This window comes from Oncorhynchus keta, chromosome 21, assembly GCF_023373465.1.
Source record: "Oncorhynchus keta strain PuntledgeMale-10-30-2019 chromosome 21, Oket_V2, whole genome shotgun sequence".
NCBI lineage: Eukaryota > Metazoa > Chordata > Actinopteri > Salmoniformes > Salmonidae > Oncorhynchus > Oncorhynchus keta.
This window is the reverse complement of record NC_068441.1, coordinates 59,120,392-59,192,480: the sequence shown is the minus strand read 5'-3', so window position 1 is coordinate 59,192,480 and position 72,089 is coordinate 59,120,392. Positions and strand designations below refer to the sequence as shown.

Sequence of the window (72,089 nt, the reverse complement as noted above, 5' to 3'; positions counted from 1 at the left end):
ATGTTACTTCGGGCTATATCAGGTCTGATGACTCAAATCAAATCATACTTTATGTGCCGAATACAACAAGTGTAGACTTTACCGTGAAATGCTTACTTACAAGCCCTTAACCAACAGTGCAGTTCAAGAAAGAGATAAGAAAATAATTACCAAAAAATCTAAAGTAAAAATGAACAAAAACACAAAAATAACAATAATGAGGCTATATACAGGGGGTACCGGTACCGAGTCTATGTGGGTACAAGTTATTTGAGGTAATTTGTACATGTAGTGAAGTGACTATAATGAAAAACAATGGGGGGGTTCAATGTAATAGTGATGTACTGGGCTGTACCTTCTGTAGCGGTACGCACTACACTCTGTAGCGCCTTTCAGTCAGATGCCGAGCAGTTGCCGTACCAGGCAGTGATGCAACCAGTCAGGCTGCTGGGGACCTGGGGACCCATGACAAATATTTTCAGTCTCCTGAGCTCCTGAGGGCGATTAGGTTGTGCCCTCTTCATGACTGTCTTGGTGTGTTTGGACCATAATAGTATGTTGGTGATGTGGACACCAAGGAACTTGAGACTCTCAACGTGCTCCAATACAGCTCCTGTCAATGTTAATGGGGGTGTGTTAGTCCCGCCTCTTCCTGTAGTCCTTTGTCTTGATCACAAAGAGGGAGAGGTTGTTGTTCTGGCACCACACTGCCAGGTCTCTGACCTCCTCCCTATAGGCTGTCTCATCGTTGACGGTGATCAGGCCGACCACCATTGTGTCCTCAGCAAACTTAATGATGGTGTTGGAGTCGTGTTTGGCCCCTCAGTCGTGGGTGAACAGGGAGTGCAGGAGGGGACTAAGCACACACCCCTGAAGGTCCACGTGTTGAGGATCAGCGTGGCAGACGTGTAGTTACCTACCCTCACCACCTGGGGCGGACCGTCAGGAAGTCCAGGATCAAGTTGCAGAGGGAGGTGTCATTACCTACCCTCACCACCTGGGGGCGGACCGTCAGGAAGTCCAGGATCAAGTTGCAGAGGGAGGTGTCATTACCTACCCTCACCACTTGGGGGCGGACCGTCAGGAAGTCCAGGATCAAGTTGCAGAGGGAGGTGTCATTTACCTACCCTCACCACTTGGGGGCGGCCCGTCAGGAAGTCCAGGATCAGTTGCAGAGGGAGGTGTCATTACCTACCCTCACCACTTGGGGGCGGACCGTCAGGAAGTCCAGGATCAAGTTGCAGAGGGAGGTGTCATTACCTACCCTCACCACTTGGGGGCGGACCGTCAGAAAGTCCAGGATCAAGTTGCAGAGGGAGGTGTCATTACCTACCCTCACCACTTGGGGGCGACCCGTCAGGAAGTCCAGGATCAGTTGCAGAGGGAGGTGTCATTACCTACCCTCACCACTTGGGGGCGGACCGTCAGGAAGTCCAGGATCAAGTTGCAGAGGGAGGTGTCATTACCTACCCTCACCACTTGGGGGCGGCCCGTCAGGAAGTCCAGGATCAGTTGCAGAGGGAGGTGTCATTACCTACCCTCACCACTTGGGGGCGGACCGTCAGGAAGTCCAGGATCAAGTTGCAGAGGGAGGTGTCATTACCTACCCTCACCACTTGGGGCGGCCCGTCAGGAAGTCCAGGATCAAGTTGCAGAGGGAGGTGTCATTACCTACCCTCACCACTTGGGGGCGGACCGTCAGGAAGTCCAGGATCAAGTTGCAGAGGGAGGTGTCATTACCTACCCTCACCACTTGGGGGCGGACCGTCAGGAAGTCCAGGATCAAGTTGCAGAGGGAGGTGTCATTACCTACCCTCACCACTTGGGGGCGGCCCGTCAGGAAGTCCAGGATCCAGTTGCAGAGGGAGGTGTCGTTACCTACCCTCACCACTTGGGGCGGCCCGTCAGGAAGTCCAGGATCCAGTTGCAGAGGGAGGTGTTGTTACCTACCCTCACCACTTGGGGGAGGCCCGTCAGGAAGTCCAGGATCAAGTTGCAGAGGGAGGTGTCCTTACCTACCCTCACCACTTGGGGGCGGACCGTCAGGAAGTCCAGGATCAAGTTGCAGAGGGAGGTGTCATTACCTACCCTCACCACTTGGGGGCGGCCCGTCAGGAAGTCCAGGATCAAGTTGCAGAGGGAGGTGTCATTACCTACCCTCACCACCTGGGGGCGGACCGTCAGGAAGTCCAGGATCAAGTTGCAGAGGGAGGTGTCATTACCTACCCTCACCACCTGGGGGCGGACCGTCAGGAAGTCCAGGATCAAGTTGCAGAGGGAGGTGTCATTACCTACCCTCACCACCTGGGGGCGGACCGTCAGGAAGTCCAGGATCAAGTTGCAGAGGGAGGTGTCATTACCTACCCTCACCACCTGGGGGCGGACCTACAGGAAGTCCAGGATCAAGTTGCAGAGGGAGGTGTCATTACCTACCCTCACCACTTGGGGGCGGCCCGTCAGGAAGTCCAGGATCAAGTTGCAGAGGGAGGTGTCATTACCTACCCTCACCACTTGGGGCGGACCGTCAGGAAGTCCAGGATCAAGTTGCAGAGGGAGGTGTCATTACCTACCCTCACCACTTGGGGCGGCCCGTCAGGAAGTCCAGGATCAAGTTGCAGAGGGAGGTGTCATTACCTACCCTCACCACTTGGGGGCGGACCGTCAGGAAGTCCAGGATCAAGTTGCAGAGGGAGGTGTCATTACCTACCCTCACCACTTGGGGGCGGCCCGTCAGGAAGTCCAGGATCAGTTGCAGAGGGAGGTGTCATTACCTACCCTCACCACTTGGGGGCGGACCGTCAGGAAGTCCAGGATCAAGTTGTAGAGGGAGGTGTCATTACCTACCCTCACCACTTGGGGGCGGACCGTCAGGAAGTCCAGGATCAAGTTGCAGAGGGAGGTGTCATTATCTACCCTCACCACTTGGGGGCGGCCCGTCAGGAAGTCCAGGATCAAGTTGCAGAGGGAGGTGTCGTTACCTACCCTCACCACTTGGGGGTGGCCCGTCAGGAAGTCCAGGATCAAGTTGCAGAGGGAGGTGTCGTTACCTACCCTCACCACCTGGGGGCGGACCATCAGGAAGTCCAGGATCAAGTTGCAGAGGGAGGTGTCATTACCTACCCTCACCACTTGGGGGCGGCCCGTCAGGAAGTCCAGGATCAAGTTGCAGAGGGAGGTGTCATTACCTACCCTCACCACTTGGGGGCAGCCCATCAGGAAGTCCAGGATCCAGTTACAGAGGGAGGTGTTGTTACCTACCCTCACCACCTGGGGGCGGACCGTCAGGAAGTCCAGGATCTAGTTGCAGAGGGAGGTGTTTAGTCCCAGGGTCCTTAACTTAGTGATGAGCTTTGAGGGCACTATGGTGTTGATCACTGAGCTGTAGTCAATGAATAGCATTCTCACATAAGTGTTCCTTTTGTCCAGGTGGGAAAGGGCAGTGTGGAGTGCGATTGAGATAGCATTATCTGTGGATCGTTTTTTATTATATATATATATTTTTACCTTTATTTAATTAGGCAAGTCAGTTAAGAACAAATTCGTATTTACATACGATTTAATGATGGCCTCCAAAAGGCAAAAGGCCTCCTGCGGGGACGGGGGACTGGGATTAAAATAAATAAATAAATGGAATTTTAATAGAGAACAAAACACACATCACAACAAGAGACAACACAACACTACATAATGAGACCTAAGACAACAACATAGCAAGACAGCAACACATGGTAGCAACATGGTAGCAACATGACAACAACATGGTAGCAACACAACATGGTAGCAGCACAAAACATGGTACTAACATTATTGGCCACAGACAACAGCACAAAGGGCAAGAAGATAGAGACAACAATACATCACAGAAAGCAGCCACAACTGTCAGTAAGAGTGTCCATGACTGAGTCTTTGAATGAAGAGATGGAGATAAATCTGTCCAGTTTGAGTGTTTGTTGCAGCTCGTTCCAGTCGCTAGCTGCAGTTAACTGAAAAGAGGAGCAACCCAGAGATGTGTGTGTTTTGGGGTCCTTTAACAGAATGTGACTGGCAGAACGGGTGTTGTATGTGGTAAATAAGTAAATAAGAATTTGTTCTTGACTGTTATTTTTTTAATGAATGGAATCCGCTATTTCAGACACACCCGTTGCTGACAGGTGTATAAGATCGAGCACAGAGCCACGCAATCTCTATAGACAAACATTGACAGTAGAATGAAGAGTTCAGTGACTTTCAACGTGGCACCATCATAGGATGCCACCTTTACAACAAGTCAGTTTGTCAAATTTCTGCCCTGCTCGAGCTGTCCTGGTCAACGCTAAGTGCTGTTATTGTGAAGTGGAAATGTCTACGAGCAACAACAGCTTAGCCCGAAGCGGTAGGCCACACAAGCTCAAAGAATGAGACCACGAAGTGCTCGGGTTGCGACACTCACTACCGAGCTCCAAACTGCGCAATGCCAAGCGTCGGCTGGAGTGGTGTAAAGCTAGCCACCATTGGACTCTGGAGCAGTGGAAACGCGTTCTCTAGAGTGATGAATCACGCTTCACCATCTGTCAATCTGATGGAGAAATCTGGGTTTGGCAGATGCCAGGAGACCTCTACTTGCCCCAATGCATAGTGCCAACTGTATAGTTTGGTGGAGGAAGAATAATGGTCTGGGGCTGTTTTTCATGGTTCGGGCTAGACCCTTTAGTTCCATTGAAGGGACATATTAACGCTACAGCATACAATGACATTCTAGAGGATTTTGTGCTTCCAACTTTGTGGCAACAGTTTGGGGAAGAACTTGACTAACCTGCACAGAGTCCTGACCTCAACCCCATTGAACACTTTGGGATGAATTTGAAGGCTGACTGTGAGCCAGGCCTAATCACCCAACATCAGTACCCGACCTCACTAATGCTGTTGGGGCTGAATGGAAGCAAGTCCCCACAGGAATGTTCCAACATCTAGTGGAAAGTCTTCCCAGAAGAGTAGAGGCTGTTATAGCAGCAATGTTCCAGCATCTAGTGGAAAGCCTTCCCAGAAGAGTGGAGGCTGTTATAGCAGCAATGTTCCTACCTCTAGTAGAAAGCCTTCCCAGAAGAGTGGAGGCTGTTATAGCAGCAATGTTCCTACATCTAGTAGAAAGCCTTCCCAGAAGAGTGGAGGCTGTTATAGCAGCAATGTTCCAACATCTAGTGGAAAGCCTTCCCAGAAGAGTGGAGGCTGTTATAGCAGCAATGTTCCTACATCTAGTGGAAAGCCTTCCCAGAAGAGTGGAGGCTGTTATAGCTGCAATGTTCCAACATCTAGTGGAAAGCCTTCCCAGAAGAGTGGAGGCTGTTATAGCTGCAATGTTCCATCATCTAGTGGAAAGCCTTCCCAGAAGAGTGGAGGCTGTTATAGCAGCAATGTTCCAACATCTAGTGGAAAGCCTTCCCAGAAGAGTGGAGGCTGTTATAGTAGCAAAGGGGGACCAACTCCATATTAATGCCCATGATTTTGGAATGGTATGTTTGACCAGCAGGTGTACACGTACTTTTGGTCATGTAGTATTTAAGGAGTGCATGGTAACAGTATTGGAGGATTTGGCTGTACTGACAAATCTATGGATAGCCAGTGGTGTAAAATACTTAAGGAAAAATACTTTAAAGTACTAATTAAGTAGTTTTGGGGGGTATCTGTACTTTACTTGACTATTTCTATTTTTGATACATTTTACTTTAACTTCACAACATTTTTAAATAAAATTATGACATTTTTGCCTCATACATGTTCCCTGACACCCAAAAGTATTTGTTACATTTTGAATGCTTAGCAGGACACGAAAATGGTACAATTCATGGTGCAATTCACTGGCAAGCCGGTTGGCCTACTCTGTTTGCCTCAGTCGCCTTTTCGGTTTCTGCTGCATTCGCTCTTCTATAAGTTAAAAGTGTCTGACGTTGAAATGCATTTGGTCTCCAGTCTACAGAAAAAACACATATCAATCAATCACATGTTCAGCTGATGTCACAAAGGCTCAAAGGCTCATTACTTGCGCAAACCTGGCGTGCATATCAATCAATACATTTGGGGACAGGTTGAAAAGTTAAACATTTATTGCAATTGAGCTAGTTAGCTTGAACTTGGTAGATTTGTCCCTTCTTGCTGTTGCTATTTATTTCCCAACTCTTCCACATGTGATGGCTACTTTCAAAATTCAGTAGCATTACCGTGAGCTTTCATCACCCACGTGGTGTATGTAATGTGTACCTGACTTCTGTAAACCAATATAATGTTCAATTAATTTTTCCCTTGGCACGTTTGACTCGCGAGCAGTGTGGGTACAATAATTGAATCCAGCAGCATCAACTGGACGTGAGCGGTGTCGCAGCTTGGGCAACATGGTTCAATTAATTTGATGGCACGTTTGGTTTCCAGCAGCACCATGGAGAGGCGCGCTGGGCATGGACAAGGTAAATATTTTTGCCTTTGGCAAAGTGTGCACTGGTTATCATGGGCCGGCATCAGTGCTCACCTAAATAGCCCTCATGCCGCTAGGTGAGAGGAGTTATCATTGTTTATGGACAGAATAATGTGAGGTGTTATGAGTTGTTGGAGGTGCGACCTTGGTCAGTTTAGCTCGGAAAATGCCGCCCTCATCAAACTGCCTCTCTAGGCGGTTGCCAAGTCCTGCCAATTCAGTAGCATCTCTGTGAGCCATAAATATATAAATAAATATTAGTCATTTGACTTTTAAAATGTATGACCTTTTATTGTACCACGAACGCAGCCAGTTATGATGTTTTCCCCTGAGTTACCCATGCACTCATACACACACCAAGAAGTGTAATGACATTTGGCGTTTGTCACCAGGCCAGAATTAATGCCTCCACTGGTCTCGGAGTCTGCCGCATCTCTGCCTTGGCAAAATGGCAGTATTCTTGTGGAATCACATTGCATTTGGAGCGTAAGCCAAACCACCCGTTTAACTCCATTCGCAAATGTTTCATGCCTCTGTCATACAGTAAAAAGGGCCAGTCCTTGCAATTCTTCTGCACTAGGCGAGACCAAAAAATGCAGCCCCGGCAAAACTAGAATAGTCCCATTTAGCAAAATGATGTTGAAGAGGTCTATCTAGATGTTGAAATTAAGTTACATTTAGGTTCAGAATGAAAAGGAAAATAAGTATTTTCCAATTTAAAATACATATTTTCCGGATGTTGAACATCTTTTCCAGGATATTGAAAGGACATATTTTCCAGGATGTTGAAAGGACATCTTTTCCAGGATGTTGAAAGGACATCTTTTCCAGGATGTTGAAAGGACATTTTCCAGGATGTTGACATAGGATGTTGAAAGGACATCTTTTCCAGGACATCTTTTCCAGGATCCATCTTTCCAGGATGTTGAAAGGGGATGTTGAAAGGACATCTTTTCCATGTTGAAAGGACATCTTTTCCAGGGTGTTGAAAGGGCATCTTTTCCAGGACATCTTTTCCAGGATGTTGAAAGGACATCTTTTCCAGGGTGTTGAAAGGACATGTTTTCCAAGGACATCTTTTCAGGATGTTGAAAGGACATCTTTTCCAGGGTGTTGAAAGGGCATCTTTCCAGGACATCTTTTCCAGGATGTTGAAAGGGCATCTTTTCCAGGGTGTTGAAAGGACATCTTTTCCAGGGTGAAAGGGCATCTTTCCAGGACATCTTTTCCAGGATGTTGAAAGGAAAGGACATCTTTCCAGGATGTTGAAAGGATCAGGACATCTTTTCCAGGATGTTGAAAGGACATCTTTTCCAGGATGTTGAAAGGACATCTTTTCCAGGATGTTGAAAGGACATCTTTTCCAGGATGTTGAAAGGACATCTTTTCCAGGATGTTGAAAGGACATCTTTTCCAGGATGTTGAAAGGACATCTTTTCCGGATGTTGAAAGGACATCTTTTCCAGGATGTTGAAAGGACATCTTTTCCAGGATGTTGAAAGGACATCTTTTCCAGGATATTGAAAGGACATCTTTTCCAGGAAAGGGCATATTTCCAGAAAGGACATCTTTTCCAGGGTGTTGAAAGGACATCTTTTTTACCAGGTTGAAAGGGTGTCTTTTCCGGATGAAAGGACATCTTTTCCAGGATGTTGAAAGGACATCTTTTCCAGGATGTTGAAAGGACATCTTTTCCAGGATGTTGAAAGGACATCTTTCCAGGATATTGAAAGGACATCTTTTCCAGGATGTTGAAAGGACATCTTTTCCAGGATGTTGAAAGGACATCTTTTCCAGGAATGTTGAAAGGACATCTTTTCCAGGATGTTGAAAGGACATCTTTTCCAGGGTGTTGAAAGGACATCTTTTCCAGAATGTTGAAAGGACATCTTTTCCAGGATGTTGAAAGGACAAGAAAGGCATCATCTTTTCCGGATGTTGAAAGGGCATCTTTTCCAGGATGTTGAAAGGACATCTTTTTACCAGGATGTTGAAAGGACATCTTTTGCAGAATGTTGAAAGGACAAATCTTTTCCAGGATGTTGAAAGGACATCTTTTCCAGGATGTTGAAAGGACATCTTTTCCAGGATGTTGAAAGGACATCTTTTCCAGATGTTGAAAGGACATCTTTTCCGGACGTTCTGAATGAAAGTTGTAAATGTCTATTTCCCAGATAATGAAATTACGTATTTTCCGGACGTTGAAATGAGGAAAATGTTGGGTTCTGAATAAAAGTTGAAAACAAGACTGGTCCGGACCGGACAAAATCTGAACCAAACATAGACGTCTAATGTCCGTGGAAATTGGGACTGCACCAAAAAAAGACTTCTAAAAGGCGTCATCCAGTGCTTTCTGAGGTGAAGCCTACAGTGTTGCCTGCCATGTAGTTGTATGAATGCCCATCTATGTGGTAAAACCATTTGTAAAACACCAGAAAATATGTCAGGTCTGGACAGGACCAAAAAAAAAGGAATCGGCCCATCCTTACTGGGTGTAGCTTGGTCCTTCTGTAGCTCAGTTGGTAGAGCATGGCGCTTGTAACGCCAGGGTAGTGGGTTCGATTCCCGGGACCACCCATACGTAGAATGTATGCACACATGACTGTAAGTCGCTTTGGATAAAAGCGTCTGCTAAATGGCATATATATATATATATTATGAATGCCCATCCATGTGGTAGGCCCACCATTCGTAAAGGAGGCCGTTGCATTGGTTTTATTAGCCCTGATTCCTGTGACTAATCAATGTAGCTATTTAAGCTCTGAATATGAGCTACCCAACTTTGTCAGGAGTAATCGCAAGCCTATTAGCAATGTTTTTACACCAGTGGCGCCCCGTCATTCAGGGCAGGTGGGGCTTTTGAGACCCACATTTTTAGCAAAAAAATTTAATAATAAAATATACATAAATATTTTTGGGGGTGTAGCTTGCCTGTTTTGCATGTTATTTTGTCATTAATTCGTCTCACAAATCAGTTTGCAAACAATGAACAGAAATTATATATCATTCAGTTTATAGAGCTGCATACACACATGGTCTCTTTTTTGTTTTCTTGAGTAAGGCAGCTCCAAAATGCAGGTGTTTCAGCCTAGCTCAGTGCTTTCAACAGCAGAGTCCCAACACCACTGCTACACCTGGCTTTCAGTGGAGCCTTGTCTGGCAGCGAAACAGTTCATTCAGCCTCATCTATTGCCTTTAAAAAAACATAGCTGATATGGCTGACCGGCTGTGATGAGTGGGCCGGCTGTAATGAGTGGGGCAGCTGTAATGAGTGGGGCAGCTGTAATGAGTGGACCAGCTGTAATGAGTGGACCAGCTGTAATGAGTGGACCAGCTGTAATGAGTGGGCCGGCTGTAATGAGTGCACCAGCTGTAATGAGTGGACCAGCTGTAATGAGTGCACCAGCTGTAATGAGTGGACCAGCTGTAATGAGTGGGCCGGCTGTAATGAGTGGGGCAGCTGTAATGAGTGGACCAGCTGTAATGAGTGGGCCGGCTGTAATGAGTGGGGCAGCTGTAATGAGTGGACCAGCTGTAATGAGTGGGGCAGCTGTAATGAGTGGACCAGCTGTAATGAGTGGACCAGCTGTAATGACCAGCTGTAATGAGTGGACCAGCTGTAATGAGTGGGGCAGCTGTAATGACCAGCTGTAATGAGTGGACCGGCTGTAATGAGTGGACCAGCTGTAATGAGTGGACCAGCTGTAATGAGTGGGGCAGCTGTAATGAGTGGACCAGCTGTAATGAGTGGACCAGCTGTAATGAGTGGACCAGCTGTAATGAGTGGACCAGCTGTAATGAGTGGACCAGCTGTAATGAGTAGGCCAGCTGTAATGAGTGGGCCAGCTGTAATGACCAGCTGTAATGAGTGGACCAGCTGTAATGAGTGGACCAGCTGTAATGAGTGGACCAGCTGTAATGAGTAGGCCAGCTGTAATGAGTGGGCCAGCTGTAATGACCAGCTGTAATGAGTGGACCAGCTGTGACGGTAATAGTAAATGGTGTAATTGTAATAATAAATCATGGTGTAATGGTAATAGTAAATGGTGTAATTGTAATAATACATCATGGTGTAATGGTAATAGTAAATGGTGTAATTGTAATAATAAATCATGGTGTAATGGTAATAGTAAATGGTGTAAGTGTAATAATAAATCATGGTGTAATGGTAATAATAAGTCATGGTGTAATGGTAATAATACATGGTGTAATGGTAATAATAAATCATGGTGTAATGGTAATAGTAAATGGTGTAATGGTAATAATACATCATGGTGTAATGGTAATAGTAAATGGTGTAATGGTAATAATAAATCATGGTGTAATGGTAATAGTAAATGGTGTAATGGTAATAATAAATCATGGTGTAATGGTAATAATAAATGGTGTAATTGTAATAATAAATCATGGTGTAATGGTAATAGGAAATGGTGTAATTGTAATAATAAATCATGGTGTAATGGTAATAATAAATCATGGTGTAATGGTAATAATAAATGGTGTAATGGTAATAATAAATCATGGTGTAATGGTAATAGTAAATGGTGTAATGGTAATAATAAATCATGGTGTAATGGTAATAGTAAATGGTGTAATGGTAATAATAAATCATGGTGTAATGGTAATAGTAAATGGTGTAATGGTAATAATAAATCATGGTGTAATGGTAATAGTAAATGGTGTAATTGTAATAATAAATAATGGTGTAATGGTAATAGTAAATGGTGTAATGGTAATAATAAATCATGGTGTAATGGTAATAGTAAATGGTGTAATGGTAATTATAAATCATGGTGTAATGGTAATAGTAAATGGTGTAATGGTAATAATAAATCATGGTGTAATGGTAATAGTAAATGGTGTAATTGTAATAATAAATCATGGTGTAATGGTAATAGTAAATTGTGTAATTGTAATAATAAATCATGGTGTAATGGTAATAGTAAATGGTGTAATGGTAATAATGAATCATGGTGTAATGGTAATAGTAAATGGTGTAATTGTAATAATAAATCATGGTGTAATGGTAATAGTAAATGGTGTAATTGTAATAATAAATCATGGTGTAATGGTAATAGTAAATGGTGTAACGGTAATAATAAATCATGGTGTAATGGTAATAGTAAATGGTGTAACGGTAATAATACATCATGGTGTAATGGTAATAGTAAATGGTGTAATGGTAATAATAAATCATGGTGTAATGGTAATAGTAAATGGTGTAACGGTAATAATAAATCATGGTGTAATGGTAATAGTAAATGGTGTAATGGTAATAATAAATCATGGTGTAATGGTAATAGTAAATGGTGTAATTGTAATAGTAAATGGTGTAATTGTAATAATAAATCATGGTATAATGGTAATAGTAAATGGTGTAATTGTAATAATAAATCATGGTGTAATGGTAATAGTAAATGGTGTAATTGTAATAATAAATCATGGTGTAATGGTAATAGTAAATGGTGTAATTGTAATAATAAATCATGGTGTAATGGTAATAGTAAATGGTGTAATTGTAATAATAAACCATGGTGTAATGGTAATAGTAAATGGTGTAATTGTAATAATACATCATGGTGTAATGGTAATAGTAAATGGTGTAATTGTAATAATAAATCATGGTGTAATGGTAATAGTAAATGGTGTAATTGTAATAATAAATCATGGTGTAATGGTAATAGTAAATGGTGTAATGGTAATAATAAATCATGGTGTAATGGTAATAGTAAATGGTGTAATGGTAATAATACATCATGGTGTAATGGTAATAGTAAATGGTGTAATTGTAATAATAAATCATGGTGTAATGGTAATAGTAAATGGTGTAATGGTAATAGTAAATGGTGTAATGGTAATAATAAATCATGGTGTAATGGTAATAGTAAATGGTGTAATGGTAATAATAAATCATGGTGTAATGGTAATAGTAAATGGTGTAATGGTAATAATAAATCATGGTGTAATGGTAATAGTAAATGGTGTAATGGTAATAATAAATCATGGTGTAATGGTAATAGTAAATGGTGTAATTGTAATAATAAATAATGGTGTAATGGTAATAGTAAATGGTGTAATGGTAATAATAAATCATGGTGTAATGGTAATAGTAAATGGTGTAATGGTAATTATAAATCATGGTGTAATGGTAATAGTAAATGGTGTAATGGTAATAATAAATCATGGTGTAATGGTAATAGTAAATGGTGTAATTGTAATAATAAATCATGGTGTAATGGTAATAGTAAATTGTGTAATTGTAATAATAAATCATGGTGTAATGGTAATAGTAAATGGTGTAATGGTAATAATAAATCATGGTGTAATGGTAATAGTAAATGGTGTAATTGTAATAATAAATCATGGTGTAATGGTAATAGTAAATGGTGTAATTGTAATAATAAACCATGGTGTAATGGTAATAGTAAATGGTGTAATTGTAATAATAAATCATGGTGTAATGGTAATAGTAAATGGTGTAATTGTAATAATAAATCATGGTGTAATGGTAATAGTAAATGGTGTAATTGTAATAATAAATCATGGTGTAATGGTAATAGTAAATGGTGTAATGGTAATAATAAATCATGGTGTAATGGTAATAGTAAATGGTGTAATGGTAATAATACATCATGGTGTAATGGTAATAGTAAATGGTGTAATTGTAATAATAAATCATGGTGTAATGGTAATAGTAAATGGTGTAATGGTAATAATAAATCATGGTGTAATGGTAATAGTAAATGGTGTAATAGTAATAGTAAATGGTGTAATGGTAATAATAAATCATGGTGTAATGGTAATAGTAAATGGTGTAATTGTAATAATAAATCATGGTGTAATGGTAATAGTAAATGGTGTAATGGTAATCATAAATCATGGTGTAATGGTAATAGTAAATGGTGTAATTGTAATAATAAATCATGGTGTAATGGTAATAGTAAATGGTGTAATGGTAATAATAAATCATGGTGTAATGGTAATAGTAAATGGTGTAATGGTAATAATAAATAATGGTGTAATGGTAATAGTAAATGGTGTAATTGTAATAATAAATCATGGTGTAATGGTAATAGTAAATGGTGTAATTGTAATAATAAATCATGGTGTAATGGTAATAGTAAATGGTGTAATGGTAATAATAAATCATGGTGTAATGGTAATAGTAAATGGTGTAATTGTAATAATAAATCATGGTGTAATGGTAATAGTAAATGGTGTAATGGTAATAATAAATCATGGTGTAATGGTAATAGTAAATGGTGTAATGGTAATAATAAATAATGGTGTAATGGTAATAGTAAATGGTGTAATTGTAATAATAAATCATGGTGTAATGGTAATAGTAAATGGTGTAATTGTAATAATAAATCATGGTGTAATGGTAATAGTAAATGGTGTAATTGTAATAATAAATAATGGTGTAATGGTAATAGTAAATGGTGTAATGGTAATAATAAATCATGGTGTAATGGTAATAGTAAATGGTGTAATGGTAATAATAAATCATGGTGTAATGGTCATAGTAAATGGTGTAATTGTAATAATAAATCATGGTGTAATGGTAATAGTAAATGGTGTAATGGTAATAATAAATCATGGTGTAATGGTAATAGTAAATGGTGTAATAGTAATAGTAAATGGTGTAATGGTAATAATAAATCATGGTGTAATGGTAATAGTAAATGGTGTAATTGTAATAATAAATCATGGTGTAATGGTAATAGTAAATGGTGTAATGGTAATAATAAATCATGGTGTAATGGTAATAGTAAATGGTGTAATTGTAATAATAAATCATGGTGTAATGGTAATAGTAAATGGTGTAATGGTAATAATAAATCATGGTAATGGTAATAGTAAATGGTGTAATGGTAATAATAAATAATGGTGTAATGGTAATAGTAAATGGTGTAATTGTAATAATAAATCATGGTGTAATGGTAATAGTAAATGGTGTAATTGTAATAATAAATCATGGTGTAATGGTAATAATAAATGGTGTAATTTTAATAATAAATCATGGTGTAATGGTCATAGTAAATGGTGTAATTGTAATAATAAATCATGGTGTAATGGTAATAATAAATGGTGTAATTGTAATAATAAATCATGGTGGTAATGGTAAATAGTAAATGGTGTAATGGTAATAATAAATGGTGTAATTGTAATAATAAATCATGGTGTAATGGTAATAATAAATGGTGTAATGGTAATAATAAATCATGGTGTAATGGTCAATGGTAATTGTAATAATAAATGGTGTAATTGTAATAATAAATCATGGTGTAATTGTAATAATAAATAATGGTGTAATGGTAATGGTAATAAATGGTGTAATTGTAATAATACATCATGGTGTAATTGTAATAATAAATAATGGTGTAATGGTAATAATAAATGGTGTAATGGTAATAATAAATCATGGTGTAATGGTAATAGTAAATGGTGTAATTGTAATAATAAATCATGGTGTAATGGTAATAGTAAATGGTGTAATTGTAATAATAAATCATGGTGTAATGGTAATAGTAATTGGTGTAATGGTAATAATAAATCATGGTGTAATGGTAATAGTAAATGGTGTAATTGTAATAATAAATGGTGTAATGGTAATAATAAATCATGGTGTAATGGTAATAGTAAATGGTGTAATTGCCTACAGTTTTCTTGACATTTTGTTTTCATTATTGTGATAGGCTGTGATGGAAATTGCATTTATACAGTTTCTGGAGAAAATTGATAGACAGCGTAGCTTTGATTAGTATTCCAGCTAGCATATCTTTTACCTTAAATACATAAAATATTTATAAAATTCCAAAGTTCTACCACAAATTAAACAAATTATAGCCTGTTTGGAAATGACTGACAATTTAAACATTCTCTAAACAAGCAATATTTACCTGGAGACTTCACATCTGGAACAACTGTCCACTGCAGCCAATATTTACCTGGAGACTTCACATCTGGAACAACTGTCCACTGCAGCCAATATTTACCTGGAGACTTCACATCTGGAACAACTGTCCACTGCAGCCATGTGCTTCAGTGTCACAATATGTTTCCATGGTAACTAAATTAACATTCTCTTGACAAAACTTTATTAATGAGGAATTTGTCCTCAGTGGTGGAAATGACATCACTCCCAAAGGTCAGGTATATTTTGTGTAAAAAACAATATAAAGGCATACTCACAATATTTTTACATTTTTTATTTTTTATTTTATTTAACCAGGCAAGTCAGTTAAGAACATATTCTTATTTTCAATGACGGCCTGGGAACAGTGGGTTAACTGCCTGTTCAGGGGCAGAACGACAGATTTGTACCTTGTCAGCTCAGGGGTTTGAACTCGCAACCTTCCGGTTACTAGTCCAACACTCTAACCACTAGGCTACGCTGCCGCCCCAATAAATATTGATATAGATTTTATTTACTTGACTTTCTGTAGTACATAACATCATATAATGTGTAATTATTAATGTTTTCTCATAGAAAAACATAGTAGAAGCTTAAAAGTCTGGGTCAAGGACAAGGGCAAAATAGTGATATTGAGGTGTAAAATGCATCTGAAAAGTAGTTAGAATACTTGATAGAGGTGTTAAAAAAGTCTGGGGTGTCTCCAGTGTGAACCTAACATACAAAGTCTGGGGTGTCTCCAGTGTGAACCTAACATACAAAGTCTGGGGTGTCTCCAGTGTGAACCTAACATACAAAGTCTGGGGTGTCTCCGGTGTGAACCTAACATACACAGTCTGGGGTGTCTCCAGTGTGAACCTAACATACAAAGTCTGGGGTGTCTCCAGTGTGAACCTAACATACAAAGTCTGGGGTGTCTCCAGTGTGAACCTAACATACAAAGTCTGGGGTGGCTCCAGTGTGAACCTAACATACAAAGTCTGGGGTGTCTCCAGTGTGAACCTAACAAAAAGTCTGGGGTGTCTCCAGTGTGAACCTAACATACTAAGTCTGGGGTGTCTCCAGTGTGAACCTAACATACAAAGTCTGGGGTGTCTCCAGTGTGAACCTAACATACAAAGTCTGGGGTGTCTCCAGTGTGAACCTAACATACAAAGTCTGGGGTGGCTCCAGTGTGAACCTAACATACAAAGTCTGGGGTGTCTCCAGTGTGAACCTAACATAAAAAGTCTGGGGTGTCTCCAGTGTGAACCTAACATTCAAAGTCTGGGGTGTCTCCAGTGTGAACCTAACATACAACGTCTGGGGTGTCTCCAGTGTGAACCTAACATACAAAGTCTGGGGTGTCTCCTAACATACAAAGTCTGGGGTGAAACCTAACATACAAAGTCTGGGGTGTCTCCAGTGTGAACCTAACATACAAAGTCTGGGGTGTCTCCAGTGTGAACCTAACATACAAAGTCTGGGGTGTCTCCAGTGTGAACCTAACATACAAAGTCTGGGGTGTCTCCAGTGTGAACCTAACATACAAAGTCTGGGGTGTCTCCAGTGTGAACCTAACATACAAAGTCTGGGGTGTCTCCAGTGTGAACCTAACATACAAAGTCTGGGGTGTCTCCAGTGTGAACCTAACATACAAAGTCTGGGGTGTCTCCAGTGTGAACCTAACATACAAAGTCTGGGGTGTCTCCAGTGTGAACCTAACATACAAAGTCTGGGGTGTCTCCAGTTAAGTGAACCTAACCATACAAAGTCTGGGGTGTCTTGACTGGGCAGTGTGAACCAGTGGAACAGGCCACTACAAAGTCTGGGGTGTCTCCAGTGTGAACCTAACATACAAAGTCTGGGGTGTCTCCAGTGTGAACCTAACATACAAAGTCTGGGGTGTCTCCAGTGTGAACCCGCTAACATGGCAAAGTCTGGGGTGTCTCCAGTGTGAACCTAACATACAAAGTCTGGGGTGTCTCCAGTGTGAACCTAACATACAAAGTCTGGGGTGTCTCCAGTGTGAACCTAACATACAAAGTCTGGGGTGTTCTCCTGGGAGTGAACCCAACATACAAAGTCTGGGGGTGTCTCCAGTGCAGAGATGAACCTGGTCATCAGACATACAAAGTCTGGGGTGTCGTCAGTGATGAACCTAACATACAAAAGTCTGGGGTGTCTCCAGTGTGAACCTAACATACAAAGTCTGGGGTGTCTCCAGTGTGAACCTAACATACAAAGTCTGGGGTGTCTCCAGTGGAACCTAACATAAAAGTCTCTCAGTGTGAACCTAACAGGCAAAGTCTGGGGTGTCTCCAGTGTGAACCTAACATGACAAAGTCTGGGGTGTCTCCAGTGTGAACCTAACATACAAAGTCTGGGGTGTCTCCAGTGTGAACCTAACATACAAAGTCTGGGGTGTCTCCAGTGTGAACCTAACATACAAAGTCTGGGGTGTCTCCAGTGTGAACCTAACATACAAAGTCTGGGGTGTCTCCAGTGTGAACCTAACATACAAAGTCTGGGGTGTCTCCAGTGTGAACCTAACATACAAAGTCTGGGGTGTCTCCAGTGTGAACCTAACATACAAAGTCTGGGGTGTCTCCAGTGTGAACCTAACATACAAAGTCTGGGGTGTCTCCAGTGTGAACCTAACATACAAAGTCTGGGGTGTCTCCAGTGTGAACCTAACATACAAAGTCTGGGGTGTCTCCAGTGTGAACCTAACATACAAAGTCTGGGGTGTCTCCAGTGTGAACCATAAAAGTCATACAAAGTCTGGGGTGTCTCCAGTGTGAACCTAACATACAAAGTCTGGGGTGTCTCCAGTGTGAACCTAACATAGGTCTAAAGTCTGGGGTGTCTCCAGTGTGAACCTAACATACAAAGTCTGGGGTGTCTCCAGTGTGAACCTAACATACAAAGTCTGGGGTGTCTCCAGTGTGAACCTAACATACAAAGTCTGGGGTGTCTCCAGTGTGAACCTAACATACAAAGTCTGGGGTGTCTCCAGTGTGAACCTAACATCAACCTAACATAAAAGTCTGGGGTGTCTCCAGTGTGAACCTAACATACAAAGTCTGGGGTGTCTCCAGTGTGAACCTAACATACAAAGTCTGGGGTGTCTCCAGTGTGAACCTAACATACAAAGTCTGGGGTGTCTCCAGTGTGAACCTAACATACAAAGTCTGGGGTGTCCAGTGTGAACCTAACATACAAAGTCTGGGGTGTCTCCAGTGTGAACTAACATACAAAGTCTGGGGTGTCTCCAGTGTGAACCTAACATACAAAGTCTGGGGTGTCTCCAGTGTGAACCTAACATACAAAGTCTGGGGTGTCTCCAGTGTGAACCTAACATACAAAGTCTGGGGTGTCTCCAGTGTGAACCTAACATACAAAGTCTGGGGTGTCTCCAGTGTGAACCTAACATACAAAGTCTGGGGTGTCTCCAGTGTGAACCTAACATACAAAGTCTGGGGTGTCTCCAGTGTGAACCTAACATACAAAGTCTGGGGTGTCTCCAGTGTGAACCTAACATACAAAGTCTGGGGTGTCTCCAGTGTGAACCTAACATACAAAGTCTGGGGTGTCTCCAGTGTGAACCTAACATACAAAGTCTGGGGTGTCTCCAGTGTGAACTCTAACATACAAAGTCTGGGGTGTCTCCAGTGTGAACCTAACATACAAAGTCTGGGGTGTCTCCAGTGTGAACCTAACATACAAAGTCTGGGGTGTCTCCAGTGTGAACCTAACATACAAAGTCTGGGGTGTCTCCAGTGTGAACCTAACATACAAAGTCTGGGGTGTCTCCAGTGTGAACCTAACATACAAAGTCTGGGGTGTCTCCAGTGTGAACCTAACATACAAAGTCTGGGGTGTCTCCAGTGTGAACCTAACATACAAAGTCTGGGGTGTCTCCAGTGTGAAACCTAACATACAAAGTCTGGGGTGTCTCCAGTGTGAACCTAACATACAAAGTCTGGGGTGTCTCCAGTGTGAACCTAACATACAAAGTCTGGGGTGTCTCCAGTGTGAACCTAACATACAAAGTCTGGGGTGTCTCCAGTGTGAACCTAACATACAAAGTCTGGGGTGTCTCCAGTGTGAACCTAACATACAAAGTCTGGGGTGTCTCCAGTGTGAACCTAACATACAAAGTCTGGGGTGTCTCCAGTGTGAACCTAACATACAAAGTCTGGGGTGTCTCCAGTGTGAACCTAACATACAAAGTCTGGGGTGTCTCCAGTGTGAACCTAACATACAAAGTCTGGGGTGTCTCCAGTGTGAACCTAACATACAAAGTCTGGGGTGTCTCCAGTGTGAACCTAACATACAAAGTCTGGGGTGTCTCCAGTGTGAACCTAACATACAAAGTCTGGGGTGTCTCCAGTGTGAACCTAACATACAAAGTCTGGGGTGTCTCCAGTGTGAACCTAACATACAAAGTCTGGGGTGTCTCCAGTGTGAACCTAACATACAAAGTCTGGGGTGTCTCCAGTGTGAACCTAACATACAAAGTCTGGGGTGTCTCCAGTGTGAACCTAACATACAAAGTCTGGGGTGTCTCCAGTGTGAACCTAACATACAAAGTCTGGGGTGTCTCCAGTGTGAACCTAACATACAAAGTCTGGGGTGTCTCCAGTGTGAACCTAACATACAAAGTCTGGGGTGTCTCCAGTGTGAACCTAACATACAAAGTCTGGGGTGTCTCCAGTGTGAACCTAACATAAAAAGTCTGGGGTGTCTCCAGTGTGAACCTAACATACAAAGTCTGGGGTGTCTCCAGTGTGAACCTAACATACAAAGTCTGGGGTGTCTCCAGTGTGAACCTAACATACAAAGTCTGGGGTGTCTCCAGTGTGAACCTAACATACAAAGTCTGGGGTGTCTCCAGTGTGAACCTAACATACAAAGTCTGGGGTGTCTCCAGTGTGAACCTAACATACAAAGTCTGGGGTGTCTCCAGTGTGAACCTAACATACAAAGTCTGGGGTGTCTCCAGTGTGAACCTAACATACAAAGTCTGGGGTGTCTCCAGTGTGAACCTAACATACAAAGTCTGGGGTGTCTCCAGTGTGAACCTAACATACAAAGTCTGGGGTGTCTCCAGTGTGAACCTAACATACAAAGTCTGGGGTGTCTCCAGTGTGAACCTAACATACAAAGTCTGGGGTGTCTCCAGTGTGAACCTAACATACAAAGTCTGGGGTGTCTCCAGTGTGAACCTAACATACAAAGTCTGGGGTGTCTCCAGTGTGAACCTAACATAAAAGTCTGGGGTGTCTCCAGTGTCTGAACCTAACATACAAAGTCTGGGGTGTCTCCAGTGTGAACCTAACATACAAAGTCTGGGGTGTCTCCAGTGTGAACCTAACATACAAAGTCTGGGGTGTCTCCAGTGTGAACCTAACATACAAAGTCTGGGGTGTCTCCAGTGTGAACCTAACATACAAAGTCTGGGGTGTCTCCAGTGTGAACCTAACATACAAAGTCTGGGGTGTCTCCAGTGTGAACCTAACATACAAAGTCTGGGGTGTCTCCAGTGTGAACCTAACATACAAAGTCTGGGGTGTCTCCAGTGTGAACCTAACATACAAAGTCTGGGGTGTCTCCAGTGTGAACCTAACATACAAAGTCTGGGGTGTCTCCAGTGTGAACCTAACATACAAAGTCTGGGGTGTGAACCTCCAGTGTCTGGGGTGTCCCAGTAACATAACAAAAAGTCTGGGGTGTCTCCAAAGTCTGGGGTGAACCTAACATACAAAGTCTGGGGTGTCTCCAGTGTGAACCTAACATACAAAGTCTGGGGTGTCTCCAGTGTGAACCTAACATACAAAGTCTGGGGTGTCTCCAGTGTGAACCTAACATACAAAGTCTGGGGTGTCTCCAGTGTGAACCTAACATACAAAGTCTGGGGTGTCTCCAGTGTGAACCTAACATAAAAGTCTGGGGTGTCTCCAGTGTGAACCTAACATACAAAGTCTGGGGTGTCTCCAGTGTGAACCTAACATACAAAGTCTGGGGTGTCTCCAGTGTGAACCTAACATAAAAGTCTGGGGTGTCTCCAGTGTGAACCTAACATACAAAGTCTGGGGTGTCTCCAGTGTGAACCTAACATACAAAGTCTGGGGTGTCTCCAGTGTGAACCTAACATACAAAGTCTGGGGTGTCTGTGAACCACAAAGTCTGGGGTGTCTCCAACCTAACATACAAAGTCTGGGGTGTCTCCAGTGTGAACCTAACATACAAAGTCTGGGGTGTCTCCAGTGTGAACCTAACATACAAAGTCTGGGGTGTCTCCAGTGTGAACCTAACATACAAAGTCTGGGGTGTCTCCAGTGTGAACCTAACATACAAAGTCTGGGGTGTCTCCAGTGTGAACCTAACATACAAAGTCTGGGGTGTCTCCAGTGTGAACCTAACATACAAAGTCTGGGGTGTCTCCAGTGTGAACCTAACATACAAAGTCTGGGGTGTCTCCAGTGTGAACCTAACATACAAAGTCTGGGGTGTCTCCAGTGTGAACCTAACATACAAAGTCTGGGGTGTCTCCAGTGTGAACCTAACATACAAAGTCTGGGGTGTCTCCAGTGTGAACCTAACATACAAAGTCTGGGGTGTCTCCAGTGTGAACCTAACATACAAAGGGTGGGTGAACCTAACATAAAAGTCTCCAGTGTGAACCTAACATACAAAGTCTGGGGTGTCTCCAGTGTGAACCTAACATACAAAGTCTGGGGTGTCTCCAGTGTGAACCTAACATACAAAGTCTGGGGTGTCTCCAGTGTGAACCTAACATACAAAGTCTGGGGTGTCTCCAGTGTGAACCTAACATACAAAGTCTGGGGTGTCTCCAGTGTGAACCTAACATACAAAGTCTGGGGTGTCCTCCAAAGTCTGGTGAGTGTGAACCTAACATACAAAGTCTGGGGTGTCTCCAGTGTGAACCTAACATACAAAGTCTGGGGTGTCCAGTGTGAACCTCATACAAAGTCTGGGGTGTCTCCAGTGTGAACCTAACATACAAAGTCTGGGGTGTCTCCAGTGTGAACCTAACATACAAAGTCTGGGGTGTCTCCAGTGTGAACCTAACATACAACGTCTGGGGTGTCTCCAGTGTGAACCTAACATACAAAGTCTGGGGTGTCTCCAGTGTGAACCTAACATACAAAGTCTGGGGTGTCTCCAGTGTGAACCTAACATACAAAGTCTGGGGTGTCTCCAGTGTGAACCTAACATACAAAGTCTGGGGTGTCTCCAGTGTGAACCTAACATACAAAGTCTGGGGTGTCTCCAGTGTGAACCTAACATAAAACGTCTGGGGTGTCTCCAGTGTGAACCTAACATACACATATTATTATTATTTACTTGTATTTGTTTTATTTTTTATAAAATCCCCCAAATTGACCCGAGGACATGGAAGTGCCCAGATAGTTGCATAATCATCCAGAAACTGAAATTGCATAGATAAGAAATCAAAGCTCTACAGGTAGCTAGGCTCCAACAACAAAAAAGCAGTTTGAAGTAGTTTGATAGAAAATGGGTTCATAACTAGCCATGTGTTAGATAGTTTAACTATCTAATTCCTAAAGCAAACGAGACATTTAACGTTAACAGTAGCTTACCGACATTTCAAGGTCTGATCCGGACAAACATTTGCTCTGTCGTATGTTGCAGAAAAACTGATTAATGACAGCCATGTTAGTAGCTAGAACGAGCGATGTGGTAACCTATAACGTTGTTCTGTGTTTTCCCGACTAAAGCCACTGATTCTAGCTCTACTGCCCCACTTACCTGACTCCAGTTAGCTAGCGCCTCTAGCCGGTAGGATGACCGTTTTGGCACGTTCCAGGTCCACCAGCTAGGAGCTGGAGGGGCACCAAGTTTTAGACTGGTAGGTGGTGGGCTGAAATAAAATTTTAAAAGGTGAAATTTATCGAGTCCAGTGGTGATGGGCATTCCGGCTCTTTTCAGTGAGCCGGCTCTTTTCAGTGAGCCGACTCTTTTCAGTGAGCCGACTCTTTTCAGTGAGCCAACTCTTTTCAGTGAGCCGACACTTTTCAGTGAGCCGGCTCTTTTCAGTGAGCAGGCTCTTTTCAGTGAGCCGGCTCTTTTCAGTGAGCCGACTCTATTCAGTGAGCCGGCTCTTTTCAGTGAGCCGACTCTTTTCAGTGAGCAGGCTCTTTTCAGTGAGCCGGCTCTTTTCAGTGAGCCGACTCTATTCAGTGAGCCGGCTCTTTTGGCTCCCAAATGGCTCTTTAAAAAAAAAAAGTTTTTTCAAGTCAAACAGTTTGCGATAGTTTGATTGGTGTTAAAAAAAATCTAATTAAATGATTAAATGAAATCATACTCTATCCTAACCACAATGTATTTAAAAATTCATTGGTTTGTTATGAAGCGAATGCTATTAAACATTTGCATTTAAAGTTTAACTTTTTAATGTAGATTAACAAAGTGCATATAAATGTAACAATTCAAAACGAATACAATCTAAACAGTATAATAGAATATTGCACCATATCAAAGAAAAATAAATAACAATGTGCAAAACTAAAGCATCCCACTTAAAACATTAAACTGGTCTTCTTTATTGCCATGTTATAACCAGCAGCACACAGCAACGCTGAACATATTTTAATGAGAGATTTGCATTCAGAAATGCAAACTGACTCACTTTCAAGTTGCTGATGCGGGTTCTTCTCTCAGTATTTATTTGTCCCGTTTTCGAGAAGACCCTCTCAGAGGGAACGGATGTGGCCACTATCTCTCCCTGTCGTGACTTTAGAAAGCCGTGGGTAGACAGAGGCCTTGTTCTTCCACCAGCTCAGAGGATCTGCAGATCTTTGGAGGAGGGGCTCCTCCAAATAGGATCGGACCTCCATTATGGCTACTGAGGGATTCCTTCGTGCTGCATCCCCAGTTGCTCTCTCATCAAACAGGATCCAAACAGCAAAACATTTGTGGCACTGCTCCATGTGATCCCTCTTCTTCCGGTTGCCCTGGTGCCTGAGTCAGCTGACTGCTGAGGCTGTCCCTCCCTGCTGCTGAGGCTGTCCCTCCCTGCTGCTGAGGCTGTCCCTCCCTGCTGCTGAGGCTGTCCCTCCCTGCTGCTGAGGCTGTCCCTCCCTGCTGCTGAGGCTGTCCCTCCCTGCTGCTGAGGCTGTCCCTCCCTGCTGCTGAGGCTGTCCCTCCCTGCTGCTGGGGCTGTCCCTCCCTGCTGCTGAGGCTGTCCCTCCCTGCTGCTGAGGCTGTCCCTCCCTGCTGCTGAGGCTGTCCCTCCCTGCTGCTGAGGCTGTCCCTCCCTGCTGCTGAGGCTGTCCCTCCCTGCTGCTGGGGCTGTCCCTCCCTGCTGCTGAGGCTGTCCCTCCCTGCTGCTGAGGCTGTCCCTCCCTGCTACTGAGGCTGTCCCTCCCTGCTACTGAGGCTGTCCCTCCCTGCTGCTGAGGCTGTCCCTCCCTGCTGCTGAGGCTGTCCCTCCCTGCTGCTGAGGCTGTCCCTCCCTGCTGCTGAGGCTGTCCCTCCCTGCTGCTGAGGCTGTCCCTCCCTGCTGCTGAGGCTGTCCCTCCCTGCTGCTGAGGCTGTCCCTCCCTGCTGCTGAGGTTATTCTTTGAAGAGCCTCATCAATCACTGAGTCATCACTGAAGGCTTATTAAACCAGTAATCAAGTGCAACGGTTTCTGATAAAACGTGATTATATTCCATTCTCTGGAATTTTCTGTCCATTGATGAACTCAGGATGAATTTGCAGATGCCTTGGTGGAAGAATGGGGTAACATCTCACAGCAAGAACTGGCAAATCTGGTGCAATCCATGAGGAGGAGATGCACTGCAGTACTTAATGCAGCTGGTGTCTGTGGATCTTGTTCTTTTTATGTCTCGGTTGTTGAATCTTATGTTCATACAAATATTTACACGTTTAGTTTGCTGAAAATAAACACAGTCGACAGTGAGAGGATGTTTCTTTTTTTGCTGAGTTTATATATTTTGTATTTATTTAGTGATGTTGGTGGGAGGGGCACTTGGTTCAGCAGCCCTGGTACCATGAAGGCAAAGTGTTCCCATTTTGAACCATTTCATGTTTCTGAAGGTAGTACTCCGTCTACCCGGCAGGCCCAGAGAGCAAATCAAACTCACCTATAGGTCTACCGCTGGCCAATCAGATAGCTCCGATCACCACGTCTGCCATAGACTGTAAAAAGAAGGAACACACAGCAAAGTTGATACTTCAGAGATTTCAAAACATTTAAAACCTGAAAGAGACTCAACAAACACAGTGAGTTTATGTTTCAGTTGTTATTCAGCACTGTTCAACACATTGTGAAGACGGAAAAAAAGATTTCTGGATCTCCAGGACACAGCAGCCAGAATGTTACAGGGAGTACTGAATGAAGAGGTTCCCCCCTCCCAGGTTCCTGAGCATGTGTAGGGATCTGAATAGAAACTTGAATCCGACTGGAGGAGCACAGTTTTATTTTGTGTTAAAGTTGGTCAGTTTCCCCCCATCCAGAAGGTGGCGGCATGCACCTTTAGTTGTTTGCGGGCCGCTGTAATACCATAGAAGATGATAGTTCCACAGAGCCAGATATTTCAGCGGATGTTTCAATGGGACGTTTCCACTCGCTACGAAATATGCCTTGTGGCCGGCAGTGGGAGAAGATGGTACTACCAAATATGGTGTTGAGAGGAAGCCCAGTGGCCGGCAGTGGGAGAAGATGGTACTACCAAATATGGTAGTGAGAGGAAGCCCAGTGGCCGGCAGTGGGAGAAGATGGTACTACCAAATATGGTGGTGAGAGGAAGCCCAGTGGCCGGCAGTGGGAGAAGATGGTACTACCAAATATGGTAGTGAGAGGAAGCCCAGTGGCCGGCAGTGGGAGAAGATGGTACTACCAAATATGGTAGTGAGAGGAAGCCCAGTGGCCGGCAGTGGGAGAAGATGGTACTACCAAATATGGTGTTGAGAGGAAGCCCAGTGGCCGGCAGTGGGAGAAGATGGTACTACCAAATATGGTAGTGAGAGGAAGCCCAGTGGCCGGCAGTGGGAGAAGATGGTACTACCAAATATGGTAGTGAGAGGAAGCCCGGTGGCCGGCAGTGGGAGAAGATGGTACTACCAAATATGGTAGTGAGAGGAAGCCCAGTGGCCGGCAGTGGGAGAAGATGGTACTACCAAATATGGTAGTGAGAGGAAGCCCAGTGGCCGGCAGTGGGAGAAGATGGTACTACCAAATATGGTAGTGAGAGGAAGCCCGGTGGCCGGCAGTGGGAGAAGTTGGTACTACCAAATATGGTAGTGAGAGGAAGCCCAGTGGCCGGCAGTGGGAGAAGTTGGTACTACCAAATATGGTAGTGAGAGGAAGCCCGGTGGCCGGCAGTGGGAGAAGATGCCGCGAGATGGATTTTGGCCGACATTCTGCACATTTTCTCATCAATGAAACATTTAACCTCCATACAGTTTTCTGTTTCCAAAACCAGAATCTGTAACTAACAGAGTGGACTGCAAATATGCAAATAAATGCTAGAACGCGCCAATAGGATCTCACTAGTGCTGGGTTCAGCCCACCTCTGTGCTTGTTCTGCCCACTATGATTCATTAGCTCCAGGCTTTGGTCTGTCTTGGGTCAGTTATAAAAAGCTTTGAAAGTACTCATTTTACATTTACATTTAAGTCATTTAGCAGACGCTCTTATCCAGAGCGACTTACTCATCACGAGTTTTGATTGGTTTACAGTTTAGTACTCGGCGGCGTTTGCCTGTCCAGCCAGCGAACATAAAAGTAAGTATATTAAATTGCAAGAATTGACAACAAATGGAAATATGTTCAGAATAACTAAATATACCCAATATGTGAAAACCAGCTCCTCCCATGACATACAGTCAAAAGTGTGGACACATCTACTCATTCAAGGGTTTTTCTTTATTTATACTATTTTCTACATTGTAGAAGAATAGTAAAGACATAAAAACTATGAAATAACACACATGGAATCATGTAGTAACCAAAAAAGTGTTAAACAAATCTAAATATATTTTAGATTCTTCAAAGTAGCCACCCTTTGCCTTGGGGACAGCTTTGCCCACTCTTGGCTTTCTCTCAACCAGCTTCATGAGGAATGCTTTTCCAACAGTCTTGAAGGAGTTCCCACATATGCTGAGCACTTGTTGGCTGCTTTTCCTTCACTCTGCGGTCCAACTCATCCCAAACCATCTGAGGTCGGGTGATTGTGTAGGCCAGGTCATCTGATGCAGCACTCCATCACTCTCCTTCTTGGTCAAATAGCCCTGACACAGCCTGGAGGTGTGTTTGGTCATTGTCCTGTTGATAAACAAATTATTGTCCCACTAAGAGCAAAACAGATGGGATGGCGTATTGTTGCAAAATGCTCTGATAGCCATGGTTGTTAAGTGTGAATTATAAATAAATTACAGACAGTGTCACCAGCGACGCACCCCCACAACATCACACCTCCACTTCCATGCTTCACGGTGGGAACCACACATACAGAGATACGTTCCCCCACTCCGCGTCTCACAAAGACACAGCGGTTGGAAACAAAAATCTAACGTTTTGGACTCATCAGACCAAATGACAGATTTTGCGACTGCACTTAAAGAAACTTTCAAAAAATTACAAATTTTCCAGATTGACTGACCATGTCTTAAAGTAATGATGGACTGTCATTTCTCTTTGCTTATTTGAACTGTTCTTGTCGTAATATGAACTTGGTATTTAACCAAATAGTGCTATCTTCTGTATACCACCCCTATCTTGTCACAACACAACTGATTGGCTCGAATGTATTATGAAGGAAAGTAATTCCACAAATGTTCTTTTAACAAGGCACACCTGTTAATTGAAATGCATTCCAGATGACTACCTCATGAAGCTGGTTGAGAGCATGCCAAGAGTGTGGAAAGCTGTCAAATCAAAATCAAATCAAATCAAATTGTATTTGTCACATACACATGGTTAGCAGATGTTAATGCGAGTGTAGCGAAATGCTTGTGCTTCTAGTTCCGACAATGCAGTGATAACCAACAAGTAATCTAACTAACAATTCCAAAACTACTGTCTTATACACAGTGTAAGGGGATAAGGAATATGTACATAAGGATATATGAATGAGTGATGGTACAGAGCAGCATACGATGGTATCGAGTACAGTATATACATATGAGATGAGTATGTAGACAAAGTAAACAAAGTGACATAGTTAAAGTGGCTAGTGATACATGTATTACATAAGGATGCAGTCGATGATGTAGAGTACAGTATATACATATGCATATGAGATGAATGATGTAGGGTAAGTAACATTATATAAGGTAGCATTGTTTAAAGTGGCTAGTGATATATTTACATCATTTCCCATCAATTCACATTTGTCATCAAGTCAAAGGGTGGCTACTTTGAAGAATCTCAAATATAAAATATATTTTGATTTGTTTAACACTTTTTTTGTTTGTTTGCTACATGATTCCATCTGTGTTATTACATAGTTTTATATCTGCACTATTGTTCTACAATGTAGAAAAGAAGAACCATTGAATGAATAGGTGTGTCCAAACATTTGACTGGTACTGTAGTTCGATATAATATATAATATATGCCATTTAGCAGACGCTTTTATCCAAAGTGACTTACAGTCATGTGTGCATACATTCTACGTATGGGTGGTCCCGGGAATCGAACCCACTACCCTGGCGTTACAAGCGCCATGCTCTACCAACTGAGCTACAGAAGGACTGGTACTGTAGTTGTGCTCCCGAGTGACGCAGCAGTCTAAGGCACTGCATGTCAGTGCAAGAGGCGTTATTACAGTCATCGTAAATAAGAATTTGTCTGACTCACCTCGTTAAGTAAATAGGTAAATACAAAATGTGGAAAACTAAAGCAGCCCATCACCTATGGGTGCCAATATAGCGAAGATGGTTTCTTTGACATTTTGCTCGTTGTATAGTGTTATTATTAGACATAAAGGCTCATACATGCTTACAACACATTATGGAGTTTTACCAATTGTCACTGGTATGATGAATTGACAGTGATAACTAATCCGACACATGAGTTTTACTATGACCACCAGGGGGTGCTATGACACAAACTGATTTAATTTATAAGGTACTGAATTGCCATTTGATGAATTCCAGGAAGAAAAGGGACAGAGACCGTTTGACAAAATAGAGATAGTGTATTTAATATCTCTTGTCTGACAACTGGACATAGGGGCATATTTGGCGTATATTGGCTGTATTCTCAAGCTTTCTGTTTGGTGTCTCCGGTGGCCCCTTCCTCTTCAGAAGTGCTGTGTGTCTCCCAGCTGAGACAGGTGTCAGAGTCTGAGTCATCTGAGTCGTCCTCGCCCTGCTCCACCAGGGAGGCTGTCTTGGTCAGCATCACGTCCAAACTCCTGTAGGCCGTCGGGTCAAAGCTGGTCCTCCCAGACCTGATAGAGAGTGAGAGAGAGAGAAAGAAATGTGAATTTACTGCACAATTTAAAAGCATTACAGAGTATCACTGGCAGGGAGGTGGAATTATTTCAAACAATTCACACATTTTAATATATGAATGAAACAAACAACGATTATGAATTCAAACACAAATTTTCTTCTTATTCTGTACCTCCAGGCCTTGAGGTCCTGAGAGATGTTCTTGACCAGGCTCTTCCCTCTCACGGTGCCCATCCTGCGGATGTCAATGCCGGACATCAGGTCCTCTACGTACTGACCCAGGGAGATGGACTCTCTATACTGGGCTGACCAGTCCACTGGCTCCAGGACCTGCTCCAGGTACAAAGATATAAAAGACATTGTGGTCCTGTATAGTTGGTAGACCATGGCACTTGGCTGGGTTGGGAGTTCCAGGCCCCCCCCATATGTAAAATATACATAAATGTATACACAAATGACTGTAAATGCTTTGAATAGAAGTGTCTGCCAAAAGGCATATGGACAAAAACGGGTTGAAAAACCTTGAATCAACATTGTTTTCACGTCATTTGAAAACCCAAAATTCAATTTGATGACTTTGAATCTATGTGGAAAACTGATTGGATTTACAAAAATTAATCTGTACATAGCCCACCCAATCTACCTACCTCATCCCCATATTATTTTTATTTACTTTTTTGCAGACCAGTATTTCTACTTGGACTTCATCATGTAGAAATACTGACTTGCCTAGTTAAATAAAGTTTTTTTTATTTTTAAATCTGCACATCTATCACTCCAGTGTTAATCTGCTAAATTGTAATTACTATTGTAATTACTATGGCCTATTTATTGCCTTACCTCCTTACTCCATTTGCACAAACTGTATATAGATTTTTCTATTGTGTTATTGACAGCAACTTTTGTTTATTCCATGTGTAACTCTGCGTTGTTTGTGTCACACTGCTTTGCTTTATCTTGGACAGGTCGCAGTTGTAAATGAGAAGTTGTTCTCAACTGGCCTACCTGGTTAAATAAAGGTGTTCTCAACGGGCCTACCTGGTTAAATAAAGGTGTTCTCAACGGGCCTACCTGGTTAAATAAAGGTGTTCTCAACTGGCCTACCTGGTTAAATAAAGGTGTCTCAACTGGCCTACCTGGTTAAATAAAGGTGTTCTCAACTAGCCTACCTGGTTAAATAAAGGTGTTCTCAACTGGCCTACCTGGTTAAATCAAGGTGTTCTCAACTGGCCTACCTGGTTAAATCAAGGTGTTCTCAACTAGCCTACCTGGTTAAATAAAGGTGTTCTCAACTGGCCTACCTGGTTAAATAAAGGTGTTCTCAACTGGCCTACCTGGTTAAATAAAGGTGTTCTCAACTGGCCTACCTGGTTAAATAAAGGTGTTCTCAACTGGCCTACCTGGTTAAATAAAGGTGTTCTCAACTGGCCTACCTGGTTAAATAAAGGTGTTCTCAACTGGCCTACCTGGTTAAATAAAGGTGTTCTCAACTGGCCTACCTGGTTAAATAAAGGTGTTCTCAACTAGCCTACCTGGTTAAATCAAGGTGTTCTCAACTAGCCTACCTGGTTAAATCAAGGTGTTCTCAACTAGCCTACCTGGTTAAATCAAGGTGTTCTCAACTAGCCTACCTGGTTAAATCAAGGTGTTCTCAACTGGCCTACCTGGTTAAATAAAGGTGTTCTCAACTGGCCTACCTGGTTAAATCAAGGTGTTCTCAACTGGCCTACCTGGTTAAATAAAGGTGTTCTCAACTGGCCTACCTGGTTAAATCAAGGTGTTCTCAACTAGCCTACCTGGTTAAATCAAGGTGTTCTCAACTGGCCTACCTGGTTAAATCAAGGTGTTCTCAACTAGCCTACCTGGTTAAATCAAGGTGTTCTCAACTGGCCTACCTGGTTAAATAAAGGTGTTCTCAACTGGCCTACCTGGTTAAATAAAGGTGTTCTCAACTGGCCTACCTGGTTAAATAAAGGTGTTCTCAACTGGCCTACCTGGTTAAATAAAGGTGTTCTCAACTGGCCTACCTGGTTAAATAAAGGTGTTCTCAACTGGCCTACCTGGTTATATAAAGGTGTCCTCAACTGGCCTACCTGGTTAAATAAAGGTGTTCTCAACTGGCCTACCTGGTTAAATAAAGGTGTTCTCAACTGGCCTACCTGGTTAAATCAAGGTGTTCTCAACTAGCCTACCTGGTTAAATCAAGGTGTTCTCAACTGGCCTACCTGGTTAAATCAAGGTGTTCTCAACTAGCCTACCTGGTTAAATCAAGGTGTTCTCAACTGGCCTACCTGGTTAAATAAAGGTGTTCTCAACTGGCCTACCTGGTTAAATCAAGGTGTTCTCAACTGGCCTACCTGGTTAAATAAAGATGTTCTCAACTAGCCTACCTGGTTAAATAAAGGTGTTCTCAACTAGCCTACCTGGTTAAATAAAGGTGTTCTCAACTAGCCTACCTGGTTAAATAAAGGTCAAATAAAATAAATAAAAAAGAAGCAAACTGGCCTTCTTTAGACTAGTTGAGTATCTGGAGCATCAGCATTTCTGGGTTCGATTACAGGCTCAAAATAGCCAGAAACAAATAACTTTCTTCTGAAACTCATCAGATTATTCTTGTTCTGAGAAATGAAGGCTATTCAATGCGAGAAATTGCCAAGAAACTAAAGATCTCGTACCACGCTGTGTACCACTCCCTTCACAGAACAGCACACACTGGCCCTAACCAGAATAGAAAGAGGAGTGGGAGGCCCCGGTGCACAACTGAGCAAGAGGACAAGTACATTAGAGTGTCTAGTTGGAGAAACAGACGCCTCACAGGTCCTCAACTGGACGTTGAACTTACATCTGTGGGTTATTTCTTCTGGTCAAACAGAACAACATCTATTGATTAAAGAACAACAGACTGTTCGACTGAGGCTGAATGAGGATGATGAAAAGAGCAGAAGAGGCATTACCTTCTCAGCCTCTCTGTGCAGACGCCTCTCCCCCTTCAGGAAGTCAACGGGGCTTTTACTGCCATCTACATGTTTCTTCATCTCAGTGTGGACCTTGAATGAATCGATGCATTTAATTAGATATTGTAGCAGGATATACTTTAGCCAACATATTTTAGTGTTCTGTTGTTATGTGTCTTGTATGTAACACTTCATCAACACACATGAAGGATAAGGTAACAGTGGACGCAATATATCTAATACAGGTTTGATCCAGCTGCAACAAGATGATAATAAACAGTTGGGTTAATGTTATTTCAGCTAAATACTTTTTATAACTAACCCAAGATAGACCACAGCCTGTCGTTTCCAATGGGAGCAAATTAATCATAGTGGGCAGAACAAACAAGGAGATGGGGAGAGCCAAGCACGAGCTCGCGAGATCCTATTGGTGCGTTCTATCATGTATTTGCATATTTCTGTTAGGGAACGCCTACTCTGTGAAATGGGCGTGTGCAATAACTCAATTCCCCGTTGCACTCCTTCTAAAAAACACACTTTTTAAAAAACTTCAGCAAAAGAGTAAAGTGTACAAAACGCAGTCCACTCAGTTTATTACAGATTACGGAGATCAAATCTTCATTGATGAGAAAATGATGTCAGCCAAAAATCCATCTCTCTCCATCTACTTCCAGTGCCGGCCACCTTTCATCGCCAAATTAGGTAGTGAGTGGAAATGGCTACGGGATATTCACATTTCTACATCGGGTGAAATATCTATTTCTATATCCTCCCTATCTGTCTGGTTGTTCTATCTATTTCTATATCCTCCCTATCTGTCTGGTTGTTCTATCTATTTCTATATCCTCCCTATCTGTCTGGTTGTTCTATCTATTTCTATATCCTCCCTATCTGTCTGGTTGTTCTATCTATTTCTATATCCTCCCTATCTGTCTCGTTGTTCTATCTATTTCTATATCCTCCCTATCTGTCTCGTTCTCCTATCTATTTCTATATCCTCCCTATCTGTGCTTCAGCTCCACTATAAGGGTCAGAGTAGTGCAGAAGATGTCGCATGCTGAGGAAGTGAAGAAAGTGTGGGTGATAGATGGATCAAGAGTGAGGGATTCTGAGGGGATCCCTGTGAATAGTAGATCAGAACAGAGGGATCGGCCAATGAGTACCAGTCAAAAGTTTGGACACACCTACTCATTCCAGGGTTGTTCTTTTTCATAAAAATGTTTTTACGATTTTCTACATTGTAGAATAATAGTGAATATATCAAAACTAGGAAATAACACATATGGAATCATGTAGTAGCCAAAAAAGTGTTAAACAAATTAAAATATGTTATATTTTAGATTCTTCAAAGTAGCCACCCTTTGCCTTGATGACAGCTTTGCACTCTTGGCATTCTCTCAACCAGATTCATGAGGTAGTCACCTGGAATGCATTTGAATTAACAGGTGTGCCTTGTTAAAAGTTAAGTTGTGGAACTTCTTTCCTTCTTATTGCGTTTAGTTAAGCCAATCAGTTGTGTTGTGACAAGGTAGGGGTGGTAAACAGAAGATAGACCTATTTGGTAAAAGACCAAGTCCACATTATGGCAAGAACAGCTCAAATAAGCAAAGAGAAACGACAGTCCATCATTACTTTAAGACATGAAGGTCAGTCAATACGGAACATTTCAATAATTTAAGGAATTTCTTCAAGTCCAGTCGCAAAACACATCAAGCGCTATGATGAAACCGTCTCTCGTGAGGACCGCCACAGGAATGGAAGACCCAGAGTTCCCTCTGCTGCAGAGGATACGTTCATTAGAGTTAACTGTCTCTCGTGAGGACCGCCACAGGAATGGAAGACCCAGAGTTCCCTCTGCTGCAGAGGATACGTTCATTAGAGTTAACTGCACCTCATATTGCAGCCCAAATAAATGCTCCACAGAGGTAACTCTATCTTAATTAGATGCCAACAGCCGTTAACTCCAACGAAGAAGACTGTGTCAATGTGACTTCTACCTGCTACACAGAGCATGTTGTTTAGAGAGGAGCAGAGGGGGAGAGCATCTTTACTCTATTTTCCCTCAGTGGTACTTGGTACCTGTAGTACCTGTAGTACTTGGTACCTGTAGTACTTGGTACCTGTAGTACTTGGTACCTGTAGTACTTGGTACCTGTAGTACTTGGTATCTGTACTTTACTACATTTCTAAAGACAATGATGTACTTTTACTCTATACATTTCCCCTGACACCCAAAAGTATTCATTACACGTTGAATGCTTAGCAGGACAGGAAAATGGTACAATTCACACAGTTATCAAGAGGACATCCTTGGTCCGCCCTACTGCCTCTGATCTGGAGGACTCACTAAACACACATGCTTCCTTGTAAATAATGTCTGAGTGTTGGAGTGTGCCCCTGGCTATCTGTAAATTATGTCTGAGTGTCGGAGTGTGCCCCTGGCTATCTGTAAATAATGTCTCAGTGTTGGAGTGTGCCCCTGGCTATCTGTAAATAATGTCTGAGTGTTGGAGTGTGCCCCTGGCTATCTGTAAATAATGTCTGAGTGTTGGAGTGTGCCCCTGGCTATCTGTAAATGATGTCTGAGTGTTGGAGTGTGCCCCTGGCTATCTGTAAATAATGTCTGAGTGTTGGAGTGTGCCCCTGGCTATCTGTAAATAATGTCTGAGTGTTGGAGTGTGCCCCTGGCTATCTGTAAATAATGTCTGAGTGTTGGAGTGTGCCCCTGGCTATCTGTAAATAATGTCTGAGTGTTGGAGTGTGCCCCTGGCTATCTGTAAATGATGTCTGAGTGTTGGAGTGAGGCCCTGGCTATCTGTAAATTATGTCTGAGTGTTGGAGTGTGCCCCTGGCTATCTGTAAATAAATAAAAAATAAACACATTGTGCTGTCTGGTTTGCTTAATATAAGGAATTTTGAATTATTTTGATACTTAAGTATATTTAAAACAAAATACTTTTAGACTTTTACTCAAGTAGTATTTTACTTGTCATTTTCTATTAAGGGATCTTTACTTTTACTCAAGTATAACGATTGGGTACTTTTTGCACCACATCCCCTACTGTACCATATGCATCCATTATGTACAGCTTGGTTCCAGTTTTTACTAAGTGCTCTTAAATCCTTGCTAGTGGTACTACAGTACTACATAATTATCCTTTAACATGTTGCGTTTGTTTACATTGTGAACATAGTCAATGTAGCTAACTAGAGTTTTCTGGTAGATAGTAACTTCTTGACTTCATAACTCTTAGTAAAATAACCAATGGTGCCTATTGGAGGCCACAGCCAGTGGTGCCTATTGGAGGCCACAGCCAGTGGCCTCACTAATGCTCTTGTGGCTGAATGGAAGCAAGTCCCCGCAGCAATGTTCCAACATCTAGTGGAAAGCCTTCCCAGAAGAGTGGAGGCTGTTATAGCAGCAATGTTCCAACATCTAGTGGAAAGCCTTCCCAGAGGAGTGGAGGCTGTTATAGCAGCAATGTTCCAGCATCTAGTGGAAAGCCTTCCCAGAAGAGTGGAGGCTGTTATAGCAGCAATGTTCCAACATCTAGTGGAAAGCCTTCCCAGAAGAGTGGAGGCTGTTATAGCAGCAATGTTCCAACATCTAGTGGAAAGCCTTCCCAGAAGAGTGGAGGCTGTTATAGCAGCAATGTTCCAACATCTAGTGGAAAGCCTTCCCAGAGGAGTGGAGGCTGTTATAGCAGCAATGTTCCAACATCTAGTGGAAAGCCTTCCCAGAAGAGTGGAGGCTGTTATAGCAGCAATGTTCCAACATCTAGTGGAAAGCCTTCCCAGAAGGGCGGAGGCTGTTATAGCAGCAATGTTCCAACATCTAGTGGAAAGCCTTCCCAGAAGAGTGGAGGCTGTTATAGCAGCAATGTTCCAACATCTAGTGGAAAGCCTTCCCAGAAGAGTGGAGGCTGTTATAGCAGCAATGTTCCAACATCTAGTGGAAAGCCTTCCCAGAGGAGTGGAGGCTGTTATAGCAGCAATGTTCCAACATCTAGTGGAAAGCCTTCCCAGAAGAGTGGAGGCTGTTATAGCAGCAATGTTCCAACATCTAGTGGAAAGCCTTCCCAGAAGAGTGGAGGTTGTTATAGCAGCAATGTTCCTACCTCTAGTAGAAAGCCTTCCCAGAAGAGTGGAGGCTGTTATAGTAGCAATGTTCCAACATCTAGCGGAAAGCCTTCCCAGAAGAATGGAGGCTGTTATAGCAGTAGGGGCGACATACTCCATATTAATGCCCATGATTTTGGAATGAGATATTCGACGAGGAGGTGTCCACATACGTTTTGTCATGTCGTGTAGATAGAGAGTGGAAACATTTCTAAAAACATTGCACATTATGAGGTATTGTGTCAGTGAATGCCAGTGAACAAAATGTTTAATTTAATAAATTTTAAATTCAGACTAACACAGACTAAATGGGTGTGAATACTAAAATTGATTAAATTAAAAATGTTGTGTCACTGACTTACACACAATACCCCATAATGTCAAGGTGGAATTATGATTTCAGACATTTTTACAAATTCATTAAAAGTATTCAACTCCTTTGTTGTTGCAAGGCTAAATAAGTTCAGGAGTAAAATGTGCTTAACAAGTCACATGGACTCACTCTGTGTGCAATAATTGTGTTTAACTTTATTTTTTAATGACTACCTCATCCCTGTACTCCACAAATACAATTAACATTACGGTCCCTCAATCGAGCAGTGAATTTCAAACCCAGATTCAACCACAAAGACCATGGAGGTTTTCCAATGCCTCACAAAGAAGGGCACCTATTGGTAGATGGGTAAAAATACAAATCAGACATTGACTATCCCTTTGAGCAGGGTGAAGTTATTAATTACACTTTGGGTGGTGTATCAATACACCCAGGCACTACAAAGACACAGGCGTCCTTCCTAACTCAGTTGCCGGAGAGGAAGGAAACTGCTCAGGGATTTCACCATGAGGCCAATGGTGACTTTAAAACAGTTACAGAGTTTAATGGCTGTGATGGGAGAAAACTGAGGATGGATCAACATCATTGTAGTTACTCCACGATACTAACCTAAATAACAGAGTTTAATGGCTGTGATAGGAGAAAACTGAGGATGGATCAACAACATTGTAGTTACTCCACAATACTAACCTAATTAACAGAGTTTAATGGCTGTGACGGGAGAAAACTGAGGACGGATCAACAACATTGTAGTTACTCCATGATACTAAACCAATTACAGAGTAAACACAAATATATATTGGTTATATGATTCCATATGTGTTATTTCATAGTTTTGATGTCTTAAATATTATTTTACAATGTAGACAATAGTAAAAATAAAGAAAACCCCTTGAATGAGTAACTGTTTCCAAACTTTTGACTGGTACTGTACATCCTGTAGGATCCGAATAAAACAAATATTCCTGTAATGAACTTGTTTTTATCCTCACCTTCTGGGGAGCGCTGAGCTCGTCCATGCCATCCTGGAGGCAACGGCACCTCATGGAGCACTCCGTGTGGACCTTCGTGACCATGTGGCTCACCTTCCTCTGGATCTCCCAGATCAGACTGTCCCCCAGCTTCTTCAGGAAAGCCTCAATGTCCTTAGAGGATGAGAGGAGGTCCTGCTTCTGGCAAACCAAACCCTACAGAGAGAGATACAGAGATGGGACAGTTCAACATAGAGACTCTAATCCTAACACTTAGAGGACGAGAGGAGGTCCTGCTTCTGGCCAACCAAACCCTACAGAGTAACACAGAGAGGACTGTCAGCTAATCTCTGATTTACACTGGGTCGTATTCATTAGTGCACACCGTAGCAAAACGTTTCGGAACGGAAAATTATTTAATTTTCTTCAACCTGATTTCTACGACCCTGATACGATCCATTTCTGTTTGAAGAAATCTATTAAATCCAATCCAATTTTGGCACGTGTGTCAAATACAACAGGTGTAGACTTTACCGTGAAATGCTTACTAACAAGCCCTTACACAACAATGCAGAGTTAAAAAGTAAGAACAATTTGCACAAAAAAAGGAAATAGTAAAACAATAAAATACACAACTATATACAGGAAGTACCAGGTAGTAATGAGACTATATACAGGAAGTACCAGGTAGTAATGAGACTATAAACAGGAAGTACCAGGTAGTAATGAGCCTATATACAGGAAGTACCAGGTAGTAATGAGACTATATACAGGAAGTACCAGGTAGTAATGAGGCCATATACAGGACGTACCAGGTAGTAATGAGACTATATACAGGAAGTACCAGGTAGTAATGAGACTATAAACAGGAAGTACCAGGTAGTAATGAGACTATATACAGGAAGTACCAGGTAGCAATGAGGCCATATACAGGAAGTACCAGGTAGTAATGAGGCCATATACAGGACGTACCAGGTAGTAATGAGGCTATATACAGGAAGTACCAGGTAGTAATGAGACTATATACAGGAAGTACCAGGTAGTAATGAGGCTATATACAGGAAGTACCAGGTAGTAATGAGACTATATACAGGAAGTACCAGGTAGTAATGAGGCTATATACAGGAAGTACCAGGTAGTAATGAGACTATATACAGGAAGCACCAGGTAGCAATGAGGCCATATACAGGAAGTACCAGGTAGTAATGAGGCCATATACAGGACGTACCAGGTAGTAATGAGGCTATATACAGGAAGTACCAGGTAGTAATGAGACTATAAACAGGAAGTACCAGGTAGTAATGAGGCTATATACAGGAAGTACCAGGTAGTAATGAGACTATATACAGGAAGTACCAGGTAGTAATGAGGCTATATACAGGAAGTACCAGGTAGTAATGAGACTATATACAGGAAGTACCAGGTAGTAATGAGGCTATATACAGGAAGTACCAGGTAGTAATGAGACTATATACAGGAAGCACCAGGTAGCAATGAGGCCATATACAGGAAGTACCAGGTAGTAATGAGGCCATATACAGGACGTACCAGGTAGTAATGAGGCTATATACAGGAAGTACCAGGTAGTAATGAGGCTATATACAGGAAGTACCAGGTAGTAATGAGACTATAAACAGGAAGTACCAGGTAGTAATGAGGCCATATACAGGACGTACCAGGTAGTAATGAGGCTATATACAGGAAGTACCAGGTAGTAATGAGACTATAAACAGGAAGTACCAGGTAGTAATGAGGCCATATACAGGACGTACCAGGTAGTAATGAGACTATATACAGGAAGTACCAGGTAGTAATGAGCCTATATACAGGAAGTACCAGGTAGTAATGAGACTATATACAGGAAGTACCAGGTAGTAATGAGGCTATATACAGGAAGTACCAGGTAGTAATGAGGCTATATACAGGACATACCAGGTAGTAATGAGACTATATAAAGGACGTACCAGGTAGTAATGAGGCTATATACAGGAAGTACCAGGTAGTAATGAGACTATATACAGGAAGCACCAGGTAGCAATGAGGCCATATACAGGAAGTACCAGGTAGTAATGAGGCCATATACAGGACGTACCAGGTAGTAATGAGGCTATATACAGGAAGTACCAGGTAGTAATGAGGCTATATACAGGAAGTACCAGGTAGTAATGAGACTATAAACAGGAAGTACCAGGTAGTAATGAGGCCATATACAGGACGTACCAGGTAGTAATGAGGCTATATACAGGAAGTACCAGGTAGTAATGAGACTATAAACAGGAAGTACCAGGTAGTAATGAGGCCATATACAGGATGTACCAGGTAGTAATGAGACTATATACAGGAAGTACCAGGTAGTAATGAGCCTATATACAGGAAGTACCAGGTAGTAATGAGGCTATATACAGGACGTACCAGGTAATAATGAGGCTATATACAGGACGTACCAGGTAGTAATGAGGCCATATACAGGAAGCACCAGTACTGAATCAATGTGCAGGGTACCAGGTAGTAATGAGACTATATACAGGACGTACCAGGTAGTAATGAGACTATATACAGGAAGTACCAGGTAGTAATGAGGCTATATACAGGACATACCAGGTAGTAATGAGACTATAAACAGGAAGTACCAGGTAGTAATGAGGCCATATACAGGACGTACCAGGTAGTAATGAGGCTATATACAGGAAGTACCAGGTAGTAATGAGGCTATATACAGAAAGTACCAGGTAGAAATGAGGCTATATACAGGACATATCAGGTAGTAATGAGGCTATATACAGGAAGTACCAGTACTGAATCAATGTGCAGGGTACCAGGTAGTAATGAGGCTATATACAGGAAGTACCAGTACTGAATCAATGTGCAGGATACCAGGTAGTAAAGAGGCTATATACAGTAGAAGTTGGAAGTTTACATACACTTACTTAGGTTGTCATTAAAACTCCTTTTTCAACCTCTCCACAAATTTCTTGTAAACAAACTATAGTTTTGGCAAGTCGTTTAGGACATCTTTTTTTGTGCAGACAGAAGTCATTTTTCCAACAATTGTTTCCAGACAGATTATTTAACTTATAATTCACTGTCTCACTATTCCAGTGGGTCAGAAGTTTACATACACTAAGTTGACTCTGCCTTTTAAACAGCTTGGAAAATTCCAGAAAATGATGTCATGGCTTTAGAAGCTTCTAATTTACATCATTTTAGTCAATTGGAGATGTACCTGTGGATGTATTTCAAGGCCTACCTTCAAACTCAGTGCCTCTTTGCTTGACATCATGGGAAAATCAAAAGAAATCAGCCAAGAACTGTGAACCAGACTTGTAGACCTCTACAAGTCTGGTTCATCCTTGGGAGCAATTTCCAAATGCCTGAAGGTACCACATTCATCTGTACAAATAATAGTTTGCAAGTATAAACACCATGGGACCACGCAGCCGTCATACCGCTCAGGAAGGAGACGCGTTCTGTCTCCTAGAGATTAACATACTTTGGTGTGAAAGGTGCAAATCAATCCCCGAACAACAGCAGAGGACCTTGCAAAGATGCTGGAGGAAACAGGTACAAAAGTATCTATAGCCACAGTAAAACGAGTCCTGTATCGACATAACCTGAAAGGCTGCTCAACAAGTAAGAAGCCACTGCTCCAAAACCGCCATAAAAAATCCAGACTACGGTTTGCAACGGCACATGGGGACAAAGATCATACTTTTTGGAGAAATGTGCTCTGGTCTGATGAAACAAAAATAGAACTGTTTGGCCATAATGACCATCGTAATGTTTGGAGGAAAAAGGGGATTTGCAAGCAGAAGAACACCATCCCAAACCGTGAAGCACGGGGGTGGCAACATCATGTTGTGGGGGTGCTTTGCTGCAGGAGGGACTGGTGCACTTCACAAAATAGATGGCGTCATGTGGGAGGGAACTGCATTGTTGGTTAAGGGCTTGTGAGTAAGCACTTCACTGTAAGATCTACTGTTGTATTCGGCGCATATGACTAATACAATTTGATTGGATTTTGTTGTAAAAACTTTTGACGGGTAGAGTGTCCTCTCTTATAGAAACTTCTTGGTAACATACAATTTCCTAATACATTATAAAGAATTCAAATCTATATGCAAAGCAATACCCTCAGGGCACTCACTCAATTAATGAAATCTCATTGGTGTTTTGTCCCCTGCTGGATAAACAAATGTAATAATGCATTCTTAAGGTAACTTTAACTCAAAAGAATAAGATCTCTCCAACATGGAAATTCTTCTGGAATGCAAATATTACTGATACTGAATGGAAGAAAGCTTGGTTGCTCCCTCACAGATTCTGTATTACTGACATTGAATGGAGAAAACTTGGTTGCTCCCTGACACATTCTGTATTACTGACATTGAATGGAGAAAACTTGGTTGCTCCCTCACAAATTCTGTATGTCAATTAAAGTACCATCAATTCACTTTAAAATATTGCACAAAATATACCCTTGCAATACCTTGTCTAAATTCATGGAATTGGAGGACATATGCCTTTTCTGTGATAAAGAAGAAACTATTATACACATGTTTTATAAGTGTGACTTTATGAATGTAAAGCTATTTTGAAGTTAAGTATCTACATGTTTTATTTAATTAATTAAAAAACATTCAAATGAAAACAATACTACTGAAATAGTAATTCATATCTTCATTCTCTCTGGTAGATTTTATATACACAAATATTTGAAATCTGTCCCCAAATGCAATATATTTTTACTTGAAATCCAATATTTAATCAAATCTCTAGAATTAATCAATAAAAAAAACCCACTGTATTCTTACAACTATCACAGGTTTCCATCTCAGATGCACACTCCACACTGCCCTTTCCCACCTGGACAAAAAGAACACCTGTGTGAGAATGCTATTCATTGACTACAGCTCAGCATTCTACACCATAGTGCCCTCAAAGCTCATCACTAAGCTAAGGACCCTGAGACCAAACACCTCCCTCTGCAACTGGAACCTGGACTTCCTGACGGGCTGCCACCAGGTGTAAAAGGTAGGTAACAATACGTCCACCACGCTGATCCTCAACACGGGGCCCCTCAGGGGTGTGTGCTCAGTCCCCTCCTGTACTCCCTGTTCGTGAAGAGGGCACGACAAAGCCTATTCCCCCTCAGGAGACTGAAAAGGTTTGGCACGGGTCCTAAGATCCTCAAAACGTTCTACAGCTGCACCATCAAGAGCATCCTGACTGGTTGTATCACTGCCTGGTATGGCAACTGCTCGACCTCCGACCGCAAGGCACTTCAGAGGGTAGTGCGTATGGCCCAATACATCACTGGGGCCAAGCTTCCTGCCATCCTGGACCTCAATACCAGGCGGTGTCAGAGGAAGGCCCTAAAAATGGTCAAAGACTCTTCTCTCTGCTACCGCACGGCAAGCAGTACCGGAGCTTCAAGTCTAGGTCCAAGAGGCTTCTCAACAGCCTCTACCCCCAAGACGTAAGACTCCTGGACAATTAATCAAATGGCTACCCAGATTATTTGCATTACTTATCTATTTTTTACTTTAACACTTCTTTTTTCTTAAAACTGCATTGTTTGTTAAGGGCCTGTAAGTAAGCATTTCACTGTTGTATACGGCTCATGTGACAAATAACATTTGATTTGTACATTTTTAAACCCTGATTTTATTTTATAACGCACATAGCACTATATATGCCATTTAGCAGACGCTTTTATCCAAAGCGACTTACAGTCATGTGTGCATACATTCTACGTATGGGTGGTCCCGGGAATCGAACCCACTACCCTGGCGTTACAAGCGCCATGCTCTACCAACTGAGCTACAGAAGGACCACCATTTTATTTTAGGTACTTTATCTTTTGTAATTCAATTCATGTGTAGTGTTTTATTTCAATTTTACTTCAATGTTATTTTATGTTTGTTCAGAGAAAAGATGTGTTTTATTGTTGTCAAATGTAATAACAAAATACATCATATGAAATGCAACTGAATGAAACGTAGCATCGTCTATATCCTAATATTTTCAGTAGCATAGGATTTGTCTCTCGTTACTGCGTCCTCCTTAAACGTGACAAGCCAATGACAAGCCAATCAGGATTGTCATATAAAAAAAGAGACCTACCTCAATGCATTTTTTGTTTGCTTCATGTTTGTCCAGCAGACTCTTCATCTGTTTGGCGAAGCCCTCCTTTCTCTGCTCGTACACATCAAATAGCTTAGACACTGCATGGCTGCTGTGGTGGCCAAACAGTTTACATCCTGCGCAGATCAACGTGTTATCCTGCAGACACACCTGGAAAGGACAACAAACGTTTACACTTGAGTCATTTATCAGCGGCTCTCATCCGGAGTGACTTACAGTTAGTAGTGTTTTATATATAAATAGGTAGTGTTTATATCTAGGTATTGTTATATAGAGGTAGTGTTATATATATATAGGTTATGTTATTTATATATATATATATATATAGAGGTAGTGTTTTATATAGAGGAGGTGTTTTATATATATATATATATATATATAGAACGCTACCTGCCCGATGCATAGTGACAACTGTAAAGTTTGGTGGAGGAGGAATAATGGTCTGGGGCTGTTTTTCATGGTTTGGGCTAAGCCCCTTAGTTCCAGTGAAGGGAAATCTTACCGCTACAGCATACATTGTAAACGATTCTGTGCTTCCAACTTTGTGGCAACAATTTGGGGAAGGCCCTTTCCTGTTTCGGCATGACAATGCCCCTGTGCACAAAGCAAGGTCCATACAGAAATGGTTTTTCGAGATCGGTGTGGAAGTACTTGACTGGCCTGCACAGAGCCCTGACCTCAAACACATCGAACACCTTTGGGATGAATTGGAATGCCGACTGTGAGCCAAGAGGCCTAATCGCCCAACATCAGTGCCCAACCGCACTAATGCTCTTGTGGCTGAATGGAAGCAGGTCTCCACAGCAGTGTTCCAATATCTAGTGGAAAGTCTTCCCAGAAGAGTGGAGGCTGTTATAGCAGCAAAGGGGTAACCAACTCCATATTAATGTCCATGACTTTGGAATGAGACGTTCAATGAGCAGACGTTTGGCCATGTAGTGTACTGTATATATAGAGGCAGCCTATATGGTGGTCTTGATCAGAGCATTGTGTTCTCATACAATAGAAAATATGGTATAGTCCCAAATGACACCATTCCCTATGTGGGCCCTATGAGCCCTGGTCAGATGTAGTGCATTATACAGGGAATTAGTGTTGACTGAGAACACATTCTCATTTACAGCAATAACCTGGGGAATAGCTACAGGAGAGAAGAGGGGAAATGAATGAGTCAATTGTAAAGCTGGGGATGATTAGATGGCCATGATGGTATGAGGGCCAGATTGGGAATTTAGCCAGGACACCGGGGTTAACACCCTTACTCTTACGAGACATTTGGATGAATGTGAAAAACTAAACATACCAGATTCATGATTTCATTATGATCAGGGCACATGAATTCCTTCAGAGCTTGCTGCTTAGCCTCGTTACTCTCTGTCCTTTCTTTCAATATCGCCACGACGTTCTCAACAAACATGTTCCTCTTCAACCCATTGAGTCCCTTGTCAGGTAAGATGTTCACCTACAATAGACAGGTTGTGTGGTTACAATCATATCTTACAACACAGTGATTTGATTTGGCCAAATGTGTAGGTTGTCAGATACCTACCGTATGACCAAGGAAAGGGGGTGTTTACAGAGGATACTGGAGTAGGCAACAACAGGCATTATGGCAACACACATTATGGCATTACTTTTTTACCAATATTAGTGCACGATACTGGAACTATGGTACCATTTGGAAGAATAGAGAGAGCAGCTTGTCGTACCTTTCTACACATGGGGCAGATGAACTTGTCCTGGGGCTTGTTGCAGTTCTGGGCGATGAGGGTCTGGTGAATACACTTCTTGCAATAGTTATGACTACAACACAACTCTATAACAGGTGGACTGAAGACGTCTAAACACACGGGACAGCTCAGCTCTTTACCTAGTTGGACTTCCATTCTCAACACTGCTAACAGATACCTGTCCAGGCTGAAGCTTCAGGATGATCTGAGGAGAGGACAGGTGCATTCCTAGTAGTATGGTACCTGAAGGTTCCGGAACACGCCTGTCACTCATTGTGAGCACTTAGCCACATTATGATTATAGAATCCATAGAATTATAGAATTCAATTATTTACTCGTTCTAATTCTATTGAAAGATGAAGATAATGGTTTCCTAGCAACACACCATTATCTAGATATTTTGCCAGGGGTTAGACATTAGACAGCTTCTATAATATATATATAATATATATGCCATTTAGCAGACGCTTTTATCCAAAGCGACTTACAGTCATGTGTGCATACATTCTACGTATGGGTGGTCCCGGGATCGAACCCACTACCCTGGCGTTACAAGTGCCATGCTCTACCAACTGAGCTACAGATGGACCATCTATCTCAAGGCCATCAGACCGTTAAACAGCCATCACTAACATTGAGTGGCTGCTGCCAACATACTGACTCAAATCTCTAACCACTTTAATAATTTAAAAAATGATGTAATAAATGTATCACTAGTCACTTTAAACAATGCCACTTTATATAATGTTTACATACCCTACATTACTCATCTCATATGTATATACTGTACTCTATATCATCTACTGCATCTTGCCTATGCCATTCGGCCATCGCTCATCCATATATTTATATGTACATATTCTTATTCATTCCTTTACACTTGTGTGTATATAGGTAGTTGTTGTGAAATTGTTAAGATTACTTGTTAGATATTACTGTGCGGTCGGAACTAGAAGCACAAACATTTCGCTACACTCACATTAACATCTGCTAACCATGTGTATGTGACCAATAACATCTGCTAACCACACGTATGTGACCAATAACATCTGCTAACCCTGTGTATGTGACCAATAACATCTGCTAACCACGTGTATGTGACCAATAACATCTGCTAACCATGTGTATGTGATCAATAACATCTGCTAACCATGTGTATGTGACCAATAACATCTGCTAACCATGTGTATGTGACCAATAACATCTGCTAACCATGTGTATGTGACCAATAACATCTGCTAACCACACGTATGTGACCAATAACATCTGCTAACCCATGTGTATGTGACCAATAACATCTGATAACCATGTGTATGTGACCAATAACATCTGATAACCATGTGTATGTGACCAATAACATCTGCTAACCATGTGTATGTGACCAATAACATCTGCTAACCACGTGTATGTGACCAATAACATCTGCTAACCATGTGTATGTGACCAATAACATCTGCTAACCATGTGACCAATAACATCTGCTAACCATGTGTATGTGACCAATAACATCTGCTAACCATGTGTATGTGACCAATAACATCTGCTAACCATGTGTATGTGACCAATAACATCTGCTAACCATGTGTATGTGACCAATAACATCTGCTAACCATGTGTATGTGACCAATAACATCTGCTAACCATGTGTATGTGACCAATAACATCTGTTAACCATGTGTATGTGACCAATAACATCTGCTAACCACGTGTATGTGACCAATAACATCTGCTAACCATGTGTATGTGACCAATAACATCTGCTAACCACGTGTATGTGACCAATAACATCTGCTAACCATGTGTATGTGACCAATAACATCTGCTAACCATGTGTATGTGACCAATAACATCTACTAACCATGTGTATGTGACCAATAACATCTGCTAACCCATGTGTATGTGACCAATAACATCTGCTAACCATGTGTATGTGACCAATAACATCTACTAACCATGTGTATGTGACCAATAACATCTGTTAACCATGTGTATGTGACCAATAACATCTACTAACCATGTGTATGTGACCAATAACATCTGTTAACCATGTGTATGTGACCAATAACATCTACTAACCATGTGTATGTGACCAATAACATCTACTAACCATGTGTATGTGACCAATAACATCTGCTAACCATGTGTATGTGACCAATAACATCTGTTAACCATGTGTATGTGACCAATAACATCTACTAACCATGTGTATGTGACCAATAACATCTGATAACCATGTGTATGTGACCAATAACATCTGTTAACCATGTGTATGTGACCAATAACATCTGCTAACCATGTGACCAATAACATCTGATAACCATGTGCATGTGACCAATAACATCTGCTAACCATGTGTATGTGACCAATAACATCTGCTAACCATGTGACCAATAACATCTGATAACCATGTGCATGTGACCAATAACATCTGCTAACCCATGTGTATGTGACCAATAACATCTGCTAACCATGTGTATGTGACCAATAACATCTACTAAACATGTGTATGTGACCAATAACATCTGCTAACCATGTGTATGTGACCAATAACATCTGCTAACCACGTGCATGTGACCAATAACATCTACTAAACATGTGTATGTGACCAATAACATCTGCTGACCATGTGACCAATAACATCTGCTAACCATGTGACCAATAACATCTGCTTACCATGTGACCAACAACATCTGTTAACCATGTGACCAATAACATCTGTTAACCATGCGACCAATAACATCTGTTAACCATGTGACCAATAACATCTGCTGACCATGTGTATGTGACCAATAACATCTGCTAACCATGTGTATGTAACCAATAACAACTGCTAACCATGTGTATGTGACAAATAACATCTGCTAACCATGTGTATGTGACCAATAACATCTGCTAACCATGTGTATGTGACCAATAACATCTGCTAACCACGTGTATGTGACCAATAACATCTGCTAACCATGTGTATGTGACCAATAACATCTGCTAACCATGTGTATGTGACCAATAACATCTGCTAACCATGTGTATGTGACCAATAACATCTGCTAACCACGTGTATGTGACCAATAACATCTGTTAACCATGTGTATGTGACCAATAACATCTGCTAACCATGTGTATGTGACCAATAACATCTGCTAACCATGTGTATGTGACCAATAACATCTGCTAACCCATGTGTATGTGACCAATAACATCTGCTAACCACACGTATGTGACCAATAACATCTGATAACCATGTGTATGTGACCAATAACATCTGCTAACCATGTGTATGTGACCAATAACATCTGTTAACCATGTGTATGTGACCAATAACATCTGCTAACCACACGTATGTGACCAATAACATCTGCTAACCATGTGTATGTGACCAATAACATCTGCTAACCACGTGCATGTGACCAATAACATCTGCTAACCACGTGCATGTGACCAATAACATCTGCTAACCACGTGTATGTGACCAATAACATCTGCTAACCATGTGTATGTGATCAATAACATCTGCTAACCATGTGTATGTGACCAATAACATCTGCTAACCATGTGTATGTGACCAATAACATCTGCTAACCATGTGTATGTGACCAATAACATCTGCTAACCATGTGTATGTGACCAATAACATCTGCTAACCGTGTGTATGTGACCAATAACATTTGATTTGATTTTTGACTGTACTTATGTGTCCACCCAATGGAACCCTATTCCCTAAGTAGTGCACTACAATTGGGCCACAACGAAGCCTATTTTTAATACAATCAGTGTGAAATAATTTGAGTCCACACGCAGCATCACATGTTAAGCACATTTAATGTATTTATAACGAATGTAAGAATGAAAGAATTGTGCTTCTTGAACAGTAAAACGTTGCTACAACGTACATCTGAAATCACCATCCCTTTAATGGAGCTGCAGCTCCCGTCCCTTTAATGGAGCTGCAGCTCCCGTCCCTTTAATGGAGCTGCAGCTCCCGTCCCTTTAATGGAGTGCCTTTAATGGAGCTGCAGCTCCCGTCCCTTTAATGGAGCTGCAGCTCCCATCCCTTTAATGGAGCTGCAGCTCCCGTCCCTTTAATGGAGCTGCAGCTCCCATCCCTTTAATGGAGCTGCAGCTCCGTCCCTTTAATGGAGCTGCAGCTCCCGTCCCTTTAATGGAGCTGCAGCTCCCGTCCCTTTAATGGAGTGCCTTTAATGGAGCTGCAGCTCCCGTCCCTTTAATGGAGCTGCAGCTCCTGTCCCTTTAAACTGGAGTTTACGTCCCTTAGTTAAACTGGAGTTTACGTCCCTTAGTTAAACTGGAGTTTCCTTTTTTTGCCACCGGCCCATCAAACAGACCTACATTACGTTGACAAAGTGTTGTCTTTACATTGACAAAGTGTTGTCTTTACATTGACAAAGTGTTGTCTTTACATTGACAAAGTGTTGTCTTTACATTGACAAAGTGTTGTCTTTACATTGACAAAGTGTGGTCTTTACATTGACAAAGTGTGGTCTTTACATTGTCTCCTGGGCCTGCATCCGAAATGGCACCCTATTCCATATATAGTACACTACTTTAGACCCAAAGGGAATAGTAGTGCACTATAAAGGGAGAAGGGTGCCATTTGGGACACCAGTCCAGTAAGTGAGGTCAGAGTAGTCTTAGCGGCTACGGTGTTCAACAATCTACAGTGTTTCCTTTAGAGACGACAGTACAGATCCCCATATCAGGCCATTATAGTAGTTAACCAATAAACACAGTGACATTATAGATCCCCATATCAGACCATTATAGTAGTTAACTAATAAACACAGTAACATTATAGATCCCCATATCAGGCCATTATAGTAGTTAACCAATAAACACAGTAACATTATAGATCCCCATATCAGGCCATTATAGTAGTTAACTAATAAACACAGTAACATTATAGATCCCCATATCAGGCCATTATAGTAGTTAACTAATAAACACAGTAACATTATAGATCCCCATATCAGGCCATTATAGTAGTTAACCAATAAACACAGTGACATTATAGATCCCCATATCAGGCCATTATAGTAGTTAACCAATAAACACAGTAACATTATAGATCCCCATATCAGGCCATTATAGTAGTTAACCAATAAACACAGTGACATTATAGATCCCCATATCAGGCCATTATAGTAGTTAACCAATAAACACAGTGACATTATAGATCCCCATATCAGGCCATTATAGTAGTTAACCAATAAACACAGTGACAGTACAGATCCCCATATCAGACCATTATAGTAGTTAACCAATAAACACAGTGACATTATAGATCCCCATATCAGGCCATTATAGTAGTTAACCAATAAACACAGTGACATTATAGATCCCCATATCAGGCCATTATAGTAGTTAACCAATAAACACAGTGACATTATAGATCCCCATATCAGGCCATTATAGTAGTTAACCAATAAACACAGTGACATTATAGATCCCCATATCAGACCATTATAGTAGTTAACCAATAAACACAGTGACATTATAGATCCCCATATCAGGCCATTATAGTAGTTAACCAATAAACACAGTAACATTATAGATCCCCATATCAGACCATTATAGTAGTTAACCAATAAACACAGTGACATTATAGATCCCCATATCAGACCATTATAGTAGTTAACTAATAAACACAGTAACATTATAGATCCCCATATCAGGCCATTATAGTAGTTAACCAATAAACACAGTGACATTATAGATCCCCATATCAGGCCATTATAGTAGTTAACCAATAAACACAGTGACATTATAGATCCCCATATCAGGCCATTATAGTAGTTAACCAATAAACACAGTGACATTATAGATCCCCATATCAGGCCATTATAGTAGTTAACTAATAAACACAGTGACATTATAGATCCCCATATCAGGCCATTATAGTAGTTAACTAATAAACACAGTGACATTATAGATCCCCATATCAGGCCATTATAGTAGTTAACTAATAAACACAGTAACATTATAGATCCCCATATCAGGCCATTATAGTAGTTAACTAATAAACACAGTAACATTATAGATCCCCATATCAGGCCATTATAGTAGTTAACTAATAAACACAGTAACATTATAGATCCCCATATCAGGCCATTATAGTAGTTAACCAATAAACACAGTAACATTATAGATCCCCATATCAGGCCATTATAGTAGTTAACTAATAAACACAGTGACATTACAGATCCCCATATCAGGCAGGCCATTATAGTAGTTAACCAATAAACACAGTGACATTATAGATCCCCATATCAGGCCATTATAGTAGTTAACCAATAAACACAGTAACATTATAGATCCCCATATCAGGCCATTATAGTAGTTAACCAATAAACACAGTAACATTATAGATCCCCATATCAGGCCATTATAGTAGTTAACCAATAAACACAGTAACATTATAGATCCCCATATCAGGCCATTATAGTAGTTAACCAATAAACACAGTAACATTATAGATCCCCATATCAGACCATTATAGTAGTTAACCAATAAACACAGTGACATTATAGATCCCCATATCAGGCCATTATAGTAGTTAACTAATAAACACAGTAACATTATAGATCCCCATATCAGGCCATTATAGTAGTTAACCAATAAACACAGTGACATTATAGATCCCCATATCAGGCCATTATGGTAGTTAACCAATAAACACAGTGACATTATAGATCCCCATATCAGGCCATTATAGTAGTTAACCAATAAACACAGTGACATTATAGATCCCCATATCAGACCATTATAGTAGTTAACCAATAAACACAGTAACATTATAGATCCCCATATCAGGCCATTATAGTAGTTAACCAATAAACACAGTGACATTATAGATCCCCATATCAGACCATTATAGTAGTTAACCAATAAACACAGTAACATTATAGATCCCCATATCAGGCCATTATAGTAGTTAACTAATAAACACAGTGACATTATAGATCCCCATATCAGGCCATTATAGTAGTTAACTAATAAACACAGTAACATTATAGATCCCCATATCAGGCCATTATAGTAGTTAACTAATAAACACAGTAACATTATAGATCCCCATATCAGACCATTATAGTAGTTAACTAATAAACACAGTGACATTATAGATCCCCATATCAGACCATTATAGTAGTTAACTAATAAACACAGTGACATTATAGATCCCCATATCAGGCCATTACAGTAGTTAACCAATAAACACAGTAACATTATAGATCCCCATATCAGGCAATTATAGTAGTTAACTAATAAACACAGTAACATTATAGATCCCCATATCAGACCATTATAGTAGTTAACTAATAAACACAGTGACATTATAGATCCCCATATCAGGCCATTATAGTAGTTAACTAATAAACACAGTGACATTATAGATCCCCATATCAGGCCATTATAGTAGTTAACTAATAAACACAGTAACATTATAGATCCCCATATCAGGCCATTATAGTAGTTAACCAATAAACACAGTAACATTATAGATCCCCATATCAGGCCATTATAGTAGTTAACTAATAAACACAGTAACATTATAGATCCCCATATCAGGCCATTATAGTAGTTAACCAATAAACACAGTGACATTATAGATCCCCATATCAGACCATTATAGTAGTTAACTAATAAACACAGTGACATTATAGATCCCCATATCAGGCCATTATAGTAGTTAACTAATAAACACAGTGACATTATAGATCCCCCATATCAGGCCATTATAGTAGTTAACTAATAAACACAGTGACATTATAGATCCCCATATCAGGCCATTATAGTAGTTGAGGCAGAGAGCGTTTAAATGCAGAGGTGGTTGGAGGCAGGTTTTGATGAAGTCGTCCTAACCCACTGGGAACACACTGGTTGAATCCACGTTGTTTACGTCTATGCCCAGTGGGAATGACCTTTTTATACAGTACAATGTTTTCTCATGTCTCAGTCAGGTGTTTTTGGTGTATTATTTAAGATGAGGACAAAAATGACAGTATTGCTTTAAAAGGACAATTCCTGTGACCAGCTAGTTTACATTACGAAGGAAAGAGCATTTACAGTTGCATTTTAATCTAAGCAATTTACTAATTAACATATCGAGTTCTGCATTTTGTCGGGGTGCATCCCAAATAGCACCCTATTCCCTATATAGTGCACTACTTCTGACTAGAGCCCTATTCCCTATATAGTGCACTACTTCTGACTAGAGCCCTATTCCCTATATAGTGCACTACTTCTGACTAGAGCCCTATTCCCTATATAGTGCACTACTTCTGACTAGAGCCCACGGCACAATATAGGGAATAGGACTCTGGTCTAACGTAGTGCACTATATAGGGAATAGGGCCCTGGTCTAAAGTAGTGCACTATATAGGGAATAGGACTCTGGTCTAACGTAGTGCACTATATAGGGAATAGGACTCTGGTCTAACGTAGTGCACTATATAGGGAATAGGACTCTGGTCTAACGTAGTGCACTATATAGGGAATAGGACTCTGGTCTAACGTAGTGCACTATATAGGCAATAGGACTCTGTTCTAACGTAGTGCACTATATAGGGAATAGGGCTCTGGTCTAAAGTAGTGTACTATGTAGGCAAAAGGGTGCTATTTGGGACATCCTGTTTCATCATGTTTTTCTAATCAAGTGAGAAGTTCAATAAATAAGACATTGGTTAGTTTTAGACAGTGAAAATATATTTTGGTTCAAATTAAATCAAGTTTTTATTTTTTTTCCTCTTCTTCAGCTGAGCAAAGCAGAAGTTCAATTCTTCACTGAAGTAAAATAACATTTACATTCATTTCATCAGGATTCCCTTTCCAGTCAATGCTGACAAAAACCAACGTACCAACCAACACCCTATTCCCTCTATAGTGCACAACATACTTTTGACAATGACCCATTGGGCTCTGGTCTAAAGTAGTGCACTATAATAGGGAATAGGGCCCTGGTCTAAAGTAGTGCACTATATAGGGAATAGGGTCCTGGTCTAAAGTAGTGCACTATGTAGGGAATAGGGCCCTGGTCTAAAGTAGTGCACTATGTAGGGAAAAGGGCCCTGGTCTAAAGTAGTGTACTATAATAGGGAATAGGGCTCTGGTCTAAAGTAGTGCACTATATAGGGAATAGGGTCCTGGTCTAAAGTAGTGCACTATATATAGGGAATAGGGCCCTGGTCTAAAGTAGTGTACTATATAGGGAAAAAGGCCTTGGTCTAAAGTAGTGCACTATATATAGGGAATAGGGCCCTGGTCTAAAGTAGTGCACTATATAGGGAATAGGGTCCTGGTCTAAAGTAGTGCTCTATATATAGGGAATAGGGCCCTGGTCTAAAGTAGTGCACTATATAGGGAATAGGGTCCTGGTCTAAAGTAGTGCACTATATATAGGGAATAGGGTGCTATTTGGGACTACCATCCGTTTCCACAGCAACACCTACAGTAGTAGATGGATGAGATCAGAACACTAAAGTCATGTAGCTGAAACATCACCTGGCACATTAACACAGTATGGCAGTTTTACATTTAAAAAAAATAACAGGAAGAAATAGCTAAAAACAAACAAAAACAAACCTTGATGCTGAAATCACATCACGTTGTCATACAACATCATAATTATTTCATCTAAAGCTTGGTAACAGTAGGGAACGCAGCGCAGCAGCAGCAGCATCGTCCGGTAGCTAGTCAGGACAGAGCTTCATGGAAAACTCCACCTAAAAACTATCTTTTGGTATTTGTTTCATTAGTCCAATGTTGACATAGTCCCAAACGGTTTTGCTTGTCAGCAATCAAGTTTCCAAGATATATAACTTTCAAAATACAGAAATCATCCCCATATGACGCATTTTGAAAGTTACATAACTTAAAAACTTGATTGCTGACAAGCAAAACAGTTTGGGACTATGTCAACACTGGACTAATGAAACAAATACCAAAAGATAGTTTTTGGTGGAGTTTTCCTTTAACGTTGGGCCAGGAGAGAGAAAGAAGGGGAGGAGAGGCGGGAGGAGGTTAGCTGGTCAAAACAGACCTGGGTTAAACTAGAAGTAAAGAACGGGGGGGGGGGAAGAGGTCCAAGGGAACATCAGGAGGAGTGGTTGGTCGACTCCATCTCCTCCTCGGCACTGTCTCTCAACTGATGCAGGATGGGAGTCAGGGTGGCCATCAGTGTCTGGTGTAGAACATGGTCACTCTCTGAGGAGATCTGGGAGATAAGACATAGAACATGGTCACACTGTAGAAACTATTACACTCAACGGAACGACTTGATTAGTGTAGTGTCAACAACGCAGCCACTGCCAGCTAGCCTACTTCAGCAGTACTGTATCATTTTAATCATTTTAGTCAATAAGATTCTTGCTACGTAAGCTTAACTTTCTGAACATTCGAGACGTGTAGTCCACTTGTCATTCCAATCTCCTTTGCATTAGCGTAGTCTCTTCTGTAGCCTGTCAACTATGTGTCTGTCTATCCCTGTTCTCTCCTCTCTGCACAGACCATACAAACGCTCCACACCGCGTGGCCGCGGCCACCCTAATCTGGTGGTCCCAGCGCGCACGACCCACGTGGAGTTCCAGGTCTCCGGTAGCCTCTGGAACTGCCGATCTGCGGCCAACAAGGCAGAGTTCATCTCAGCCTATGCCTCCCTCCAGTCCCTCGACTTCTTGGCACTGACGGAAACATGGATCACCACAGATAACACTGCCACTCCTACTGCTCTCTCTTCGTCCGCCCATGTGTTCTCGCACACCCCGAGAGCTTCTGGTCAGCGGGGTGGTGGCACCGGGATCCTCATCTCTCCCAAGTGGCCTCCTTTGAATTCCATGCTGTCACAGTTACCAGCCCTTTCAAGCTTAACATCCTTATCATTTATCGCCCTCCAGGTTCCCTCGGAGAGTTCATCAATGAGCTTGATGCCTTGATAAGCTCCTTTCCTGAGGATGGCTCACCTCTCACAGTTCTGGGCGACTTTAACCTCCCCACGTCTACCTTTGACTCATTCCTCTCTGCCTCCTTCTTTCCACTCCTCTCCTCTTTTGACCTCACCCTCTCACCTTCCCCCCTACTCACAAGGCAGGCAATACGCTCGACCTCATCTTTACTAGATGCTGTTCTTCCACTAACCTCATTGCAACTCCCCTCCAAGTCTCCGACCACTACCTTGTATCCTTTTCCCTCTCGCTCTCATCCAACACTTCCCACACTGCCCCTACTCGCATGGTATCGCGCCGTCCCAACCTTCGCTCTCTCTCCCCCGCTACTCTCTCCTCTTCCATCCTATCATCTCTTCCCTCTGCTCAAACCTTCTCCAACCTATCTCCTGATTCTGCCTCCTCAACCCTCCTCTCCTCCCTTTCTGCATCCTTTGACTCTCTATGCCCCCTATCCTCCAGGACGGCTCGGTCCTCCCCTCCCGCTCCGTGGCTCGACGACTCATTGCGAGCTCACAGAACAGGGCTCCGGGCAGCCGAGCGGAAATGGAGGAAAACTCGCCTCCTTGCGGACCTGGCATCCTTTCGCTCCCTCCTCTCTACATTTTCCTCTTCTGTCTCTGCTGCTCAAGCCACTTTCTACCACTCTAAATTCCAAGCTTCTGCCTCTAACCCTAGGAAGCTCTTTGCCACCTTCTCCTCCCTCCTGAATCCTCCTCCCCTCCCCCTCTCTGCAGATGACTTTGTCAACCATTTTGAAAAGAAGGTCTACGACATCCGATCCTCGTTTGCTAAGTCAAACGACACCGCTGGTTCTGCTCACACTGCCCTACCCTGTGCTCTGACCTCTTTCTCCCCTCTCTCTCCAGATGAAATCTTGCGTCTTGTGACGGCCGGCCGCCCAACAACCTGCCCGCTTGACCCTATCCCCTCCTCTCTTCTCCAGACCATTTCCGGAGACCTTCTCCCTTACCTCACCTCGCTCATCAACTCATCCCTGACCGCTGGCTACGTCCCTTCCGTCTTCAAGAGAGCGAGAGTTGCACCCCTTCTGAAAAAACCTACACTCGATCCCTCCGATGTCAACAACTACAGACCAGTATCCCTTCTTTCTTTTCTCTCCAAAACTCTTGAACGTGCCGTCCTTGGCCAGCTCTCCCGCTATCTCTCTCAGAATGACCTTCTTGATCCAAATCAGTCAGGTTTCAAGACTAGTCATTCAACTGAGACTGCTCTTCTCTGTATCACGGAGGCGCTCCGCACCGCTAAAGCTAACTCTCTCTCCTCTGCTCTCATCCTTCTAGACCTATCGGCTGCCTTCGATACTGTGAACCATCAGATCCTCCTCTCCACCCTCTCCGAGTTGGGCATCTCCGGCGCGGCCCACGCTTGGATTGCGTCCTACCTGACAGGTCGCTCCTACCAGGTGGCGTGGCGAGAATCTGTCTCCTCACCACGCGCTCTCACCACTGGTGTCCCCCAGGGCTCTGTTCTAGGCCCTCTCCTATTCTCGCTATACACCAAGTCACTTGGCTCTGTCATAACCTCACATGGTCTCTCCTATCATTGCTATGCAGACGACACACAATTAATCTTCTCCTTTCCCCCTTCTGATGACCAGGTGGCGAATCGCATCTCTGCATGTCTGGCAGACATATCAGTGTGGATGACGGATCACCACCTCAAGCTGAACCTCGGCAAGACGGAGCTGCTCTTCCTCCCGGGGAAGGACTGCCCGTTCCATGATCTCGCCATCACGGTTGACAACTCCATTGTGTCCTCCTCCCAGAGCGCTAAGAACCTTGGCGTGATCCTGGACAACACCCTGTCGTTCTCAACTAACATCAAGGCGGTGGCCCGTTCCTGTAGGTTCATGCTCTACAACATCCGCAGAGTACGACCCTGCCTCACACAGGAAGCGGCGCAGGTCCTAATCCAGGCACTTGTCATCTCCCGTCTGGATTACTGCAACTCGCTGTTGGCTGGGCTCCCTGCCTGTGCCATTAAACCCTACAACTCATCCAGAACGCCGCAGCCCGTCTGGTGTTCAACCTTCCCAAGTTCTCTCACGTCACCCCGCTCCTCCGCTCTCTCCACTGGCTTCCAGTTGAAGCTCGCATCCGCTACAAGACCATGGTGCTTGCCTACGGAGCTGTGAGGGGAACGGCACCTCAGTACCTCCAGGCTCTGATCAGGCCCTACACCCAAACAAGGGCACTGCGTTCATCCACCTCTGGCCTGCTCGCCTCCCTACCACTGAGGAAGTACAGTTCCCGCTCAGCCCAGTCAAAACTGTTCGCTGCTCTGGCCCCCAATGGTGGAACAAACTCCCTCACGATGCCAGGACAGCGGAGTCAATCACCACCTTCCGGAGACACCTGAAACCCCACCTCTTTAAGGAATACCTAGGATAGGATAAGTAATCCTTCTCACCCCCCTTTTTAAGATTTAGATGCACTATTGTAAAGTGACTGTTCCACTGGATGTCATAAGGTGAATGCACCAATTTGTAAGTCGCTCTGGATAAGAGCGTCTGCTAAATGACTTAAATGTAAAATGTAAATAAGACATAGAACATGGTCACCCTGAGGAGATCTGGAGATAAGACATAGAACATGGTCACTCTGAGGAGATCTGGGGGATAAGACATAGAACATGGTCACTCTGAGGAGATCTGGGAGATAAGACATAGAACATGGTCACTCTGAGGAGATCTGATGGATAAGACATAGAACATGGTCACTCTGAGGAGATCTGGTGGATAAGACATAGAACATGGTCACTCTGAGGAGATCTGGGAGATAAGACATAGAACATGGTCACTCTCTGAGGAGATCTGGGAGATAAGACATAGAACATGGTCACTCTCTGAGGAGATCTGGGAGATAAGACATAGAACATGGTCACTCTCTGAGGAGATCTGGGAGATAAGACATAGAACATGGTCACTCTCTGAGGAGATCTGGGAGATAAGACATAGAACATGGTCACTCTCTGAGGAGATCTGGGAGATAAGACATAGAACATGGTCACTCTCTGAGGAGATCTGGGAGATAAGACATAGAACATGGTCACTCTCTGAGGAGATCTGATGGATAAGACATAGAACATGGTCACTCTGAGGAGATCTGGGAGATAAGACATAGAACATGGTCACTCTCTGAGGAGATCTGGGAGATAAGACATAGAACATGGTCACTCTCTGAGGAGATCTGATGGATAAGACATAGAACATGGTCACTCTCTGAGGAGATCTGGGAGATAAGACATAGAACATGGTCACTCTGAGGAGATCTGGGAGATAAGACATAGAACATGGTCACTCTCTGAGGAGATCTGGGAGATAAGACATAGAACATGGTCACTCTCTGAGGAGATCTGGGAGATAAGACATAGAACATGGTCACTCTGAGGAGATCTGGGAGATAAGACATAGAACATGGTCACTCTCTGAGGAGATCTGGGAGATAAGACATAGAACATGGTCACTCTCTGAGGAGATCTGGGAGATAAGACATAGAACATGGTCACTCTGAGGAGATCTGGGAGATAAGACATAGAACATGGTCACTCTGAGAGGAGATCTGGGAGATAAGACATAGAACATGGTCACTCTCTGAGGAGATCTGATGGATAAGACATAGAACATGGTCACTCTCTGAGGAGATCTGGGAGATAAGACATAGAACATGGTCACTCTCTGAGGAGATCTGATGGATAAGACATAGAACATGGTCACTCTCTGAGGAGATCTGGGAGATAAGACATAGAACATGGTCACTCTGAGGAGATAAGACATAGAACATGGTCACTCTCTGAGGAGATCTGGTGGATAAGACATAGAACATGGTCACTCTGAGGAGATCTGATGGATAAGACATAGAACATGGTCACTCTGAGGAGATCTGGGAGATAAGACATAGAACATGGTCACTCTCTGAGGAGATCTGGGAGATAAGACATAGAACATGGTCACTCTGAGGAGATCTGATGGATAAGACATAGAACATGGTCACTCTGAGGAGATCTGGGAGATAAGACATAGAACATGGTCACTCTGAGGAGATCTGATGGATAAGACATAGAACATGGTCACTCTGAGGAGATCTGGGAGATAAGACATAGAACATGGTCACTCTCTGAGGAGATCTGGGAGATAAGACATACAGAACATGGTCACTCTGAGGAGATCTGGGAGATAAGACATAGAACATGGTCACTCTCTGAGGAGATCTGGGAGATAAGACATAGAACATGGTCACTCTCTGAGGAGATCTGGGAGATAAGACATAGAACATGGTCACTCTCTGAGGAGATCTGGGAGATAAGACATAGAACATGGTCACTGAGGAGATCTGGGAGATAAGACATAGAACATGGTCACTCTCTGAGGAGATCTGGTGGATAAGACATAGAACATGGTCACTGAGGAGATCTGGGAGATAAGACATAGAACATGGTCACTCTCTGAGGAGATCTGGGAGATAAGACATAGAACATGGTCACTCTCTGAGGAGATCTGGGAGATAAGACATAGAACATGGTCACTCTGAGGAGATCTGGGAGATAAGACATAGAACATGGTCACTCTGAGGAGATCTGGTGGATAAGACATAGAACATGGTCACTCTGAGGAGATCTGGGAGATAAGACATAGAACATGGTCACTCTGAGGAGATCTGGGAGATAAGACATAGAACATGGTCACTCTGAGGAGATCTGGGAGATAAGACATAGAACATGGTCACTCTCTGAGGAGATCTGGGAGATAAGACATAGAACATGGTCACTCTGAGGAGATCTGGGAGATAAGACATAGAACATGGTCACTCTGAGGAGATAAGACATAGAACATGGTCACTCTCTGAGGAGATCTGGGAGATAAGACATAGAACATGGTCACTCTGAGGAGATCTGGGAGATAAGACATAGAACATGGTCACTCTCTGAGGAGATCTGGTGGATAAGACATAGAACATGGTCACTCTGAGGAGATCTGGTGGATAAGACATAGAACATGGTCACTCTGAGGAGATCTGATGGATAAGACATAGAACATGGTCACACTGAGGAGATCTGGGAGATAAGACATAGAACATGGTCACTCTCTGAGGAGATCTGGGAGATAAGACATAGAACATGGTCACACTGAGGAGATCTGGGAGATAAGACATAGAACATGGTCACTCTCTGAGGAGATCTGGGAGATAAGACATAGAACATGGTCACTCTCTGAGGAGATCTGGGAGATAAGACATAGAACATGGTCACTCTCTGAGGAGATCTGGGAGATAAGACATAGAACATGGTCACTCTCTGAGGAGATCTGGGAGATAAGACATAGAACATGGTCACTCTCTGAGGAGATCTGGTGGATAAGACATAGAACATGGTCACTCTCTGAGGAGATCTGGGAGATAAGACATAGAACATGGTCACTCTCTGAGGAGATCTGGGAGATAAGACATAGAACATGGTCACTCTGAGGAGATCTGGGAGATAAGACATAGAACATGGTCACTCTGAGGAGATCTGGTGGATAAGACATAGAACATGGTCACTCTCTGAGGAGATCTGGGAGATAAGACATAGAACATGGTCACTCTGAGGAGATCTGGGAGATAAGACATAGAACATGGTCACTCTGAGGAGATCTGATGGATAAGACATAGAACATGGTCACTGAGGAGATCTGGGAGATAAGACATATAACATGGTCACTCTGATGGACAAGACATAGAACATGGTCACTGAGGAGATCTGGGAGATAAGACATAGAACATGGTCACTCTGATGAGATCTGGGAGATAAGACATAGAACATGGTCACTCTGAGGAGATCTGGGAGATAAGACATAGAACATGGTCACTGAGGAGATCTGGGAGATAAGACATAGAACATGGTCACTCTGAGGAGATCTGGGAGATAAGACATAGAACATGGTCACTGTCTGAGGAGATAAGACATAGAACATGGTCACTCTCTGAGGAGATCTGGTAGATAAGACATAGAACATGGTCACTCTGAGGAGATCTGGGAGATAAGACATAGAACATGGTCACTCTCTGAGGAGATAAGACATAGAACATGGTCACTCTCTGAGGAGATCTGGGAGATAAGACATAGAACATGGTCACTCTGAGGAGATCTGGGAGATACGGGGCGGCAGGGTAGCCTAGTGGTTAGTGTTGGACTCGTAACCGGAAGGTTGCAAGCCCCCCAGCAGACAAGGTACAAATCTGTCGTTCTGCCCTTGAACAGGCAGTTAACCCACTGTTCCTAGGCCGTCATTGAAAATAAGAATTTGTTCTTAACTGACTTGCCTAGTTAAACAAAGGTCAAAAAATATATTAAAAAATAAGACATAGAACATGGTCACTCTGAGGAGATCTGAGGGATAAGACATACAGAACATGGTCACTCTGAGGAGATCTGAGGGATAAGACATACAGAACATGGTCACTCTAGGGCATGGGTGTCAAACTCTGGCCTGTGGGCCAAATTTGGCCCGCGGGGTAATTATATTTGGCCCGCGAGACAATACCAAATTACTACTAGAGCTGGCCCGCCGGTATTATACAGCGCATTCACCACTAATACTACGAATCCCATAATGCTCTGCTGTTTTCGCGCGCCAATCAGGACAGGACCCAGAAACGCTCTCTCCTCTGTGACAGTAGTCATAGCAACATAGACGCTACAACTGTCAGCGAGCTAACCCTTCCCAAAAATGGTGAAAAGAAAGGCAGAAAACAGGAGCTTTCTGGACAAGTGGGAGGCAGAATATCTGTTTACATATGTAAAAGACAAACCTGTTTGTCTTGTTTGTGGAGTCAACGTGGCTGTAAGTAAGGAGTACAACATTAGACGACACTATTAAACTAAACACCATGACAAATACAAGGACCTGGACATGACTCAAAGGAGCCAGAAAGTAGAGGAGATGAAAAGAAGTTTGGTTTCACAACAGAATATGTTTAAAAAAGCCACATCACAAAGCGAGGCTGCTGTAAAGGCTAGTTATATAGTGGCAGCAGAGATCGCAAAATCAGCCCGGCCCTTTAATGAGGAGAGTTCATGAAAAAGTGCATGATGAAGGTTTGTGACCTCGTATGCCCAGAGAAAAAACAAGCATTTTCAAACGTGAGCCTGAGCAGGAACACAGTAGCTGATCGCACATGTGATCTTGCCACCAATCTGTATGACCAGCTGATGGAAAAGGGAAAAGATTTTGTTGCGTTCTCCCTCGCTGTGGATGAGAGCTGCGACGCATCTGATACTGCTCAGCTGTCAGTCTTCATCCGTGGAGTGGACTCAAATCTGTGTGTTACGGAGGAGCTATTAGGATTCAAATCAATGCATGGCACAACCACAGGAAAGGAAATCTTTGAGGAGGTTTCCAAATGTGTAACTGAAATAAAGCTGCCGTGGGATAAACTCGTTGGATTAACGACAGATGGTGCGCCAGCGATGTGCGGTAAAAAGAGTGGACTGGTGGGCATGGTTCGGGAGAAGATGTGGGAAGAGAACTGTGCAGGTGAGCTAACTGTTTACCACTGCATCATACATCAGGAAGCACTGTGTGCCAAAGCCCTAAAGATGGAACATGTTATGACCACAGTAACACAGGTAGTTAACTTTATAAGAGCCAAAGGTCTAAATCACCACCAGTTTAAATCTTTTCTGGAGGAGTGTGGTTCGAATACGCAGACGTGCCGTATCACACAGAGGTGAGATGGCTAAGCAGAGGAAAAGTACTGAACAGATGTTTCGAGCTGCGTGAGGAGATATGTCAATTCCTGGAAACCAAAGGGAAGGATACAGCAGAGCTCCGGGAGCAAAAGTTCCTGTGTGAGCTGGCCTTTCTCTGTGACATCTCGAGCCATCTCGATGCGCTGAACCTGCAGCTTCAGGGGCGGGGCGCATCATCACAGACATGTACGCTGCAGTGAGGGCCTTCAAAACTAAACTGTGCCTGTGGGAGAATCAGATGCTGCAAGGAAACCCTTGCCATTTTCCCTGCTGCCAATCCATAAAAGCGCAGATCTCTACCGCCGTGTTCCCATGCGCACAGTTTGCTGAAAAACTCAGTGTTCTCGCCGCTGAGTTTAGCCGGCGATTTGCCGACTTCGATGCCCAGAAATGCAAGTTTGAACTGCTTAGTAATCCCTTCGCAGTTGATGTGGAAAATGCACCAACCAACATCCAAATGGAGCTGATTGAACTCCAGTGCAACGGCACGCTGAAGTCAAAGTATGATGCTGTGGGCGCCGCACAGTTTCCACGGTTCATCCCTGACACAATGCCTCAGCTCCGCACCCAAGCTGCTCAGATGCTCTCCATGTTCGGCAGCACTTATCTATGCGAGCAACTTTTCTCCTCGATGAAGATGACCAAAACAACTCACAGGAGACGTCTGACTGATGAACATCTTCGCTCGATACTGAGGATTTCTTCAGCTCAGAGCTTGAGCCCAGACATTGATGAACTAGCATCCAAGAAGAGATGCCAGGTATCTGGCTTGGGCACATCAGATTAGACCAGTGTGCAATAATTAACGTTTTCTTTATGCACTTTTTCTTGCTACAAGGCATGGGCTTGAATGGTTGATTGATTTATTATCATTTTATTTGTAAAATTATTAGCCAGTGGAAAAAGTTGATTTGGGTATTTAAATCAGAAGGCTGCAAATAGAAAAGAGGCATACAATTTTTTTTAAATTTTATTTATTTAATAAATTAATGCCATTGATGTGTTTTTTCATTTGAAATTCGATTTTGCATGTCTCCACTATTAAATTATATATTGTATGGTAATAAGCGATGCTTGTTCCATATTCAATGTTTAAGCAAAACTTGTTTGGGTCCATATTAAAAGGTTAATTTGTTCAATGTTGGCCCGTGACTTTGTTCAGGTTTTACATTTTGGCCCACTGGGTATTTGAGTTTGACACCCCTGCTCTAGGGGATCTGAGGGATAAGACACAGAACATGGTCACTCTAGGGGATCTGAGGGATAAGAAATACAGAACATGGTCACTCTAGGGGATCTGAGGGATAAGACATACAGAACATGGTCACTCTAGGGGATCTGAGGGATAAGACATAATGAACATGGTCACTCTAGGGGATCTGATGGATAAGACATAGAACATGGTCACTCTAGGGGATCTGAGGGATAAGAAATACAGAACATGGTCACTCTAGGGGATCTGAGGGATAAGAAATACAGAACATGGTCACTCTAGGGGATCTGAGGGATAAGACATAGAACATGGTCACTCTAGGGGATCTGAGGGATAAGACATACAGAACATGGTCACTCTAGGGGATCTGAGGGATAAGACATAATGAACATGGTCACTCTAGGGGATCTGAGGGATAAGACATAATGAACATGGTCACTCTAGGGGATCTGAGGGATAAGACATAATAAACATGGTCACTCTAGGGGATCTGAGGGATAAGACATAATGAACATGGTCACTCTAGGGGATCTGAGGGATAAGACATACAGAACATGGTCACTCCAGGGGATCTGAGGGATAAGACATAGAACATGGTCACTCTAGGGGATCTGAGGGATAAGACATAATGAACATGGTCACTCTAGGGGATCTGAGGGATAAGACATACAGAACATGGTCACTCTAGGGGATCTGAGGGATAAGACATACAGAACATGGTCACTCTGAGGAGATCTGAGGGATAAGACATACAGAACATGGTCACTCTAGGGGATCTGAGGGATAAGACATAGAACATGGTCACTCTAGGGGATCTGAGGGATAAGACATAATGAACATGGTCACTCTAGGGGATCTGAGGGATAAGACATAATGAACATGGTCACTCTAGGGGATCTGAGGGATAAGACATAATGAACATGGTCACTCTAGGGGATCTGAGGGATAAGACATACAGAACATGGTCACTCTGAGGAGATCTGAGGGATAAGACATACAGAACATGGTCACTCTAGGGGATCTGAGGGATAAGACATAATGAACATGGTCACTCTAGGGGATCTGAGGGATAAGACATAATGAACATGGTCACTCTAGGGGATCTGAGGGATAAGACATAATGAACATGGTCACTCTGAGGAGATCTGAGGGATAAGACATAATGAACATGGTCACTCGAGGGGATCTGAGGGATAAGACATAATGAACATGGTCACTCTAGGGGATCTGAGGGATAAGACATACAGAACATGGTCACTCTGAGGAGATCTGAGGGATAAGACATACAGAACATGGTCACTCTAGGGGATCTGAGGGATAAGACATAATGAACATGGTCACTCTAGGGGATCTGAGGGATAAGACATAATGAACATGGTCACTCTAGGGGATCTGAGGGATAAGACATAATGAACATGGTCACTCGAGGGGATCTGAGGGATAAGACATAATGAACATGGTCACTCTGAGGAGATCTGAGGGATAAGACATAATGAACATGGTCACTCGAGGGGATCTGAGGGATAAGACATAATGAACATGGTCACTCTCTGATGGGATCTGGGGAGGGAACACACCACATCACACCAATGCTAGTAATTGATATGTTCCAAACAGCACCCTATTCCCTATTTAGTGTGTACCTTTGACCAGGACCCACAGGGCTCTGGGTGACAGTATGTTAGTATTGGGTATTCAGCTCAGGACCCACAGGGCTCTGGGTGACAGTATGTTAGTATGGGTATTCAGCTCAGGACCCACAGGGCTCTGGTCTAAAGTAGTGCACTATGTAGAGAACAGGGAAGCATTTAGAACACGCCAATGGCTTTCTTATTCTGAAAAACAGGGATGTCCTTCTGTCCAGTACTGACCTTAGTGAACACCTTGATGGTGTGATTGAGGAAGTCAGCTTCCTCCTTGTCAGGTAAGGCCAGCAGATGAGCAGCACAGTCCAGGATGCAGAGCAGGGTCAGTCTGTGGCCCTGGAGGAGAGGGAACAACAGACATAGAATTAGGGTTCCAAAATTCACAGGTCTTCTCCAGCTTGGAGGATTCTGGATTTCCTGTTTATTTCCCACCTGGGAAATTCTGAAAAATCTAAGAATTTGGGGAATGTTACTGGAAAATTTAAACTTGATTATATATATATATATCACCTGACCCGGGAAGGAAGGTATAGAGGAAGGGTTACGTTAACCACACAATAACCTGTTCCTTTGTAGCTCCGTTGGAAGAGCACTGCGCTTGTCACACCAGGGTAGTGGTTCCACTCCAACGACCACCCATACGTACAATATATGTATTCATTATTAAATCATTTTGGACAAAAGTCTGATAAATGCATAGCATGTATTATTTGTTATTAATTCTACGGTTTACACACTCAATGTGATAAGCCACACCAACCACACGGCAGCCCATACTAACTACGCGACAACCCATTTTACATAAGTGATATCTCATATTAACCACACGATAACCAATATGAAATAAGTGATATCCCATATTAACAATGTGATAACCCAACTGAAATAAGTGATAACCCATATTAACAATGCGATAACCCATATGAAATAAGTGATATCCCATATTAACCACACGATAACCCATATGAAATAAGTGATATCCCATATTAACAATGCGATAACCCATAGTGATATAAGTGATATCCCAACTGAAATAAGTGATAACCCATATTAACCTCTCTGTACCCCATATCAACCACGCTGTAACCCATATTAACCTCTCTGTAGCCCATATTAACCACGATGTACCCCATATCAACCACGCTGTAACCCATATTAACCTCTCTGTAGCCCATATTAACCACGCTGTAACCCATATTAACCACGCTGTACCCCATATTAACCACGCTGTAACCCATATCAACCACGCTGTAACCCATATTAACCTCTCTGTAGCCCATATTAACCATGCTGTACCCCATATCAACCACGCTGTAACCCATATTAACCTCTCTGTAGCCCATATTAACCACGCTGTAACCCATATTAACCACGCTGTACCCCATATTAACCACGCTGTAACCCATATTAACCACGCTGTAACCCATATTAACCACGCTGTAACCCATATTAACCACGCTGTACCCCATATTAACCACGCTGTAACCCATATTAACCACGCTGTAACCCATATTAACCAGGCTGTAACCCATATTAACCACGCTGTTACCCATATTAACCACGCTGTAACCCATATTAACCATGCTGTACCCCATATTAACCATGCTGTTACCCATATTAACCACGCTGTTACCCATATTAACCACGCTGTAACCCATATTAACCACGCTGTAACCCATATTAACCACGCTGTAACCCATATTAACCACGCTGTAACCCATATTAACCACGCTGTACCCCATATTAACCACGCTGTACCCCATATTAACCACGCTGTAACCCATATTAACCACGCTGTAACCCATATTAACCACGCTGTACCCCATATTAACCACGCTGTAACCCATATTAACCACGCTGTACCCCATATTAACCACGCTGTAACCCATATTAACCACGCTGTAACCCATATTAACCACGCTGTACCCCATATTAACCACGCTGTAACCCATATTAACCACGCTGTACCCCATATTAACCACGCTGTAACCCATATTAACCACGCTGTACCCCATATTAACCACGCTGTACCCCATATTAACCACGCTGTAACCCATATTAATCACGCTGTAACCCATATTAACCACGCTGTACCCCATATTAACCACGCTGTAACCCATATTAACCACGCTGTAACCCATATTAACCTCTCTGTAGCCCATATTAATCACGCTGTACCCCATATTAATCACGCTGTAACCCATATTAACCACGCTGTAACCCATATCAACCACTCTGTTACCCATATTAACCTCTCTGTAGCCCATATTAATCACGCTGTAACCCATATCAACCACTCTGTAACCCATATTAACCTCTCTGTAGCCCATATTAACCACGATGTAACCCATATTAACCACGCTGTTACCCATATTAACCACGCTGTACCCCATATTAATCACGCTGTACCCCATATTAACCACGCTGTAACCCATATTAATCACGCTGTAACCCATATCAACCACGCTGTAACCCATATTAACCACGCTGTAACCCATATTAACCACGCTGTAACCCATATTAACCACGCTGTAACCCATATTAACCACGCTGTAACCCATATTAACCACGCTGTACCCCATATTAACCACGCTGTAACCCATATTAACCACGCTGTACCCCATATTAACCAGGCTGTACCCCATATTAACCACGCTGTAACCCATATTAACCACGCTGTACCCCATATTAACCACGCTGTAACCCATATTAACCACGCTGTAACCCATATTAACCACGCTGTACCCCATATCAACCACGCTGTACCCCATATTAATCAGGCTGTACCCCATATTAACCACGCTGTACCCCATATTAATCAGGCTGTACCCCATATTAACCACGCTGTACCCCATATTAACCAGGCTGTACCCCATATTAACCACGCTGTAACCCATATTAACCAGGCTGTAACCCATATTAACCACGCTGTAACCCATATTAACCACGCTGTAACCCATATTAACCATGCTGTACCCCATATCAACCACGCTGTTACCCATATTAACCAGGCTGTACCCCATATTAATCACGCTGTAACCCATATTAACCACGCTGTAACCCATATTAACCACGCTGTACCCCATATCAACCACGCTGTACCCCATATTAACCACGCTGTACCCCATATTAACCACGCTGTAACCCATATTAACCACGCTGTAACCCATATTAACCACGCTGTACCCCATATTAACCACGCTGTAACCCATATTAACCACGCTGTAACCCATATTAACCACGCTGTAACCCATATTAACCACGCTGTAACCCATATTAACCACGCTGTACCCCATATTAACCACGCTGTAACCCATATTTACCACGCTGTACCCCATATTAACCACGCTGTAACCCATATTAACCAGGCTGTACCCCATATTAACCACGCTGTACCCCATATTAATCACGCTGTACCCCATATTAACCACGCTGTAACCCATATTAACCACGCTGTAACCCATATTAACCACGCTGTACCCCATATTAACCACGCTGTAACCCATATTAATCACGCTGTAACCCATATTAACCACGCTGTAACCCATATTAACCACGCTGTAACCCATATTAATCACGCTGTAACCCATATTAACCAAGCGATAACCCATATTAACCACGCTGTAACCCATATTAACCACGCTGTACCCCATATTAATCACGCTGTAACCCATATTAACCACGCTGTACCCCATATTAACCACGCTGTAACCCATATTAACCACGCTGTAACCCATATTAATCACGCTGTACCCCATATTAACCACGCTGTACCCCATATTAATCACGCTGTACCCCATATTAACCACGCTGTAACCCATATTAACCACGCTGTAACCCATATTAACCACGCTGTACCCCATATTAACCACGCTGTAACCCATATTAATCACGCTGTAACCCATATTAACCACGCTGTAACCCATATTAACCACGCTGTAACCCATATTAATCACGCTGTAACCCATATTAACCAAGCGATAACCCATATTAACCACGCTGTAACCCATATTAACCACGCTGTACCCCATATTAATCACGCTGTAACCCATATTAACCACGCTGTACCCCATATTAACCACGCTGTACCCCATATTAATCACGCTGTACCCCATATTAACCACGCTGTACCCCATATTAATCACGCTGTAACCCATATTAACCACGCTGTAACCCATATTAACCACGCTGTAACCCATATTAACCACGCTGTAACCCATATTAACCACGCTGTAACCCATATTAATCACGCTGTAACCCATATTAACCACGCTGTAACCCATATTAACCACGCTGTAACCCATATTAACCACGCTGTACCCCATATTAACCACGCTGTAACCCATATTAACCACGCTGTACCCCATATTAACCACGCTGTAACCCATATTAATCACGCTGTAACCCATATTAACCACGCTGTAACCCATATTAACCACGCTGTAACCCATATTAATCACGCTGTAACCCATATTAACCAAGCGATAACCCAT

General features: G+C 42.5%; 2 protein-coding genes across 51 annotated transcripts in view; both read right to left on the bottom strand.

Moving 5' to 3' along the window:
- Positions 1 to 29,549: 29,549 nt before the first annotated feature.
- Positions 29,550 to 46,246, bottom strand: LOC118379496 (tripartite motif-containing protein 59-like). Its single transcript, XM_035766515.2, has 6 exons — positions 45,603 to 46,246; positions 44,279 to 44,449; positions 38,177 to 38,371; positions 32,732 to 32,824; positions 29,950 to 30,107; positions 29,550 to 29,773 (listed from the first exon to the last, which is right to left on the bottom strand). Exons 1-6 carry the CDS (start codon positions 45,714 to 45,716, stop codon positions 29,584 to 29,586), a joined length of 921 nt encoding a protein of 306 aa, XP_035622408.1. The 5' UTR covers positions 45,717 to 46,246; the 3' UTR covers positions 29,550 to 29,583.
- A 7,581-nt stretch (positions 46,247 to 53,827) lies between these two features.
- LOC118380773 (protein tyrosine phosphatase domain-containing protein 1-like) overlaps positions 53,828 to 72,089 on the bottom strand; it is a 165,124-nt gene continuing 146,862 nt past the window's right edge. For 48 of the 50 annotated variants that reach the window (XM_052474515.1, XM_052474527.1, XM_052474531.1 and 45 more), the window contains 2 exons: positions 67,822 to 67,932; positions 53,828 to 56,258 (listed from right to left, as the gene is read on the bottom strand). In XM_052474515.1, the coding sequence (XP_052330475.1) occupies positions 56,139 to 56,258; positions 67,822 to 67,932 (231 nt within the window). In that variant the 3' untranslated portion in view covers positions 53,828 to 56,138. Of the gene's footprint in view, positions 56,259 to 61,796; positions 61,860 to 62,487; positions 62,560 to 67,821; positions 67,933 to 72,089 lie in introns of those variants that run through there. The other 2 variants (XM_052474534.1, XM_052474533.1) reach the window with 2 other exon arrangements.

Excerpts from the sequence above, each read along its gene's own strand:
- LOC118379496 (XM_035766515.2), bottom strand. The coding sequence starts at position 45,716 with ATGTTTGTTGAGAACGTCGTGGCGATATTGAAAGAAAGGACAGAGAGT. Across the intron at positions 38,372-44,278 it reads CAAACAAAAAATGCATTGAG|GGTTTGGTTTGCCAGAAGCA; the intron begins GTAGGTCTCTTT and ends CTCTCTCTGTAG. Across the intron at positions 29,774-29,949 it reads CAGGACCTCAAGGCCTGGAG|GTCTGGGAGGACCAGCTTTG; the intron begins GTACAGAATAAG and ends ACTCTCTATCAG.